This window comes from Neoarius graeffei, chromosome 12 (genome assembly GCF_027579695.1).
Source record: "Neoarius graeffei isolate fNeoGra1 chromosome 12, fNeoGra1.pri, whole genome shotgun sequence".
Lineage (NCBI taxonomy): Eukaryota > Metazoa > Chordata > Actinopteri > Siluriformes > Ariidae > Neoarius > Neoarius graeffei.
Genome location: NC_083580.1, coordinates 23,104,289 through 23,175,596, shown reverse-complemented (window position 1 = coordinate 23,175,596; position 71,308 = coordinate 23,104,289). Strand labels below are relative to the sequence as shown.

The following is a 71,308-nucleotide window of genomic DNA, read 5'->3' as shown; positions in this document are numbered from 1 at the left end:
AAAAAACTCAGGGAGCATTGGTTCGTTCAAGAATACAGAATGTATGTGAAATGGATCTCATCTCATTATCTCTAGCCGCTTTATCCTGTTCTACAGGGTCGCAGGCAAGCTGGAGCCTATCCCAGCTGACTACGGGCGAAAGGCGGGGTACACCCTGGACAAGTCGCCAGGTCATCACAGGGCTGACACATAGACACAGACAACCATTCACACTCACACCTACAGTCAATTTAGAGTCACCAGTTAACCTAACCTGCATGTCTTTGGACTGTGGGGGAAACCAGAGCACCCGGAGGAAACCCACGCGGACACGGGGAGAACATCCAAACTCTGCACAGAAAGGCCCTTGCCGGCCACGGGGCTCGAACCCGGACCTTCTTGCTGTGAGGCGACAGCGCTAACCACTACACCACCGTGCCGCCGCATGATCTTCTCATCTCATCTCATCATCTCTAGCCGCTTTATCCTTCTACAGGGTCGCAGGCAAGCTGGAGCCTATCCCAGCTGACTACGGGCGAAAGGCGGGGTACACCCTGGACAAGTCGCCAGGTCATCACAGGGCTGATACATAGACACAGACAACCATTCACACTCACATTCACACCTACGGTCAATTTAGAGTCACCAGTTAACCTAACCTGCATGTCTTTGGACTGTGGGGGAAACCGGAGCACCCGGAGGAAATCCACGCGGATACGGGGAGAACATGCAAACTCCACACAGAAAGGCCCTTGCCGGCCACGGGGCTCGAACCCGGACCTTCTTGCTGTGAGGCGACAGCGCTAACCACTACACCACCGTGCCGCCGCATGATCTTAATTTTTGTAAAAATTTTAAATTATTTTGGATCTATTGGAGATCCAGGAAGGAAACTTTTCCTTCACTCATGAAGTGGTGAGAGGTAGGAAAGGCCCAAATTAGAGTGTTTTGCCAGCAGTATTCTTCCAGTTCCACAGCTAAGATCCAGAGAACTGTCCAGAAACTGGAAGAGGAAATAAGAGACTTGGAAAAAAAAATTTACTTCACAAGCTGATCAACAAAAAAATGATGGGTTAATTTTTAAAAGGCAGGAACTCAACTCCCTTCTGCAGGACAGAGCTAAAGGAGCACTAGTCCGAGCACGTTTTACTAGACTCCAAGACATGGATGCACCAACTTCTTTCTTTAACTTGGAGAAATCTGCTGTTCAGAGGAAACAAATGGTCTGTCTTCATCGTTCTGATGGAAACATCACTACAGACTCAGCTGAGATGAGGAAGCTCGCAGTGGAGTTTTATACACATTTATTCAGCATGGGCAGCTGTGACATGGACTGTGCTGCAGAGCTTCTGCAGGGGCTTCCTCAACTGAGCTTAGAAGACCAGAACACTCTGAACGCAGAAATCGTTTTCAATGAGCTGACTGCTGCGGTGTCCCAGATGGCACCAGGCAAGGCTCCGGGACTAGAAGGTCTTCCTTCTGACTTTTTTAAACACTTCTGGACAATACTGGGATGGGACTTTTTGGACGTTTTTAAAGAGTGTTTTAAAAAAGGGAGCCTTCCGGCTTCCTGTAGGCGAGCAGTTCTTTCACTGCTGCCAAAGAAGGGAGACCTAGTCTTTTAAAGAACTGGAGACCTGTAGCTCTTTTATGTACGGACTATAAGATCCTCTCCAAGGTTTTATCAAATAGATTAAAACATTTTATTGATTTTTTTTATTTTATTTTTTTTATTTATTTAGCTTCGCCTGGTAAATACAATAATGGATAGGCAGGGACACCACAACAGTAAAAACTAATTACTGTGGGCCCAAAAAAAACAATAAAAGTATATTACAATAAGAATACAAAAATACAACATTAATAGCAGCAGGTGATTTGGCTTGCTAGACTTCTTGCAGTATTACAGTGGGGCAAAAAAGTATTTAGTCAGCCACCAATTGTGCAAGTTCTCTCACTTAAAAAGATGAGAGAGGCCTGTAATTTTCATCATAGGTACACTTCAACTATGAGAGACAGAATGGGGGGAAAGAATCCAGGAAATCACATTGTAGGATTTTTAATGAATTAATTGGTAAATTCCTCTGTAAAATGAGTATTTGGTCACCTACAAAGAAGCAAGATTTCTGGCTCTCACAGACCTGTAACAACTTCTTTAAGAGGCTCCTCTGTCCTCCACTCGTTACCTGTATTAATGGCACCTGTTTGAACTCATTATCAGTATAAAAGACACCTGTCCACAACCTCAAACAGTCACACTCCAAACTCCACTATGGCCAAGACCAAAGAGCTGTCAAAGGACACCAGAAACAAAATTGTAGCCCTGCACCAGGCTGGGAAGACTGAATCTGCAATAGGTAAGCAGCTTGGTGTGAAGAAATCAACTGTGGGAGCAATTATTAGAAAATGGAAGACATACAAGACCACTGATAATCTCCCTCGATCTGGGGCTCCACTCAAGATCTCACCCCGTGGGGTCAAAATGATCGCAAGAACGGTGAGCAAAAATCCCAGAACCACACGGGGGGACCTAGTGAATGACCTGCAGAGAGCTGGGACCAAAGTAACAAAGGCTACCATCAGTAAACCACTACGCCGCCAGGGACTCAAATCCTGCAGTGCCAGACGTGTCCCCCTGCTTAAGCCAGTACATGTCCAGGCCTGTCTGAAGTTTGCTAGAGAGCATTTGGATGATCCAGAAGAGGACTGGGAGAATGTCATATGGTCAGATGAAACCAAAATAGAACTTTTTGGTAAAAACTCAACTTGTTGTGTTTGGAGGAGGAAGAATGCTGAGTTGCATCCAAAGAACACCATACCTACTGTGAAGCATGGGGGTGGAAACATCATGCTTTGGGGCTGTTTTTCTGCAAAGGGACCAGGATGACTGATCCGTGTAAAGGAAAGAATGAATGGGGCCATGTATCGTGAGATTTTGAGCGAAAACCTCCTTCCATCAGCAAGGGCATTGAAGATGAAACATGGCTGGGTCTTTCAGCATAACAATGATCCCAAACACACCGCCCGGGCAACGAAGGAGTGGCTTCGTAAGAAGCATTTCAAGGTCCTGGAGTGGCCTAGCCAGTCTCCAGATCTCAACCCCATAGAAAATCATTGGAGGGAGTTGAAAGTCCGTGTTGCCCAGCGACAGCCCCAAAACATCACTGCTCTAGAGGAGATCTGCATGGAGGAATGGGCCAAAATACCAGCAACAGTGTGTGAAAACCTTGTGAAGACTTACAGAAAACGTTTGACCTCTGTCATTGCCAACAAAGGGTATATAACAAAGTATTGAGATGAACCTTTGTTATTGACCAAATACGGTACTTATTTTCCACCATAATTTGCGAATAAATTCTTTAAAAATCAGACAATATCATTTTCTGGATTTTTTTTCCTCATTTTGTCTCTCATAGTTGAGGTATACCTATGATGAAAATTACAGGCCTCTCTCATCTTTTTAAGTGGGAGAACTTGCACAATTGGTGACTGACTAAATACTTTTTTGCCCCACTGTACATTTCAAACACATTGACTTAAAGCTACGTGGATCCTCATAATTGTAATTGGAAAGAGCGTCATTATAGTATTTCTTAAGTAATGTTTTAAATTGCAGCAGGTTTAAGTTCTTGCATCTTAAGTTAGATGGTAGACAATTCCAGACTCGTGTAACTCGGACAAGATAGGACCGTTGAAAAGTTGCAGTCCTACATTTGCGTAACCGAAAGAGAATTGTGTTTGTGTTGGACATAGATCTTGTCATTCGTCTAGGAACATCAGGGGATGGTAGCACATCAGCAGACAACTGAACAAGGCTATTTGTAGCTTTAAAGAAGAAGACAAGATTTATTTATTGGTGCAGATCAGTCTTAGTGTATTCCAGACAGGTCAATGTATGATAATTTATTTTTAATAAGGGATATATTTGATGTTTGTAATTTGTATAATATTAATGTTGGTATTTTATCCATTGACCAAGAAAAGGCGTTTGATCGTGTGGATCATGGTTTTCTCTTCTCCACCTTGCAGGCTTTTGGAATTGGGGGGAGCTTTTTATCCTGGGTCAAACTATTGTATAATGAAGCCTGCTGTTTAGTAAAGGTGGGGGGAGGGTTGAGCTGCCCTGTGCCAGTTAAAAGAGGAATCAGACAGGGCTGCCCCATCTCTGGCCATCTCTACAGTATTGTCAGTGAACCTCTTCTGTGTAGGCTGAGGAGCAGGTTACAGTGCCTGGGCCTCCCTGAGCTGGCTCAGAACCGCTCTGTGGCCGTCTCCGCTTATGCAGATGATGTTAATGTTTTTATACAGGATCAGAGAGATATACAAGGACTTAAAGAAAGCTTGACTGTGTATGAAAAGGCCTCCTCCGCTAAAGTTAACTGGGACAAATGCGATGCGTGTCTAATAGGTCAGTGGAGCCTAGGAGACATCCCTGAACTACCCGGGAATCTTAAGTGGGGAAAAAAGAGGCATCAAAGTTCTTGGAGTGTAGTTGGGGCGAGGACTTCCAAAAACAGAACTGGGAGGAAGTGCTGGAGAAGGTGAGCGCCAAGTTGTCTAAATGGAAATGGTTGCTTCCCCAGCTGTCCTACAGGGGTAGAGTTCTGATAGCCAATAACCTGGTTACCTCTTTTCTTTGGCATAGACTGATAGTCTTAGTGCCACCACCAGGCCTCGTGAAGGATATACAGCGGCTCCTGGTGAACTTCTTCTGGTCAGGTCAGCATTGGCTGAGGGCACTAGTTCTGTATCTCCCTATAGCTGAGGGAGGACAAGGCCTCATGGACATTCCATCAAGAATTGCTGCCTTCAGACTGCAAACAGCACAGAGGCTACTTTATGGCTGTGGTTATTGCTGGCTGGCATCTGCTCAGCTGCTCCTGAGGAAGGCTGGCCGGCTAAGACTGGATAAACAGCTGTTTCTTCTAAAGACCTCTGAAGTTGACCTGACTGGAATAACACCTTTCTACAAATCTGTGCTTGATGCGTGGAGGAGTTTCAAGACCACACAGACCACGGACCTCAGATCTGGTTTGTGGATCTTCAAGGAGCTGCTGTTATACAATGACTTCTTTACATCTAGCATGCTTTCATCTACATCACTCTGCACCAAATTTGTCGAGGCTGGTATTATCAAACTGGGCCACCTCATAAGAACATCTCCGGAAAGGCTTGGTGGAGTCATCTGCGTCAGGTCTTCGAGGGTGCTGTAGAAGATAGTGGACGAGGTCTGGCAGTCCCTGTCTGTACCCCTCAGGGTTTACGCCCAGGACCGTACCCTGGTTGACCTATGGCACGAGGACCATGAGTACATCTTTCCTGCACTAAGTGTCAGACCTGTGACTGAAGAGTGGCGAGAGGAGAGAGGGCTGCTTCTGTCCCTGAAAACACCAGTGCTGGGCAACTTCAGCTCATGTGGAAAGAAGCAGTTCTACTACAGCTGCGTAAAGATACTGAACTTCCGCTCTTTGGTCAAAGTCAGGGAGTCGAGGTGGACCCAGGTTTTTGCTCCAGAATGCACCCCTAAAGGCTGCTGGAGGACACTGTACAAGCCGCCCATCGAGAAACAGATGGCTAACCTCCAGTGGAGGATCATACATGGAGCGATAGCCACAAACAGACACAGGGCTCACTTGGATCCCAGCACTGGGGAGGACTGTCCCTTCTGTCACCAAAAGGAAACCCTAGAACACTTGGTTTCTTTTTGTCCTCGGCTAGTGGGCCTATTTAAGACATTGCAAGAGTGGGTGGAACACCTGGGGAGAAATTTTCTGTCCCTTTGTTTGTCTTTGGGCCGAAATACACAGTCAGGAAAAGACAGACTCAGGTTTTAATTAATTTTTTAATTGGAACCGCAAAACTAGCAATCTGGAAGACCAGAAAGAATCAGATGCTGGGCCTGGGATGGACTGATGTGGTTCAGAGCCCGAAAGGTTTGGTTGCATCTCGTTTTAAGGTAGAGTATGCTTTTTACAGACTAACCAATAACCTGGACACTTACAGATCTGTGGGGTTTTAGACAGGTTTTATGTTCACTTGAAGAGGATGGTGCACTAACTCTCAACTTTTAATGTACAATTGTGTGTGTGAGTGTTTTAATAGAAAAGGTGTTCTTATGGACTGAATTTGATGATTTTATAGTCATGGCTTTTTATGTACCTTTTATTTTCTCCATTATTTATTGTTTTTATTTCTTGTGAAAGAAAACATACACATGGAACAATGGCGTAATTAAAGGTGTTTTTAAAAGTAAAAAAAAAAGTCTCTCTCTCTCTCTCTCTCTGGCTCTCTCGCTCACTCACACATTCACTCTCTCTTTCTTTCTCACACACACACACACACACACACACACACAGCTCCTGAGTCTAGTTTTCAAAGAGTCTATCCTCCTGGTTCACACTCTTCTCATTTTCACTGACTGTTTTATCCCAATCAAGGTCACAGTGACTCCAGAGCCTCTATCCACACTGGGCACAAAAAAGGGGGAATACACCATGGACACCAGTCTGTCATAGGGCACCATGTGTGCACACATTCACACGCTCACCCACACCTAGTGGAAAGTTCTCATCAGGTAGCCAGTCCACCCATGCTGAGAAAACCTCTGAGGCAGGACACTTCCAATTTGGATTATTGTACTCCTACTAATTAAAAAAAAATTGCTAAATGGGGCCATTTATGCCACAACAGATCAAACAAAGAGCAGAAAAGTCAACCGTCAAAAGGTGTGTTCAAAAATGACATCCAAACTTTGTGTTTTGTATCCAGCTACACTTAGAGTTAAAGACAGTTGTGTAATATGGTATTATTCTATACCTACCTCAATATCCATGCAGTATTTCCCATGTGTAGACCTTTCCTATATCTGCCACAGTACGCACCTTTTCCCCTCAGTATATGCTTTTCATACCACACACTGTTCCGACTACAGTATACACCTTAGCTACCTCAGTGTACACCTTTCCTACCACAGTATATTCCTTTTCTCTACGTCAAGTCAAGTTTATTTCTATAGCGCTTTTAACAATAAACATTGTCGCAAAGCAGCTTTACAGAATTTGAACGACTTAAAACATGAGCTAATTTTATTCCTAATCTATCCCCAATGAGCAAGCCTGTGGCGACGGTGGCAAGGAAAAACTCCCTCAGACGACATGAAGAAACCTCAAGAGGAAGCAGACTCAAAAGGGAACCCATCCTCATTTGGGCAACAACAGACAACATGACTATAACATTAAGAGTTTTAACATGAAGTCAGCTTCATTAATGTTATAAACTCTTCATTGATGGAAACTTGAGTGCAAAACTGTTCATGACAACTGCAGTCCTAAAGTTAGCAAGTCAACTGTAGTCCTCAGCCATAAAAGCATTTACCTACCTCAGTCTTTCCTTAGTGTACACCTTTCCTACCTCAGCATACACCTTTCCTACTACAGTATACACCTGTCCTATCTCAGTGTGCACTTTTTCTTTCACAGTATACATTGTTCCTTTCAGTATACACCTATTTTAGCTTTCCTACCTCAGTATGCACATTTTCTATCTCAGTATATATCTTTCTTACCTCAGTACACACCTTTTCTACCTCAGTCCTTCCTCAGTGTACACCTTTCCTATGTCAGTATACATCTTTCCTGCTTCAGTATAATACTTGTCCTACCTGAAAATACACCTTTCCTGTCAGTATACACCCTTTCTTACACAGTATATACATTTTCTACCTCAGTACGTACATACCTTTCCTACCAAACATGCACCATTTCTACCACAACATACACCTTTCCTACCTCAGTACACACCTTTTTATACCTCAGTCCTTCCTCAGTATACACCTTTCCTATGTCAGTATGGATCTTTCCTGCCTCAGTATACTACTTGTCCTACCTCAATATACACCTTTCCTATGTCAATATACACCCTTTCTACCACAGTATACACTTTGCTACCACAATATACACCTTTCCTACCTCAGTACACACCTTTTCTACCTCAGTCCTTCCTCAGTGTACATCTTTCCTGCCTCAGTATCCACCTTTCCTATGTCACTATACACCCTTTCTACCACAGTATATAGCTTTTTTACCTCACTACGTGCACACCTTTCCTACCACAGCGTACACCTTTTCTACCTCACTATACACCTTTCCTATCTCACTACACTGCAAAAAACTGAATTTCTCATCTCATTATCTCTAGCCGCTTTATCCTTTTCTACAGGGTCGCAGGCAAGCTGGAGCCTATCCCAGCTGACTATGGGTGAGAGGCGGGGTACACCCTGGACAAGTCGCCAAATCATTGCAGGGCTGACACATAGAGACAAACAACCACTCACATTCACACCTATGGTCAATTTAGAGCCACCAATTAACCTAACCTGCATGTCTTTGGACTGTGGGGGAAACCGGAGCACCCGGAGGAAACCCACGCGGACACGGGGAGAACATGCAAATTCCACACAGAAAGGCCCTCGTCGGCCACGGGGCTCGAACCCAGACCTTCTTGCTGTGAGGCGACAGCGCTAACCACTACACCACCGTGCCACCCGAAAACTGAATTTGAGGGGGAAATTCCTTAATACTAGTGAAATTATCTTGCTGCATGGACAGATAATTTTACTTGACAAGGCATCTTGGAATAAGTTGGCTACAATCTAGAACTAGTTTTAATAATCTCAGAGTTGGTGTCTTGTATTCTTCTAATAGGAAATGCTAGATCGTTTCAACTATCCATCCATCCATTATCTGTAGCCGCTTATCCTGTCCTACAGGGTCGCAGGCAAGCTGGAGCTTATCCCAGCTGACTATGGGCGAGAGGTGGGATACACCCTGGACAAACCGCCAGGTCATCGCAGGGTTGACACAGAGACAACCAACCATTCACACTCACATTCACGGTCAATTTAGAGCCACCAGTTAGCCTAACCTGCATGTCTTTGGACTGTGGGGAAACCTGGAGCACCCGGAGGAAACCCACGTGGACACGGGGAGAACATGCAAACTCCGCACAGAAAGGCCCTTGCTGGCCACTGGGCTCGAACCCAGGACCTTCTTGCTGTGGGGCAACAGTGCTAACCACTACACCACCGTGTCACCCCCATTTCAACTATATTCAAGATATTCTAACTTGTTAAGATATCATTTTTGCAGTGCATAAGAATACAAGACACCAACTCTAATATTATTACAACTAGTTCTAGATTGTAACCAACTTATTCCAAGATGTCTTGTCAAGTAAAATTATCTGTCCATGCAGCAAGATAATTTCACTAGTATTAAGGAATTTTCTCCTCAAATTCAGTTTTCAGTTTTTTGCAGTGTATTCAACCTTTCCTACCACTGTGTACACCTTTTCTACCTTACTATATACCTTTCCTCATTCTACAGGGGCACCACTGAGAGTGTCCTCACTGGCTGCATCACTGCCTGGTACGGAGGCTGCAATGCCTCCTGCCGGAAGACTCTGCAACGCATAGTGAACACGGTCAGCAAGATCATTGGTACCCCTCAGCCCTCCCTTACAGACATCAATCACTCCCGTCTCACCCACAGAGCCATCAGCATCGCTGGTGACACCTCCCACGCTTCAAGTCAAGTCAAGTCAACTTTATTGTCAAATATGCTATACATGCTCAACATACAGCACAGATGAAATTTCAGTCCTCTCTGCCCCACGGTGCAAACAGGCAATGCAATAAATAAAAATAGAATAATTGAAATAAACAATATAAACAGTATAAACACTCTAGATAAGAAATAGACATAGACTAAACACTAATATACGCATATACAGTATATACACACACACATACATACACACATAAATTGGAGCAAAAGGACATTTGAGATATAGCAGGTAAACATGAAATAAGCAGGATAAACAATAAACTAATAGCTGTTAAGGTGAGGTAGTGCGGAATAGTGCAAATGAGCGAGGTAAAGTGAAATGTGCAGTCCCTGAGTTCAGTGTACGAATGAATGTTGAGAGTATGTGTATGTGTGTGTGTGTGTTGGGGGGGGAACTGTGAGGGTGACATGATGTCAGATGCTGAAGGGGGGGCAGGGGGTGTACGGGCAGAATCTGTGGCAGAGGGGGGAGGAGGGGAAGAACAAGGAGGGAGTTGAGCCTCCTGACCGCCTGGTGAAAGAAACTGTCCTTGAGCCTGCTGGTTTTGGCCCGGAGACGCCGCAGTCTCCTCCCCGACGGCAACAGGCTGAAGAGGCTGTGAGATGGGTGGGTGGGGTCACCTGCAATCCTGATGGCTTTGCGGGTGAAACAGGAGTTATAGATATCCATAAGAGAAGGGAGAGAGACACCAACGATCCTCTCAGCTGCTCTCACGATGCGCTGCAGAGTCTTGCGGCAGGACATGGTGCAGGCGCCGTACCACACGGTGATGCAGCTGGTCAGGATGTTCTCGATGGTGCCTCTGTAGAATGTGTGCATGATGGGGGCCGGGGCTCTTGCTCTCCTCAGTTTGCGGAGGAAGTACAGATGCTGTTGGGCTTTTTTGGCCAGTGATGCAGTGTTGTTGCTCCAGGACAGGTCTTCAGAGATGTGCACACCCAGAAACTTGGTGCTGCTCACCCTCTCCACTGCAGCACCGTCGATAGTTAGTGGAGCATGCTGGGTGTGCGCTCTCCTGAAGTCCACAACAATCTCTTTCATCTTCTCCACGTTCAGGCGGAGATTGTTGTCCTTGCACCACATAGCCAAGCAGCTCACCTCACTCCTGTAGATTGTCTCATTGCCATTGTTGATGAGATCCACCACAGTCGTGTCGTCCGCAAACTTAATGAATAGGTTGGAGCTGGATGTTGGTGTGCAGTCGTGGGTCAGCAGAGTGAAGAGGAGGGGGCTCAGCACACATCCTTGGGGGGCCCCCGTGTTTAATGTGATGGTGCTGGAGGAGTTGCTGCCGACCCGTACAGCCTGCAGTCTCCCCGTCAGGAAGTCCAGCAGCCAGTTGCACAGGGAGGTGTTGAGTCCCAGCTGGTCCAGTTTATGAATGAGCTGCTGAGGAATGATTGTGTTGAATGCTGAGCTAAAGTCTATGAACAGCATTCTGACGTACGAGTCTTTTGTCTCCAGGTGGGTGAGGGCTGAGTGGAGGGCAGTGGAAATGGCGTCATCGGTCGAACGGTTGGACTGATATGCAAATTGGAAAGGGTCCAGGGTGGGGGGGAGGGCAGACTTGATATGCCGCATGACTAGCCGCTCAAAGCACTTCATAAGGATGGGAGTGAGTGCGACCGGGTGGTAGTCATTGAAGCAGGAGGGAGACGGCTTCTTCGGGACCAGGATGATGGTGGTGGCTTTGAGGCATGTGGGGACAACAGCCTGGCTCAACGAGATGTTGAAGATGTCTGTAAAGACATCTGCGAACTCCTCGGCACAGTCTCTCAGGACACGACCAGGAATGTTATCAGGACCAGGGGCTTTCCATGCATTTGTCGTCCTGAGAGCTCTCCTCACGCTGTCTGGGGACAGCGTCAACACCTGGTCGCCGGGAGGTGGAGGGGTCTTCTGTGCCGTGGTGCTGTTGTCTGCCTCAAAGCGAGCGAAGTCGTTGTTCAACTGATTCAGCAGAGAGGTGGAGTTATCACAGGTCTGCGGCGAGGGCTTGTAGTCTGTGATGGTCTGAATCCCACGCCACAGGTTCCTGGAGTCTCTGCTGTCGTTGAAGTAGACAGCAATGTTCCTGGAATACTGTCTCTTGGCCACCCTGATGCCTCGTGACAGGTTGGCCCTAGCTGTCCTCAGGCCCACCTCATCTCCAGCTCTGAAGGCGGCATTCTGAGCCCTCAGGAGCCTGTGGACTTCTCCTGTCAGCCATGGCTTCTGATCTGCCTGAATGGAGATGGTTCTGGTGACTGTAACATCGTCCATACACTTCCTCATGTAGGCAGTGACGGTCTCCGTGTACTCCTGGAGATCTGTAGTGTTGTAGGTGGCCGCCTGTCTGAACATGCTCCAGTCAGTGGTGGAAAAACAGTCCTGGAGTGCCTCTGAGGACCCCTCTGGCCACACACGTACCTGCTTTGTAGCTGGTTTGGTGACTTTAACCAGCAGCCTGTATGCTGGCATTAGCATAACAGTGGAGTGATCTGAGGCCCCAAGGTGGGGGAGGGGAGGGCTTTGTAGGCGCCTTTATGCACGGTGTAAACATTGTCCAGAGTATTGTTTCCACATGTGGGAAAGTTGATATGTCCATAGAGTTTTGGAAACACGCTCTTGGGGTTTGCATGGTTGAATTCCCTAGCCAGGATGAGGAAAGCATCTGGGTGGGCTGTCTGCTGCTCACTGATGTGCTGATAGAGTTCATTCAGTGCTTCACTCCTGTTGTTATTGGAGCCGGGAGGGATGTATATTGCTACCAGCAATATGGCTGTAAATTCCCTCGGCACGTAGAATGGCCGGTACTTAATAATTATAAACTCCACCAGTGGTGAGCAGTGTTTGCAGACCACGACAGCATCGCGGCACCAGGCATCACTGATGTAAACACAGAGTCCTCCGTCACGAGTCTTCCCCTCCTCGACTAGCGCTCTGTCTGACCGGTAGCATGTTAGCTGGGCTAGCTGAATGGCACAGTCCGGGATGCTGTCGTTAAGCCATGTTTCCACAAACACAAGGACACAACACTCACTCACAGACTTAGAAGATGAGCAGAGTAGGCAGACATAATCCAGCTTGTTGTCCAGCGAGCGTACGTTGGCCAGAGTGATGGTAGGGATAGTCGGCCAGTGAGGGCTAGCCACTAGCCTAGCCCGGATACCTCCATGCTTGCCCCTCTTCTGCTTCTGCATGTTCTGCCTGTGGCGCTTCCACTGTGGGCTGGATGCAGGAGTGGGGGTCGGTGGTTGAGCAGGCCTCCGGAGCAAACCGTGGTCGCATAGCACTTCCGCGTCCGCTGAATTTATATCCGTGAATATAGTTCTGCGGATGTCGAGCAGAAACTCACAGGAGTATGTGCGCCTTAAGACTGATGGACGCGACAAAGACGAACAGATACACGTTGTTTTAAAACACAAAAAACACGAAAACACCGTTCTGTCAGGACGGAGAGGAGCCGCTGCATGTGTACGTGCCGCCATCTTGTTTAACACACTCACTCTTCAGCGTCCTGCCCTCAGGGAAAAGGTACCGGAGCCTCCAGGCCCGCTCCACAAGACTGCTGAACAGCTTCATCCACCAGGCTGTCAGGATGCTGAACTCTGTCCACTACCTACCCCCTGCCCCTGGTCTGTAATACATTCATTTACACAAGAACTGTATCTCATCCATTTGCACATCACACCACAATCATTTGCATTACTGTTGTATCTGTTGCTATTGGACAACTTCATATCTTCATGCAACTGTGTTATATCTTCTATTTATTTATCATCCAGTAACTCCTATAAAATGCATTTATTATAAGGAAACATGGGGGATATCAATGTCAACTGAACTTGTAAAAATGGGGAAAAAAATCCCAAAATAATTTGTGGAGATCTTAAAATGAAAGTTTGGCTCCTTTCCCATTCACTAACATGGAAATTGATGGGGTGGACAATTGCACTGCAGCCAGTACCTAGAGGGCTTCTGAGACATTTTGGCTTCAGTTTTGAATTCCTGTAATGACATCCCTATACAGTCATTGGTCACAAAACTCATGCTGACTCAAATTTGTTCCATGATTATGTGAATTAATTTAGTGTACTTGGGCGGCATGGTGGTGTAGTGGTTAGCGCTGTCGCCTCACAGCAAGAAGGTCTGGGTTCGAGCCCCGTGGCCGGCAAGGGCCTTTCTGTGCAGAGTTTGCATGTTCTCCCCGTGTCCACATAGGTTTCCTCCGGGTACTCCGGTTTCCCCCACAGTCCAAAGACATGCAGGTTAGGTTAACTGGTGACTCTAAATTGACCGTAGGTGTGAATGTGAGTGTGAATGGTTGTCTGTGTCTATGTGTCAGCCCTGTGATGACCTGGCGACTTGTCCAGGGTGTACCCCGCCTTTCGCCCGTAGTCAGCTGGGATAGGCTCCAGCTTGCCTGCGACCCTGTAGAACAGGATAAAGCAGCTACAGATAATGAGATGAGATGAATTTAGTGTACTTCAGAACTTCAAGGGCCTCCCAGATCTGAGTCCAATAGAGCACCTCTGGGATGTGGTCATATGGGAGATTCACAGCATGAAAGTACAGCTGACAAATCTGGAACAATTATGTGACGCAGCGGCTGATGAGTGTATTTTATAATGCCAGAAAGTCTAATTACTTCAGGATGTGTGTATAGATGAATTATCAGTTAAAGAAAGTTTCAGCTTTTTTAAACCCAAAATCATTTATACTCACCAGCCACTTTAATAGGAACTTGTCCTTGATTCCTGTTCTTGGCTGGCAGGAGTGAAACCCAGTGTGGTCTTCGCTGTTGCATGCTGAGATGCTTTTCTGCTCACCACAGTTGTAAAAAGTTGCTGTATCCTTCCTGGCAACTCAAGTCAATCTGGCCATTTTCCTCTGACCTCTCATCAACAAGGCGTTTCCACCCACAGAACTGTCGCTCACTCAATGTTTTTTGTTTTTCGCACCATTCTGTGTAAACTCTAGAGACTGTTGTTTGTGAAAACCCCAGGAGATCAGCAGTTTCTGAAATATTCAAACCAGTCCATCTGGCACCAACAGCCATGCCACAATGAAAGTTACAGAGATCACAATTTCTCCCATTCTGATGTTTGAAGCGAACATTAACTGAAGCTCTTGATTTGTATCTGCATGATTTTATACGTTGTGCTGCTGTCAAGGGATAAAGTGGCTGGTGAGGGTATTTATTAATCTACAGTAACCGTTTTATTCTGGTAAGGGTCACAGTGGATCCAGAGCCCTTCCGAGGAACACTGTACACAAGGGAATTTAGTCTGGTCATTCTACTTACTGGCATGTTTTTTTTGAGAGGTGGAAAGAAACCAAGGAACCTGGAGGAAACGCATACAGACACTGGGAGACCATGCATGATAACCCAAGCTCAGGATCAAACTGGGTACCCTGGAGCTGTGAGGCCCAACCGCAATATTGACTGGCATATTAGTGCTTCTGAGGCGGCACAGTGGTGTAGTGGTTAGCGCTGTCGCCTCACAGCAAGAAGGTCTGGGTTCGAGCCCCGTGGCCGGCGAGGGCCTTTCTGTGCAGAGTTTGCATGTTCTCCCCGTGTCCGTGTGGGTTTCCTCCAGGTGCTCCGGTTTCCCCCACAGTCCAAAGACATGTTAACTGGTGACTCTAAATTGACTGTAGGTGTGAATGTGAGTGTGAATGGTTGTCTGTGTCTATGTGTCGGCCCTGTGATGACCTGGCGACTTGTCCAGGGTGTACCCCGCCTTTCGCCCATAGTCAGCTGGGATAGGCTCCAGCTTGCCTGCGACCCTGTAGAAGGATAAAGCGGCTAGAGATAATGAGATGAGATGAGATATTAGTGCTTCTGCTGGACTGATTGATGACTGACTCCCTCAGACAGCTAGACTGGACTTGCTTACAACCTGCAGCTTGATTTGTGGCTTACTGCCTTTAGCAAAAGTGTGTGTGTGTGTGTGTGTGAGTGTGTGTGTGTTATTTACAGCTGAAAAGCTGACCTGAGATCAGAGTAATCTGTTTTAATTGCCTATTAATCACAAGTGACAGCTCACATACAGCCTTGTTTTGAAACAGTCTTTTGTTTTTGCCCTGAAAAAGAAAGAAACCACTGATGTACTAACAATCAGACATCCAACAAATTGGCCAAGGAAAACAACAGCAATTGATGTCAGAAACATTGTGAGAGCTATGAAGAAAACCCCAAAAAAGAACAGTGCCCTCACCAACAACCTCCACAAGACAGGGTGAATGTATCACAATCCAACATTTGAAGAAAACTTCAAGAGCAGAGATATAGAGGTCACACCACAAGATATACGTAAACCACTCATTAGCAGTAAGAACTGGAGGGCCAGATTGGAATTCATAAAGAAATTAAGAGATAAGCCACAGAAGTTCTGGAATGAAGGTTAACCTTTACCAAAGTCGTGGAAAAGCCAAAGTGTGGAAAAAGAATGGATCTGCTCCAAAACATACATGCTCATTGGTCAAGCATGGTGGGGGTAGTGCCAAGGCTTGGGCTTGCATTACTGCTTCTGGAACAGGCTCGCTAATCTTTATTGTTGATGTAACTCACGATGGTAGCAGCAGAATGAATTCAGAAGTCTACAATCTGCCAATTTACAGAGAAATGCATTCAATCTAATTAGGAGGACCTTCATCATGCAGCAAGACAGTGACAGAAAACACACTGTCAACATAAAAAAGGACTTCATTGGGGGAAAAAGTGGAAGGTTTTAGACTGGCCAAGTCAATCACCAGACCTTAACCCAATTGAGCATGCATAAGAGGAGACTGATGAGAGTAACCCCCCAAAACAAACAACAACTGTATACAAGGCTGGAATGGCATCACAGAAGAAGAATGGAACAGTTTGGTGATGTCAGTGGGCCACTGGCTTGATACAATTATTGCAAGCAAGGGATATGCAACCAAATATTAAGTTTAATTTACTTTAATACTATATGTTCCGGCGGCACGGTGGTGTAGTGGTTAGTGCTGTCGCCTCACAGCAAGAAGGTCCTGGGTTCGAGCCCCGGGGCCGGCGAGGGCCTTTCTGTGTGGAGTTTGCATGTTCTCCCTGTGTCCGCGTGGGTTTCCTCCAGGTGCTCCGGTTTCCCCCACAGTCCAAAGACATGCAGGTTAGGTTAACTGGTGACTCTAAATTGACCGTAGGTGTGAATGTGAATGGTTGTCTGTGTCTATGTGTCAGCTCTGTGATGACCTGGCGACTTGTCCAGGGTGTACAGTACCCCGCCTCTCGCCCGTAGTCAGCTGGGATAGGCTCCAGCTTGCCTGCGACCCTGTAGAAGGATAAAGCGGCTAGAGATAATGAGATGAGACTATATGTTCCAATACTTTTGGTTTGTTACCTGGTATGCAGTAGTTAGTATCTACCAAAAGTGGTCCAAGGAAGGACAACTGGTGAACCGGTGACAGGGTCATGGGTGTCAAAGGCTCATTGATTCACATGGGGCACAAAGGCTAGCCCATATGGTCCAATCCCACAGAAGTGCTACTGTAGCACAAACTGCTGAAAAAGTTAATGCTGACACCTTTCTGTTTCAGCCAGCATTAACTTTTTCAGCAGTTTGTGCTACAGTAGCGCTTCTGTGGGATCGAACCATATGGGCTAGCCTTCGTACCCCATGCGAATCAATGAGCCTTCGACACCCTGTCGTTGGTTCACTGGTTAAACTTCCTTGGACCACTTTTGGTAGGTACTAACCACTGCATACCAGGAACACCCCACAAGATGTGCCATTTTGGAGATGCTCAGACCCAGTCATCTAGCCTTCACAATTTGGCTCTAGTCAAAGTCACTCAGATCCTTACACTTGCCCATTTTTCCTGCCTCCAACACATCAACTTCAAGAACTAACTAAGCATAATTTACTTTAAGACTATATGTTCCAATACTTTTGGTTTGTTACCTGGTATACAGTGGTTAGTACCTACCAAAAGTGGTCCAAGGAAGGACAACTGGTGAACCGGCGACAGGCCTTTGAGACCTCCTGCTGCCTAATATATCCTACCCTATTGACAGGTGCCATTGGAATGAGATAGTGTTATTCACGTTACCTGTCAGTGTTTTTAATTTTATGGCTGATTGGTGTATATCTAGACATAAATATCAGGAAATGAAAGCTGAAATTCTGATCTGTCATCTCATATTCATCTTTTGATCTTAAACTAAATATCTTCAGTGTCCAGCAAAAACAACAGTTGTTCATTTATCTGTCTAAATACTGGCAAAAAGGTTAAATACACTTTCTGAGATTTAAGCATACACACCAGGCAAATAGGCCCTTGGAAAATTTGTGTTGCCCTTTGCATCAGACAATGTTGTAATTGATTGGATCAACTTTATCATTTCACACTTTATTTGTGGATCCTATTGTTTTGCAATGATGAATTCATCCTGCAAGTCTTGTCAGATAAACAAGGCTTATTTAAGAGCCATAGTTAATGCAGAATGAGTGTGGGGTTCAAAAAATCAAGATGTTTTCCCCCTTTTTACATTTTCTTTGTCTTTCTATCATTCTGACCTTCTGGGTGAGCTCAGAACATGTCAGACCACCGTGGACATGCATCTGCTGAATTCAAGAAGCAGCATCCTCCAGATTACCAACATCTGGGTGCTATGACTTCTAGCCATTTAGAGAGAGAGAGAGAGAACAAAAAGAAAAGGCAAACAAGAAGCTGAGGAGCAGTGATGGCTCAAGAAGCAGCGATGATCAGTTTGTCTCGAATGACCAGTACATCTCAAGTTCCATCAAACATTGTGTCAGTGTTGCAGTGAATCCTACTAACGTATTTCAGTCTGCATATTTCGTATTTGCAGAGAATTCAGCATTAGCAACAACCAAAATCAGCAAGTCCTTTTACTTGTATACCAAAAGCAAGCTCAAATTGGAGCACTGGAAGAAACTACATGACCTGGAGAACCCCAGAGGGGGCACCATCAGAAATTCCAGGCCACACTAGATTCACTGATTGAGGAGTTTGAAAGTGGTGTCTTTTATACCAAGATCCAGAACACAAAATCACTGCAAGTGAGATTCAGAGTTCACTATGTAACCCACTCTCCAAGAAAAACTCTGGCTGTGACAGGGAACCATCATAACCTTGGGGCCTGGAAGAGCTTTGCTCCTCTAAAGAAAGCCGAGGATGATAGATTCTGGTTTTGCACCATTAATTATTTATTAGTTTGGTCCTGTGTTTCCTTTCCTTCGCAACATAACGTCTTTTCTTCTCGCTTTCCATTACTGTAGTCGGTCTTTCACATTTCATTCGCACACTCGTCTGCCATTTTTCTCTCCTATTTCAAATACATACATCCCATTTCATGGACCATACATCCCACACTGCCTTGTGCGAATGGGGAAAACCCACCAAGTGATGCATGATGTAGTATCTTGAATTGTGTCATGTTGAAGCAGGAAAAAATAGTGGAGAATTTAGGGAAACATGGCCCTCATCTCATCATCTCTAGCCACTTTATCCTGTTCTACAGGGTCGCAGGCAAGCTGGAGCCTATCCCAGCTGACTACGGGCGAAAGGCGGGGTACACCCTGGACAAGTCACCAGGTCATCACAGGGCTGACACATAGACACAGACAACCATTCACACTCACATTCACACCTACGGTCAATTTAGAGTCACCAGTTAACCTAACCTGCATGTCTTTGGACTGTGGGGGAAACCAGAGTACCCGGAGGAAACCTACGCGGACACGGGGAGAACATGCAAACTCTGCACAGAAAGGCCCTTGCCGGCCACGGGGCTCGAACCCAGACCTTCTTGCTGTGAGGCAACAGCGCTAACCACTACACCACCGTGCCGCCCGTCACATGGCCCTAAATTCATTAATTGTTCTATTTTAAAAAAACCTAATAAAATTGTAAGTCTGTGATTTGAATTCAGTAGCTTTCAGTTCATTAAACAACAATAATTCGGTGTCAGGGAAAATTATTTTTATGACCTACACTTGAAAAACCTGAAAGTCAGCATAGCTTTAACCCATCTGGAGCAATGAGCACACACACACCCATACCCAGAGCAGTGGGCAGGTATGCTGCAGTGCCCAGGGAACAGGTGGGGGTCAGGTGCCTTGTTCAAGGGCACTTCAGCCATGATACAGAGGAAGGGGAAAGTGATGTTCATTCACTCAACTCCCCTCACATTTTTCCTGCCTGTCCCAGGAATCGAACCCACGACCCTTTGGGCCGAACGCTGCTTTTCTAAGCTTGTGGAAGATGAAGAGATCCAGTTTGCACATGTGTAGTTTCTTGTCGAAAATGGTGATCATACATGTGAAACACTGGCTTATAATATTTACAAAAGATTTCTGTTACAAAATAAAATTTGACTTAATTTGTTTCAGTGCTCAAAATCTGTTTGTCCTAAGAAGAGCTTTTTAATCACATAGAGGTTTTTTTTTAGCACATAATCTTCCGATTCATTAAGCATACATCTATTCAAATATAAAGACAAGAAAGTCAAAATGATTAAAATTGGAGGCTACAACAAACAAAATGCGCGTACCAATGAAGTCGTGTTTTGATTGGTTAACGTCGATGTCATTCATCGACTCTGCTGTTTGATTGGTGGGTTTAATGCTGACGCCGGAAGTTGACATATAGCATCATCAGAGAAGGTCGTGGAAATATCAACGTTTGCGATTTGTTTCAGAAAGAGATTGTTTCGGTAAGATTGATGTGTTTTTGTTTATTTTTATCACGTCGGGAGCGGTATTTCACTTACTCCAACCGACGAACTGTATATTAGCTTTAATCCTTCGATGTTGCTTGTTAGCTTGTTAGCTAAGTAAGCTGAGGCTCGTCTCTGAGCTTCCAGCTTGACCAGCAGTAGCTTTAAACATAAAATAGTATGTTGTTTTGTTAATTATTTAAGAAAATAAACAAGTGATAGCCAGATAAATGGAGTCTCTTTTCTAGTCTTCCTAAAACTGTTTCATTTTCATTTATTTATTTATTTATTTAAATCTTGCTAGTTGAAGTTCTTAGCTCGGCGCTATCAGGCTGTATTCCAAATCACATCATGCGTCCTTTATAGGCTCACTACTTTAAGGGGTGAAGTAATAGGCTTCTACAGTGTATTCAGTGTACTATGTGTCCGAGCCGTTTGGGATACAGCCGCTGCTGTTTTGTTAGGTTGCTTTGAAGCTTTGCATCGACATGAAACAGCAATAAACACCAGATTTCTTTAAAACTTTATTCAGAAAAAGTGACACACACACTCTCTGCTAGTTAAAATAAACTTTAATACTGGTTAAGAAAATTGAGTTGTTATTATTAACACTACTTCTTAGTTGTTGATGTTTAAAGGAGAAGTTGAGTTACTCGACTACTATGGTGATTCACAAAATGACAAGCACGATGGTGTTGATGTTAACATGAAATTAGAAGTTTTGGAAGCTGGTCTGTTTCTACAGATGAGGTTATGAGAGAGCTGGACAGATTAAAGGCCTAAAGTGCTGCTCTGGTAGCGATGAATTCCCAGTGATGGCACCCACGATCATCAGGGAGTTGAAAGGCATTGTGGGAAACTGAAAATAGACCAACATGTCAATGAAAGAAGTTAATTCAAAATTGAATGAGGAAAAAAAAATCTTTTGCACTATTAACGATCAGGAATTGATGGTAAATGCTCATACACAATTGAGTCAGGGTGGGTTTGACCTTTAATCCTGCAAAGCTGGAAGTTAAGATGAATGTTGTAAGGAAAACCTGTATGTTTTTATATAATATATAATTACACGGGGCGGCACGGTGGTGTAGTGGTTAGCGCTGTCGCCTCACAACAAGAAGGTCCGGGTTCGAGCCCAGTGGCCGGCGAGGGTCTTTCTGTGTGGAGTTTGCATGTTCTCCCCGTGTCCGCGTGGGTTTCCTCCGGGTGCTCCGGTTTCCTAGCCTGGGCCCGCCCATCCTAAGCGTGATGCAACACGAGGGCCTCTTGCGAGCTTAGTCTGGCCAGGCAAGCTATCTCCAGCTCTTCCAAGCTCCCGAAAAATCGGGAACCAATCAACTTTGAGCATCTCCAACGGCCCTGGGTAGAGGTGTGTTCAAGGCAGTGACGTAGTAGAACTGCGACCGGAAGCCATAGATTGTTTACAGACTCTATGCCGGAAGCACTTCATTCACATCACGAACATGGTGCAGCGGCAAGCCTTTAACACAGCGGTAGATGCTGTATTGAAAGCATTCAACGGGAAGTTCTCATTGAAAACGGAGCAAAGAGCAGCCCTGGAGGTATTTATTGAAAGGAAGGACGCTTTCGCCTTGCTCCCGACCGGCTTCGGTAAGAGTTTAATCTACCAGTTAGCCCCGTCGCGTCACCTACGTCAGAGGAAAGAGTGATGTGATTGGTTTAAGCTTCGTCACAGCCTTTTCTGGCTTCGACGAGTAGCAAACTGAGGCATTTCAGGGAGGCGGGTCAACCACGGGCTCTGGGAAACGGTTGGGCTTAATATCTTGGCCAGACCAATAGAGATCTTGCAGTCACGTGACCGGAAAGTACACAACCGCCATCTTGTCGGTCAAAAACACTGCTGAATACTGCTGCACTCGTGTACAGAATGGATCAATTTCAACCGACGGACTACACGGCTAATTTTTTAATGAACAGATAACTAGATATATGTCTAAAATAAACGATCTACAGATTTGTGACCCTTATGGCTTTCCGGACGGCATTTTCACGACCGGAATTTGAACTGCCAGCGGAATACCCGGACGTGTATGATTACCTCATCAACTTTCCCTCGCTGTTCAGTGGTGAAGCACTGCGTGCTTATAAATCTCTGGACAGTTATCTTTACAGAAATTCAGGATTTGTCAGCGACTCAGATGTGGCATCTTGTAAACAAGAAAATGATCCTCACTGGATGGGTAAGTCACTTAAGTATTGAGTATAGCACTGACCAGCCGATTATAGAATAAGGTAATTCCAAATTGTTCGTGTTGTTTACATGGATCTGGCATTGGAGAGGTAGAGGCTTGGCAGTGGAGATTTGAGTGGCTGTTTTCTGAGCTTAGTCAACAGGCCGGCTCTGCCTGTAGCCTCGCTTTTGCTTCCGCTCCCGGCGCTGCCTCCTTCGCTTTGCTTCCGATAACAATCCACGGAGACCCCGCTGGTCTCGCAATCTGGTCTCGTCCGGAATGATGATTTTTTTTTTTCTCGTCCGGAATGTTGTGCATGCGATGGAAATCGCTACAAACCGTCACTTTCTGCTGGAAACCAATGTCCAGTAAGTCCATACGGTTGTAGTGGATATTGAAGTCCGGTACAGACGAACAACACGCAAAAATACACACAAAAAACATAAAAACCGTGCACAGGTAGGGAGAGCTTGTAGCCACAGCCGTTGTAATAGAATTGTATATAGTAGGGTTTTCCAGAAGAAAAGGTAGAAGTAAAAGCAGAAGTAGAACCAGAAGTAGAAGGCGGAATATGGCGTTTGGCCTACAAAATGGCGCCTGTCACAATCTGGATCGGCTGTGACGTCACATGCAAGATCTCTATAGCTCGTAGAGCTTTGAAGTCGCGTTAGCCAGACTACCGGTTTCCCCCACAGTCCAAAGACATGCAGGTTAGGTTAACTGGTGACTCTAAATTGACCGTAGGTGTGAGTGTGAATGGTTGTCTGTGTCAACTAGGGCTGCACGATATCAGAAAAATATGCGATATTCGATAACATGACTGAATATCTCGATATCGATATGTATCACGATAATTAAATATATACTGTTTTTCTTACCTCTACTCGCTGTTCTGCCCTGTATCTAGCATTTAAAAAAACAACACCCAATGCATCGCTTCCATTCCAACATTATTTTTTATTGGAAAAACATGGCTACACCTGCAATGGTGTCCATCAATCATCTTTAAATCTCTTAATTTTTGTGAGCGCAGCAGAAAATGTCTTAAGTTGAAGTAAACAAACAACTGAAAACTACATTACATTAACATAAAGCATTCAAAATGGCAATTTCAGCGGCTCCCGGGAGATGAAGGTGAGCGACAAAGATTCACTGTAAACTCAAACACAATCTGTTAATAACACATGCGGGTGAGAGAGCAGTGGTGTGTGTGTGAGAGAGAGAGTGAGAGAGCGCGGTTTTATGTTTTTATGCTGCTGTACATCAGTGTTTGTCCCAGTGAGCCGCCCCACCACTGTTTTACAGGTACATGTCTTGCAAAGTACCTGAGTTTGCAGTACGTCATCCCTCCTGAATCCAAAGTACTTCCAAATAGCAGACGTGCATTTTTTTTTTTTTTTGGAAACCAGTTCCTCCTCATACAAGTTTGTCTCACCACACTTGCTACCGCTCCCACCTTCCGCCATCACCACGAGGCTTTTACTTGTTTTGCAATAGGGGGCGGAGTTATCCCGTGGCGCTTGTTGACATTCAAATGTGATTGGACGGCACAGAAAAATGTGCCTTTTATCGAAATTTAAGTAATTTTTGTGGTATGTGTATCGCAAACTATGATATCGCGATATCGATACTTTTTCGATATATTGTGCAGCCCTAGTGTCAACCCTGTGATGACCTGGCGACTTGTCCAGGGTGTACCCCGCCTTTCGCCCGTAGTCAGCTGGGATAGGCTCCAGCTTGCCTGCAACCCTGTAGAACAGGATAAAGCGGCTAGAGATAATGAGATATAATTACACGCACACATTACACAGTGGCGTGAAGATATGAAGTTTATATTCGAGTGGTGAATGTATAGATCACGAGTGAGCAAAGTGAATGAGTGATGCATTTTTCAACACAAAAAGATAAACTTCATGCCACCATGTAAATTTCTTTATATTATATGGACACATCCACAAAAAATACAAGTTAATCAAAAGGATTTTAATTTTGAACCGGTTCACCATTTTGACAACGCACCTCCAGTCAGCGGGAAAGCACTGGGAGTGAAATATCGGAAATTATTATACCTTCAGGCCACTTTTTCCATGGAATAAAAACATGTATTATATTCCCTTCTAGTGGGTTTATTGATAGCATGCAATATTCTCATCATATCGCTTATCCTCCATGTATTACGCCACTCTCCCTGATGGAGAATGAACGTGCAATATTGTTACAATATTGCACATTGTCAAGACAACATGACATCACATGTCAGAGCTCATGCGAAGATCCAATGACAAAACTTTTCTGCTGCGCCTGCGCGCCATCATTTCTTTGTCAGCCGGGAGAGAGAGAAGACGAGACTAATCCAGTGCTTGGTTTAAGCACTAAATAAATAAACGAACGAACGAAAACTGAAACTAAAGACACGCTGAACACCTGAAAGGCTACCAAGACTTCATTATATATTCTTCACGCATATTTACAAAAGAAAAACATAGCAACGGACATTGAAAAACTGGAAAAGAGACACGTTGGAGACGTGAAACTTCTGCGCTAGCAAGTGACTGTGACAGTTTGTACACAAACATGGCCGGCAGGTCCGCTTCTTTAAAAGCGGAAGATTTAAAGAGAGAGACTCGCTGAACACCCAAAAGGCTACCAAAACTTCACTGGGTATTCTTCACGCATATTTACAAGAGAAAAACAGACCAATGGACATCGAAAAACTGGAAAAGAGCGCAGTAGTGGAAATATTGTCAAAGTTCTACTTGGAGGTGAGGAAAAATGACGGAGACTTTTACAAGAGGGCTTCACTCGTGGACTTCACTCAACAAAGTCCTTCTGTTTTGAACAACAATTAACTACGACCAAAAGTAACTTTGAACTTGAACTGTCAACCTGGATACAGCTTGTGTATAAGTTGGGTGGTTGTTCAGGATTTTTGGACTTGTACCGTTTTTATTGTTAGAACGTTGACTTTTTACATGTACGTTGGATTGACAATAAATTACATTCAATATTGGTAAATTACCCCCCTGTTCTTAACTTTTTGTAAAATCTGTAATTGTTCCCTCAAATGTGTATGAATAATAATAATAATAATAGCTGGCTTTTTTTGTGTGTGGTATCTTGGATATATTCCATTCAGCTACTCGTCTTCGACTTGTTCAATATCATGCTAGCTGAATGGAATATATCTGTTAGACCACGAAAAAAGCCAGCCAGTATTATTTAATTATTATATATACGGGCCACTTTTTCCATGGAATAAAAATGTTTTCTATTCCCTTCTAGTTGGTTTATTGATGGCATGCAATATTATCATATCACTTATTGTATTGTTACAATATTGCATGTTGTCAAGACAACGTGACATCACACATCGGAGCTCATGCGAAGATCCAATGACAACTTTTCTGCTGCACATGCGCAGAAACATTTCTTTGTCTGCTGGGAAAGAGAAGACAAAGCTAATCCAGTGCTACTGCTAGGATTAAGCACTAAATAAATAAACTGAAACTAAAGACGCGCTGAACACCCAAAGGCTACCAAAACTTCATTAGAGATTCTTCACACACATTTACACGAGAAAAACATACCAACGGACATCGAAAAACTGGAAGAGAGACACATCAGAGATGTAAAACTTCTGCCCTAGCGAGTGACTGACAGTTTGTAAACAAACATGGCCACCAGGTTTGCTTTGTTAAAACCAGAAGGTTTTGAGAGGGTTTTGGCTGCCGGGTCTCTCTGTTGTGTGTAGTTGTCGATGTTGATTTTAAAACTAAGTAAATTCAGTGTTTCCCACAGAAATTTTGGAGACTATGGGGGGGGCGTGGTGCGGCGCGCGTGTCTGGTTGAATTGCAGGGGTGCGCGGGGGTTGTTTAGCCTACTAATACTACTAAACTAAGACTAACAAAGAACAAATTCGTTGGTATTGGTTCTGCACCTTGTATTTTCTTTTAGCATGTTGCTACAGAGGGCAGTCCTACAAGAAGAACATATTACAGGTAGCAACCAAACCAAAAATCCTACAATACTTCACACCCTGAACTCCTACAAAACAAGGACTTCTAGTTCTGCTGTATGTCAAAAGTGACCCTGACTCGAACTCAGGTGGATAAGGCGCTATACCATAAATCCGGGGACCCGGGTTCGATTCCGGCCCGAGGTCATTTCCCGATCCCTCCCCGTCTCTCTTTCCCGCTCATTTCCTGTCTCTACACTGTCCTATCCAATAAAGGTGCAAAAAGCCCCCCCAAAAAAATCTTAGAGCGCCAAGCACGTTGCTTTTGCTAAAGGCCGCGAGCATCAGCCTCAAATATCCGACTTCAGCGCTGCCACCGCTAATGGTCGTGGAGAAGAGGATAGATCTGCGAGATGTAAGAGGATATTGTGTGTGTGTGTGTGTGAGAGAGAGAGAGAATATATTCTATAGAGATCTTGCAGTCACGTGACTGGAAAGTACACAGCCACCATCTTGTCGGTAAAAAACACAGCTGAATACTGCTGCACTCGTGTACAAAATGGATCAATTTCAACCGACGGACTACACGGCTCATTTTTCTAATGAACAGATAACTAGATATATGTCTAAAATAAACGATCTACAGATTATGCCGCTTTTCCACTACCAATGCGGCTGAGTCGGGCTGAGCCGTGCCGTGCTGAGTCGGGCTGAGCGGGGCTGTTGGAGTTGCATTTCGACTACAAACGCGCTGAACCGTGCTGGCTGGAAGTGGGTGGACACATTGGGTGGAGTTAGCGAAAGTGGGTGGACATCAGGTGATGTCGTTAAGCAGCGCAAACAGTGACATCAGTGAGCTTTTAAGCGGTAGTCTCACGACCTGAATAGTAAACAATAAACATGGAGGACATGGAGTCGTTCGTGTTGCTGGTCTTGGTGCTGTGGCTTGTTGTCACCGACAACGCGGACAGATACTGGCAAGAGCGTATAGATGAGGTGAGGCGCATAAGGCTTCAGAAATTCTCGTAATTCGTAATTCTTCCGGGTTTGCGGTGTTTACAGATCCCAGCGTGCTCGCGGGGCGTGTGTGGGCATGTGAGGACACTCCTCCTCACCAATCAGTGCACAGGGGAGTGTCTGCTCATGCCCCCAACCTCACTTGGCTCGCTTCAGCCCCACTCCAAAACGGTGCGAGTTTTAGGGGCTAAGCAGGGCTGAAGCGAGCTGAGTCGTGCTGGTTTTTGGTAGTCGAAACGCGAGCTGTGTCGGGCTGAAGCGAGCTGAAGTGAGCTGAAAAAGGGTAGTGGAAAAGGGCCATTAGTGACCCTTATGGCTTACCGGACGTAGTTTTCACGACCGTGTCAGTGGATATTGAACTGCCAGAGGTGGAATACCCAGTATAATTACCTCATTAACTTTCCCTCGCTGTTCAGTGGTGAAGCACTGCGTGCTTATAAATCTCTGGACAGTTATCTTTACAGAAATTCAGGATTTGTCAGCCGCCCTCAGATGTGGCATCTTGTAAACAAGAAAATAATCCTCACTGGACGGGTAAGTCACTTAAGTATTGATACTAGATATATCAGTAGTATCTAGTATAGCACTGACCAGCCGATTATAGAATAGAATAAGGTAATTCCAGCTGTAATTCCAAATTGTCCGTCTTGTTTACCATGGATCTGGTGTTGGAGAGGTAGATGCTTAGCAGTGGAGGTTTGAGTGGCTGTTTTCTGAGCTTAGTCAACAGGCCGGCTCTGCAGCCTCGCTTTTGCTTCCTCTCCCGACGCCTTCGCCTGCCAGACCCGATAACAATCCACGGAGACCCCGCTGGTCTCGCTATCTCGTCCGGAATGTTGTGCATGCGATGGAAATCGCTACAAACCGTCATTTTCTGTTGGAAACCAATGTCCAGTAAGTCCATACGGTTGTAGTGGATATTGAAGTCCGGTACAGACGAACAACACGCAAAAATACACACAAAAAACGTGCACAGGTCGGGAGAGCTTGTAGCCACAGCTGTTGTAGTAGAATTGTATATAGTAGGGTTTTGCAGAAGTAGAACCAGAATGAGGTAGAAGGCGGAAATATGGCGGTTGACCGACAAGATGGTGTCTGTTGCAATCTGGATCGGCTGTGACGTCACATGCAAGATCTCTATTGCGTGCATGTGAGAGAATAGTATTGTGTGTGGGTATCGTTCCAAGTGTTTTAAGAAGTGCAAGTGAGCATACCTTTCAAGTGAGTGAGCCGAAGTTTCAGGTGTATGTGCATTCACATTGTTTAACTGTTGTTTTCTGCATTGTTGTTTGACCAAAGATGGAATTGAACAATTCTGCTTACAATGTGCCTCCCCAAGCAGAGAAGAAAATAATTTAAAAAACTGTTGCATTGGATTCTGTGTGTGACTTCATTCACATTTTCACGTTGTTACATTGGATTCAAATGTTGTGACTGCATTCTGATTGTCACATAGTTATAAGTTTATCCGATCCTTATATTGTGTTCTGAGTGTGTGAATGCCTGTCAAGGAAAAGAAATGAAGTACTTCTATTAGAATAGTGTTATCTGGTGAATGTTTACAAGAACAATAAGTTACATTAAATTATATAGTTTTTTTTTTTCAAAAGAGTACGTTTTTGCATGACTTTAGATTTGGTCTTAATTTTTTTTTGGAACACGGTATGAAAAAGTCTTAAGTCTTAAATTTAACTTGGACAAACCTGTAGACACCCTGAGAATGGTTAAGGGCTTCTGAAAATACTTATGGTGCGTTCATGTGCTATGGGAATTATGGTAAATACCAAACGCCGACATGGAAAGCACACATGAACGCCTCTTGTGGTATTTTCCACTGGGCAACTCGTAGAAAATTTTGATACACGAGTTGCCGAGATGAGATGAACTTTAACCTTTTCAACATGGCGGCGAGCGGTACAAGACTAGCTTATGAACCAAGAAAGAAGTGGTTTTCACCTACGGAAAGCTGACTCTCACCTTTTAAACAGTCATGTTATGTGTATTATATTATTATAATATGTATATTATATCCTAATACAAAATATTCTGTGGCTGTCCAAAGAACGCCAACAATGATCTAGATACTGGCTACTCTCATTGTGGCTACAGCCAAATTTCCAAAAACTGCGTGGCATTCAATGTGTTAAGAAAATCTCTACTTGTCATGATCAGGAAATATTCAGCATTATTTACCTTTTGACTTCTGATAACTCATATTCCTGCTGCAGCTGATGAACAAGGCAATCTATAATTGTTTTAGCCAAATAACAGGCCTGATTCTGAATCTGGTCCACCATCTTTAATTTGTCAACAACAACAAAAGCATGTGAACACAACACACTGGTAAATACCACTTCCCAACTGGAAAATATCATCTTCCCATAGCACATGAACGCAGCATTATTCCAGAATGTGTAATCCTCTGCCTGATTGAGAAAACCAGAGTGTGTGTGTTTTTCCACAGTAACATCCGTATCGGTGTTATGGGTTAAATGTTTTGAGAAAGACCTCTTTGTTGTGAGAAAGCAAAGCGTGAGTGAAAGTGTTGTGTATTTTTGGGCAGGCAGTGTGCGCCTCGGACAGCACCGGCGTACATACATGAAGCTTCTTTAATAAAATCAACCTCCCGCTCTCATTAAGTCCTAGTGCCTGCTTGTAATTTTTTATTGAAAGGGAAACAGAAAATTTACTTTGCAATCGAACAATGCACAGACTTCAGACATCTTGACCTGCTCTTTTCTTTTCATATTCAAATTCACACTCATCTACACACGCATGCTTATTATTCATTGGTGGTTTTACGTCACCTTTACCAGGTAGACCGCCTCAAAAATTTTTATATATAATAAAAAAATGAATTGTACAGATTCTGATGTTTTTGAATTTATAATACAGAACTGTTGGTGTCACCATCTCACTCTCACAATCTGATACTAAGCATTCCACTGGGATTGATACTTATGCTGCTTTGGTATCAAATTGGATTTGATCGGAGACAGGATGTGAAACTCCAAGCGTCATGCCTGTGACAGCTCGTAGAAAGTAGGAACGCATCAAAAGTATAGGCCGCCTTTACGCAGAGCTTTGATAGCAGTGTTGTAGAAAAATGAGAGCAGTACGTTCTTAACCAAAAAAGGAATTCATATTTTTATAATAAGTAAATAGACTAGTAAGGTGATTTGCTTGCAAATTCTTCTCTATGTTGTCATCATTTGTAAATGAACAGCAGACCTAATCCAGGTTCTGAGCAAAGTTGGTTACATGTTGATCGGAGGCTACTAAAACAAATCGTCTTCTACTGTAGCAGATTCTTCAAGTGTTTTTCTTCAAATATCCATCGCCTCAAGAATGGAAATTGTATGTTATGGAAGGTTGACATGGTGTAGTGGTTAGCACTGTCGCTTCACAGCAAGAAGGTTCTGCATTCGAGTCCAGCGGCCGACGAGGGCCTTTCTGTGTGGAGTTAGCGTGTTCTCCCCGCGTCTGTGTGGGTTTCTTCTGGGTGCTCCGGTTTCCCTCAGGTCAAGTTTACATTAGACCGTATCTGTCTCGTTTTCTTCGCGGATGCACTGTCCGTTTACATTAAACCGCCTGGAAACGCTGGGAAACGGGAATCCGCCAGGGTCCACGTATTCAATCCAGATCGTGTCTGGTCCGGTGCTGTGTAAACATTGAGATACGCGGATACGCTGTGCTGAGCTCTAGCTGGCATCGTCATTGGACAACGTCACTGTGACATCCACCTTCCTGATTCGCTGGCGTTGGTCATGTGACGCGACTGCTGAAAAATGGCGCGGACTTCCGCCTTGTATCACCTTTCATTAAAGAGTATAAAAGTATGAAAATACTGATGCAAATACTGCCCATTGTGTAGTTATGATTGTCTTTAGGCTTGCCATCCTTCCACTTGCAAGTGGTAAGGCCCAATCCCAATTCTAATTTCTACCCCTCCCCCTTCCCCTTGGCCCTTCCCCTTGAAACTGAGCTACAAGGGATAGGGCTTGAAATTCAACCCTTACGTATTGGGATAGCCCTTCAACGATCGCATACGTCATCGCGTACCTCCGTCAGCGTTTACGTTAGCAAAACGCGACCAAATGCGTCATTGGCTGCGACCAGCCGCTACAGTCAGAGCCAGAACCAGAAATCTCTGCTGGCAGGGTGTGATTTGTTAACTAACACCACTGAATGGGATATCTTTGGCGCTTCGTGCACCACATCCGACAGAATGAGGTGTCAGAACACTCATGTAAACAATAAAAGTGAGAATAACAGAACAAAACGTACGCAGTCAAGCAACCGAAAACAATACTCACTCCCAAAGCTTTTTAGCAGCAGCTTGGATTTCAGAAATCGCTGCTCATTCTCAGCTCGAAAGCGAATCAAGCGGCGTGTTTCCTCTGGATAACAACTTAAAACACGTAAATAATGGAGAAAATACATTTATGACAATCTTTCGCCGCGGGAACCGCCATCTTTCTGAAATCCGCATGAAATCTCGCTGAAATCCGCATGGCATTGTGGGAAATCACTCAAACCTCTTCGTTCGGAGTCAGCTCCAGGAAAATCTCCGTTTGGAGGGGTACAGAAGCCCTACCCCTTCACGTGAACGCGCAAAATGGAGGGGAAGGGCCAAGGGGTTGGGCCAAGGGGTGAAATGGGATTCGGCCATAAGTCATGTGCGCTGGGATCTCACACACACACACACAGCGGCTCAGTCCCGAATCGTGGCTTGTTCACTTCACTCGCGCGCTCTGTGAGCTGCGCAGGGCCGGAGTGCGCACCCTCCAGAGGGCACTCGCTGTTCAGGGCGGAGTGATTTGGAGCGCAGGATGCCTGCGGAGCCGAGCGTATCCGTGTATTGGTGTTGCTGTGTGCACGCAAATCGTGTATTGGTGTTGCTGTGTGCACGCTAATCGTTTTAAAAACGTTGATCTGATGATCCGCTGATACGGTCTAATGTAAACATGGGCTCACAATCCAAAGACATGCAGGTTAGGCTAATTGGTGGCTCTTAATTGACCGTAGGTGTGAATGTGAGTCTGTGTGTCAGCCCTGCGATGACTTGGCGACTTGTCCAGGGTGTACCCCGCCTCTCGCCCATAGTCAGCTGGGATAGGCTCCAGCTTGCCTGCGACCCTGTAGGATAGGATAAAGCGGCTACAGATAATGGATGGAAGGTTGAGGTTTACACACCGACTTAAAACATTCACCTCCCCCTTCTTTGAGTCTTTCATAAAGTCACAAGTAAAATTATTCCTCTACTTGCAGTGATTATTAAAGTCTGGTCTCTAAGGGTCTGTGATGACATCCATCTCTCATCCTATCTCTCTATCTCTCTCACACACACACACACACACACACACACACACAAAATAAAAATAAAAATATATATATATATATATATATATATATATATATATATATATATATATATATATATATATATATATATATATAAAAACTCATCCTACAGTCAAGCCGGAAAGTCTGCACACCCTTTTCACCTTCTTCACATTTTGTTACGTTACAGACTTATTCCATAGCTGCCAACTACTACGAATAAATCGTATTTATTACGATTTGTCGTTTTGATTACGAAAATACGAATTTACTACAATAAAATACGATTTTGCCAATTTTCATGGGTCATTTTCAAAGTCTATCACCGGTGGGATTCGTATTTGAACCCGCTCTGACCAATCAGCGCAACAGTGACTGTGACGTAGTCAGAGCGACAGAAAGCAGTGGGGGAGGGTAAACCATAGACATATAAACATAGACGTCGCATTCTGCGTAGAATCATACGTCATCCTCGCCGCCATATTGACTGGGTTTAACTTTTTTTTTTTTTTACTTTGTATTCGTTTTTTTTTTTTTTTAATTGGAAGTTTCAAAGGTTTACAGAGCATTAAGGCAAATGTATGTCTTTTTTACAGAACCTTGTAGGAACATAGCGCACACAGTACACACATCAAGAAATTATAATTGACTGGGTTTAACTGTACCAACAGGTTTACCGTCCAAACGAGATCACATGGGATTACCTTTCACAGGTGAGACTGGAAAAATACTTTTCATTACTGTTCCTTCAGTTTCCCAGCTCGTCTCCACCGGGTAGGCGTATAGTTATAAGCAGTGAGAATTAGATAATACAGTGCCACACTATGATGAGCGTTTTTGAACGTATGATGAATGTTTTTAACCTTTCTGAATGTGAAGGAATCAGTGATGTATTTTGTTTGGGTATGACGTGAGAACCTGGCCGAACTCAGTTTGGCGCTCATTCAGCTCACTTTGTGGCCTCAGGTTTTGGTAGCTTGCTACGGTATGCTGACTGATTAGCTTACCTGAGCTATCTATCGCGTAACTGTCGCTAGTTTGCAGTGTACAGGGTATTTCGCACACTATTTATAACCATCACATTAAAATTTACATATGTTGTTTTGATGCCTGTTTGTTTCCCAAATATATACGTGTGTGTCTTAATGGGTGAATAAAAGGCATCGAGTTAAATATTATTGTAGAAAGGGGCTTTATGAAGTTCAGTCCATTTACTTGCATTGGTTTACGGGGAAGATTTGCGACATCCAATATGGCGGACACTCTGACATATCCCAGCAACAGGGCCACCAGCTCAATGCGGCGTCTGTTTATATGTCTATGGGGTAAACAAACAGCATGTGGAGAGGGACACCACTGGAGCGTCGAGTGTTTTGGTGAAGATTCAGCGATCATGGAATGAGCGGAGAGCCTCTTCCTGCTCATGTTTCAACGAAAACTCCAAGTCTAATTCTTCTAAAACTGATTCCAAAGCGGAGCCAAACAAGCGCTGTTCACTAGCGCTTTCTCCAGCGTCGCGCAGCTTTGTCGTCACTCCTGCAAAAGCCCGCCCAAAGAATCCAAACAAAAACCTTGCGTTGTGATTGGCGGGCACGATTTGATGCCCGGGGTGTGTTGTTGATTCTGTTCTGTTTGATTTGTAGTCATGTGAAGAAGCAAGTTGAAATTGACACTTTTTTGAGCTGTTTCACTTTGTGCCAAGCATGTTTTGAGGCATTTTTATGTTTGGTGTTGATTACAAGAGGTTCCTTTTATGTTTGATCTGTGCCAAATTGCTTTGATGATATGTATTCTAGTTCCAGGTAAATTTGTTTCCATTGTTGAAAAGAACTTTGCAAATTAATGTAAGATGATAGTTTAGTTTGTAGAATAAATTTTGTCAAACTATTTTGTTTTAGTGTGATTTTTCAGGGTAGTTTTGCTAGAAAGCTTTGGCGGCGGGGGGGCTTCGCCCCCCGACCCCCCCACCGAGACTCAGTACCCAACCTTGTATTACTATTTACAACTTCAGAATGTTGGCAGCTATGTTATTCTACAATAGATTGAGTTCATTTTTTTGTCACAAAATTCGACACAAGTAGGCCTAGCCCATAATGACAAAGAGAAAGCAGGTTTTTAGACATTTGTGCTAATTTATTAAAAATCAAAATGTAAAATATCATATGTACACAAGTGTGTACACCCTTTGATATGACACCCAAAAGTGAGCTGAGGTGCCTTTTGTTTCCACTGATACTGCTTGAGATGTTTTTTACAACTTAATTGGAGTCCACCTGTGGTAAATTCAATTGATTGGACATGACTGGGGATTGCCGACGCCTGCCTATATAAGGTCCCACAGTTGACAGTGCATGTCAGAGCAAACGCCAAGCCATGGGGTCAAAGGAATTATCTGCAGACCTCAGAAACAGGATTGTGTCAAGGCCTAGATCTGGAGAAGGGTACAGAAAAATTGCTGCAGCTTTACAGGTCCCGAAGAGCACAGTGGCCACCATCATTTGTAAACAGAAGAAATTTGTAACCACCAAGAATCTTTCTAGACCTGGCCACCCGGCCAAACCGAGCGATTGGGGAAGACGGGCCTTGGCCAGGGAGGTGAGCAGGAACCCGAGGTCAATTTGACAGAGCTCCAGCGTATCCTTGTGAAGATGGGAGAACCTTTCAGAAGATCAACCATCCAGGTAGCACTCCACAAATCAGGGCTTTATGGTAGAGTGGCCAGATGGAAGCCACTCCTTCGTAAAAGGCACATGACCGCCCACTTGGAGTTTGCCAAAAGGCACCTAGAAGACTCTCAAACCATGAGAAACAAGATTCTCTGGTCTGATGAAACCAAAATTGAACTTTTTGGCCTGAATACCAAGCGTCACGTCTGGAGGAAACCATGCACTGTTCATCACCTGGCTAATGCCATCCCTACAGTGAATCATGGCGGTGGCAGCATCATGATGTGGGGATGTTTTTCAGCAGCGGGAATGGAGTGACTAGTCCTGATAGAGGGAAAGATGAATGCAGCCAAGTACACTCAGATTCTTGAAGAAAGCACTCTGGAGCAGGTTCTGGACCTCAGACTGGGGCAAAGGTTTACCTTCCAACACGACAATGACCCGAAGCACACAGCCAAGAGAACAAAGGAGTGGCTTCAGAGAAAGTCTGTGAATGTCCTTGAGTGGCCCAGCCAGAGCCCAGACCTGAATCCAATTGAACATCTGTGGAAGGAGCTGAAAATGGCTGTGTACTGATACTGTCCATCCAACCTGACAGAGCTTGCAAGGATATGCCAAGAGAAATTGGCAAAAATGTCCAGAAGCAAGTGTGCCAAGCTTGTAGCTTCTTTCCCAAGACACCTTGAAGCTGTAATTGCTGCCAAAGGTGCATCAACCAAGTATTAGGCTAAGGGTGTGTACAGATATGCAACCCTTAAATAACCTATTTTTGTCAGTAAAATTGCACGTTTTCTAAAAACCTGCTTTTGCTTTGTCATTTATGGGCTATTTTGTGACAAAAAATGAACTCTGTCTATTATAGAATAGCCTGGACCAAATGTGTTCCGTCAGTGAAGACTGTACTCATTCGAATGTTTATTAAAAATCCGTGGTGAGGGGGTTTGTGATCTTTATTTCACTGTTAAGAGTCTCTGGCTGCAGATGGTTTGAGAATTCTTGGTTTATGGAATCAATAAACTGTCAGAAGTGCCTGTACATATTAAGTGCATTCGCTTTTATAATCCTACGCATCACGTTTTTGAGGCAGTGACAGTGTTGTAGTCGAGTCACTAAACCTTGAGTCCCCAGTGTTCAAGTCTAAGCCATTTAAAAAAAATTTCTGCGTCGAGTCCAAGAACAAGACTCCAACCACACCATTTGACGGTGGCTGTTTTAGCACCATTAATGTTTTAGTTTGTTCCTGAACGTGACGTATGAACAGGTGAATGTGGATTCTCCTTTATCAGGGAGTGTGAAGTATTCTGTCGGAGATGGTTGGGAGACGCATGCAAGTGCAGACGGTGTAAGTGAAGACAGGTGAACAATCCAGAACGGCAGGCAAAATCGTAAAACGGTGAAACAGGCAATAGGTCGAGCAAGGCACAAACAGGCTATCGTAGACTCGGCGGAATCAAAGACAAGAAACAGGAACTCGGGGATCAGGAAACCAGACAAGGAAATAAGGCTCGGTAATGTATCGGCAACGCAACTCGATACTTCACAAAGTGTGTTTTTCAGTTTTTATATAGGCACGCTGATTGTGCCTTAATCCTGTGCAGGTGTGAGTCGTTTATGGCGCGCGCGAGAGTCCGCTTGGCGTGCGTGCGTGCGTGCTGTCTGATGCTGTCTGATGCACGCGCCAAGGTGTGCAGGTGTGACACACTCAGCCCTCTCAATATATTTCTGAGAAAGGGGCAAGTAAGAAAGAGTAGTAGGCAGAGGTTAAAGGAACAGTCCACCGTACTTCCATAATGAAATATGCTCTTATCTGAATTGAGACGAGCTGCTCCGTACCTCTCCGAGCTTTGCGCGACCTCCCAGTCAGTCAGACGCAGTCAGGCGCGCTGTCACTCCTGTTAGCAATGTAGCTAGGCTCAGTATGGCCAATGGTATTTTTTGGGGCTGTAGTTAGATGCGACCAAACTCTTCCGCGTTTTTCCTGTTTACATAGGTTTATATGACCAGTGATATGAAACAAGTTCAGTTACACAAATTGAAACGTGGCGATTTTCTATGCTATGGAAAGTCCGCACTATAATGACCAGGCGTACTAACACCTTCTGTGCGCTTCGGCAGCGCATTGATATCTGAGCTCCGTATCAATGCGCTGCCGAAGCGCGCAGAAGGTGTTAGTACGCCTGTCATTATAGTGCGGACTTTCCATAGCATAGAAAATCGCTACGTTTCAATTTGTATAACTGAACTTTTCATATCACTGGTCATATAAACCTATGTAAACAGGAAAAACGCGGAAGAGTTTGGTCGCATCTAACTACAGCCCCAAAAAATACCGTTGGCCATACTGAGCCTAGCTACATTGCTAACAGGAGTAACAGCGCGTCTGACTGACTGGGAGGTCGCGCAAAGCTCGGAGAGGTACGGAGCAGCTCGTCTCAATTCAGATAAGAGCATATTTCATTATGGAAGTACGGTGGACTGTTCCTTTAAGCCAGGGATCCCAGCAGTAATTGAAAAAAATAGAGGACTGTAAGAAACTATCAGCATGGGTCAAGGGGGCTGCAGGGTACAGGGGGCAAAGCCCCCTGAAGCTGTTGAGATTTTAACATTTAAAGATGCTATAGAACACATTTTTTACATAGATTTAACATAGAAAATAGGGCTGCTCGATATTGGAAAAAATCAATATCACGATTTTTTCAGTAAATATCGATATCGCGATTTTTAAAACGATATTTATACACCTTTTTTTAAAGCCCTGATCATCAACACCTGAGGCACCGGGCCACATTTTTATAGTACAGGCCTCATAGGCTACCTGTCAACCCTTCCCGTTGTACCCTGAAACGCCTTTTACTTAAACTATTTACTGTGCAAGCGCGTACTTTGCATAGGTCCTATAGCCTGCACAAGGCTCACGTTCTCCTCACTCAACATTTCCGATCACAGAGGATGGAGCCAGCGCTGGGATTACCAGTGATTACTGCGTAACGTCCACACTGGCTCGTAGCCAGCCAAGGATAAAATCTCTCTCTCACACACACACACTACAACGTAAGCTTGTGTGTTGTTAAGACACCAACATTAAACACGCACACACACGGACTGGCCATTGGGAGTAGCGGGAGTTTGTGGGCCGGCGGAGAAAAAAAAAAAAAAAAAGTTGCGCGCTGGCCTTTAATATGATAAGCAATGTTAACAGTTTCTTAAAGAAACTGTTAACATTGCTTATCATATTAAAGGCCAGCGCGCAACTGTTTTGTTTTTTTTCTCCGCCGGCCCACACTGAACCACCGGCAAAACTCCCGCTACTCCCGATGGCCAGTCCGTGTGTGAACACGCACAATATAGAGACAAGTCCTTAAGAATTAACATACATGAAAATAGCTCAGCGGCATGTAAACATTCCCTGAAAGTGTAGGTGGCACTGCGGCTAGATGCTACGTGAAATGGCACAAGGCAAACACCATGCGTCGCTCAGTCAACAGACAAAATCCACGAACCCAGTAGTCCTCCTACTACTGTGGGTTAGTGTTCTGTGGCCAAAAACACCCTATGCACAGTCATTCCAAAACATCCCCACTAGTTGCAGGTTATGTCTCAAATACAGATATGCGTTGTGGGTTAAGCGATCTATTTTCAAGCATCAGGCTTCTCTTCCTTCATCTTCCAAATGTGGACTCCGCTATCTTTTTGGCATGTCAGCATTGAAATACCATTTGCAGAGATATTTCACTCGAAAAGTAAAAGCAACACATGATTAGGGCTACATGATTAGCAGGGGGACACCGTTTTAAGCGCACGGAATTTTAAAAACAATGTAATTACATCTGAGTCCGTCTACATCGCGCAATAAACCCGTCCTTAGCAGAACCTACTTCAAAGCATGATGCGAGCTGCAGATGCACAAGTCAAAATCAAATGAACCCAAGTAAACATGCCGCGGCGGGCAACATTAATAACCAAATTGCCTTACCTTAAAACGCTGCCTTGACCACAGGACGACTCGCAATTATTCCACTTAAATCCACACGGTTTAACACATCTAACACAGCTAGCAAGCTGGATATGTGCTAATATTGTTGTGCTTGTTTTCTTCCGTAGATGCCATTTTTACATTACCCAGTCCCACATCCAAAAATATGACGTAAATATGTTAATTGTATTATTATAACTATTAGCAAGCAAATCAAACAACATATTAACAAATCAATATATCAAATCACCCGACACGTATGAAAACAGAAGAATTGATTTTTTACTGTTGCGGAGATATCGCGGGAGTAGAATGGATGACGTATGCAAGGCTACGGTGTGCCTTAGGGGACAGAAGGGTTCGTTTTACCTTACTGTCACGTCAATGTTATTGTTGTTTTATTGCCATTGTAGAAATATTGTGCACGTCCCTTTCGACAAATGACAAAAAATCGTTTCATATCGATATTATGAATTTTGATATCGTTTGACACCAATATCGATATCGCGATAAAAATACGATATATTGCACAGCTCTAATAGAAAAGCAACAGAATTTAACAATAATGTGTATCTATGGTATTTGATGCCATATTTTGTAATCTATGACATAAGTGGCAAAAAAAGATTTATAAAAATTAGATGAAAATGTAGCTTTGAAGAATATACTTGCCTAAATATTCCACTGATTTTATTATAATGTAACAATAGTATCCATAGTTCATCTCATTTGTTTATTTTTTTGTTTCGAGTTAATGTCAATACTAGTCTAATATAAGCCACATTCATTTTTTCAAAAATCATGAATATGAGCAGAAATCAGTGATTCAGTAATATTAGATATATACATCTGTACAGCAAATACTGGAGATATTTGATTTAAACCTTTCTCTTTTTGAAAGGTTTCACTGCAGAGGAATTTCATGCTCTTTTCTGGGGTGCATTCTGTGATCTTTCCTCCAGTTTTCTCTGCTTTTGTTTCTCTGATCTTTCCTTCTGCTTTTTCTGATGTTCCTGCAGTGCTCTTTTGGATCGTTTCTTGGCTACTCTGTTCGCATGAGCTTTTGTTTCAAGTTTTGTATTCGCCACATTCATTAATCTCTTCTTGGATTCAACTTCCTCTCTGGCTAAGCGCAACTACGCTTTCCACGACATATTGAATTAAGTTCAACGCATTAGAAACAAAAGTACGAACGGAGTTAAAACACGTTTTCTAGTAAATGGGCGCAGCCATATTGTTTTCTTGTTCTGTCGCGTGGTATTTACATCAATTTAACTTCCGAGTGTTCCTGAATGTCAACGAGAACAAACGAAGCCGACGAAAACATCGCTAAACAAGCAAACCAAATCAGAATGTATTCTGCTGGTCATTTTACTTAAACATATATTTTTAACGGATATACAAGAGATTTAAAAAAAAAAAAAAAACACTTTTGGTAGAAGAATAGTGGAATTCCGCTAAATAGCGACCGTCTGGGATCCATGTTAAGCGTAAGCTGAGCGGAGGCTGCGTTAGCCGCTGCTGCGATGTATAAAAAAGAGGGGGATCCGGGGGTCCTCCCCCGGAAAATTTTGAAAATGTAGATGTTAATTGGTGAATTCTGAGTGATCCTGAATGCAAAATTTTTTTTTTTATGAAGTAAAAACTTATGAATTCAAATTCTTTGAAAAACCACTGTGAGTAGCCGGCAATGGAGCGTTTGTAGGCGGCAAAATCACCGGTTGCCGGCAGTTATTGAGAGGACTGCACTCTTGTACGAAATTAGTACAAATATTAACGTAGATATAAATATCTTCTACCAAATTATTATGGCATGTTACAAAAAATAAAGAAAAAAAAAATTCAGAGTCCTCGTCTCCAATTTATGAGTCCTAATGCAGTTAATGCACGAGTCCAAGTCCGAGTAATCAGTGCTAGAGTCCAAGCCAAGTCACGAGTACTACAGGCCTGGGCAGTGATGGGTATTGTCCCAGCAGTCAGTCAGGACAGTGCAAAAATGAAGCAAGAGAAGAAGAATCATCATGACTGTATTTGTTGTCATGATGGTTCTAAATCACAAACTCTTACTTATTGATAGAAATCTATGTTTGGCATGCTTGAAACTGGAACAGGCTGTTCTGATGGCTGCTTGTTTTGGCTAGTTAAATCCTTGAGATTTATCTTCGCTCGTACAGTCTGCTCTCTGCGTAATGAAGGTTATGTTGACCAGTAACGTCTGCCGCCTTTTCATAAAGTTATGATCCTGACTGGTGATGTAATGGTACATAATATCTCTCTTCTGTCATAGTGTCGTCTAAATCAGTGACATAATGCTTCATCAATCATATTCTCGTTATCCAATCACACAGCTACGACACACTCTTGAATGTGAATACATATTCATGTTTTTTCTACAATAAACTGGGAAACCTCTCTCTGAACAGCTGTCAGTGACTGTTTGTTTGCTCCTGGATCGGTCTGTGAGGTAGAATCTCTTAGGCGGCAGAGATCTATATTCCTAGATCATACTTTGTCAGTTCAACCTCCTTTGCTACAGACAGATCAAAACCTGACGATTATCTTCATTTATTTTCAGATTATAAACTAGTCTTGTCTCAGTGTGGTAAAATTTCTGACACTTGCACCTTTTGTTTGTGTCTCTTCTTCTCCCCCCCCCAAGCTTTTGGTCATGACGACTCTGGACGATAAGCTCCTGGGGGAGAAGCTGCAGTACTACTACAGCAGCAGTGAGGATGAGGAGAGCGATCATGAGGAAGATGAAGGCCAGTCGAAAACCATCAGGGAACAGGAAGTGCTGCAGACTGAGATCGACTACAGTCCTGATGGCACTGTCGTTAACACCGGTGCGTACTCTACTTTCTCATCTGTTCAGTCTGTCTCACTTGAGCCTAATCATTTTTACATTTTTTTTTTTTAATCCTGCTCTTCTAAATGTTTGCTGCTACTTATAATGTTTAGAAAAATCTCTTACTCGGCATAAAAATCCATACTGGCCATGAAAATCACTTCACACAGAAATCTGCTGAATTGAGGTATTTCACCTGACGTCACAGGGTCACGTGACGCCCCGGTGTCCGCCATTTTGAAGGTCAAGCTAGCTAATGTCAACAACATAGTAGCTAGTATGTTACTGTAGCAATGTTTACGTTCAGTCATTTGGATGACTGTTAAAACCTTTCAGTCTCAAGTTTTTCCTTTACTGCATTTACTAGTTTACTGTAATTATGATCCTGAACATTGCTACAGTAACATACTAGCTACTATGTTGTTGACATTAGCTAGTGCTAACAGCTAGCTGCTAGTACACTGCTACAACACAGACACCGACCCTAATAATACAGTTCTTGGTCATTGTCTGGTAACAGCGAATTTATAACAGGCCATGTCTCAACAGACTAAGAAGTTATTTCAATGACATTTAATAACATTTTGTTTATCCTGAGGACCGAAAGTAAATGAAAATGTGAACACAAACCTTAGCTGTAATAAGATGGCGACCACCGGCTCCAGGGACGACCCGCTGATGTAGGCATGTTACCCAGCCTGATACAAAATATTTGTAGGCATCCAAACTCTTATACGCTTTCAGATCAATACCTGTGTATGGCGATGGGTTTTTAACGACATAGGTATACAGATCATGTGGGCCGAAGTCAGGTAAAGACGAGGGCTTCGTGTACTTCCGTACGTCAGTGAACAATCCTGGTGGAAGCAGGTAAACGTCGTTCTCTAAGCCTGCTAACCTCAATTTTTGCAAATACCTCTCCCTCTGCTCGCCCTGTAAATGCCCTACGTCGCTGGATAGTGAAGGTGTTTTCTGCATCTCGCTCCTTTTTCTTATGTTTTTCGTTTGTCGCCTTCCTCGCATTCAAACTGATTCAAGCCATGACGTCCAAAATGGCAGCCTAACGATGCATCACATGACTTGGTCACGTGGGTGAAAAACCTCAATATTCTTCGTTTGCAACCACGTGACTAAAACTGCTTGCGTCATTGATCGCCACCATGTTGGAGGATATATATAATACACACACACACACACACACACACGGGTAAAGAGGAGTTACGTTTAGAAGCTTGTAGTCATTTCTCAAATCTATTTTAAAAACAATCATTTTGGCTATGTTCACACTGCAGGCTGAAGTGACTCAAATCCGATCTTTTCGCCCATATGTGACCCGTATCCGATCTTTTATTGACAATATGAACGACACAGATCCGATTTTTTCAAATCCGACCCAGGCCGTTTGGATATGTGGTCCTAATTCCGATTCCTATCCGATCTTTTCATATGCGACTTCAGTCTGAACCGCCAGGTCGCATTCATCCGACTTACACGTCATCAACAAGCCACAAACGTCACTATTCTGCGCTGAAGTAGGCGGCGGGTCTCTCAAAAAAAGTTACAACAACATGGTGCATAATCACGGGCGCAGATAGAGGGGGGGACTCGTCCCACCCAGATTTAAATTCACCTCGTTCGGTCCCCCCCACTTATAGGGAGGAAAAAACGTCTATGCTGACTTTCTTTGCATAAGGCAAACCTCACGGAAAAATCAAAAGACTAATTACCATTCGGTTTATTGAGGTGCACAGCAGTGTATACATAGTTGCAACAACTCACATAAAACAAAAGAAAGACTGATATTCGGTTGGTTGAGCTGCGCAGACTGCACAGGTTGCGAGCTCGAGCTTGGTTGCTATGGTTACTAACAACAAGTTTGACAGGCATATCGGGGTTGGGGTTGGTTTGCTGGCAGCTTTGTCCCCCCCAGTTCAAAAAACGTATCTGCACCCCTGCGCATGACATCAATGCGAGGGATGCTTCGGGCTGTGAAGGTTCTGAATCTTCTCAATGGAAGGACGCAGAGGTTAGGGAGCTGATTTCCATTTGGGGGGATGCAGCTATTCAAGCTAGATTGGATGAGTCATACCGCAACCGGGCGGTTTTACTTCCGTAAACACTGGCCATGCTCACTGCGTGTGACGTCGTCGTATCCTGCAATGCGCATGCGGAACACTTATAGGTCGCTTTTCGTTCATACTGAGGATCACATACAAGTCGCATATATTTGTTAATGTGAACGACCTCACAAAAAAATCGGATTTCACAAAAAAATCGGAATTGAGCATTAAGCCTTGCAGTGTGAACGTAGCGTTTGACTGCTTCAAAAGATAAGTATCGAGCACACTAGTATAGAATATATTTAGTTATAAAGAGCGCTCACTGGGTGATGAGGCTGCATTATTTAAGGTCGTGGATTGACATGAATCTTGTTCAGTTGACTCTGTGATCGTTTGGGAAGATTCTTCAATAATTTTGCATTTCTTTCTGCGCTCTTAGGCTTTCGAGCTACCACTTTAGTACCATCTTTTTGATTTTGTTGTGGCTCATATTTTGTGTTGGACCCCAGTCTGGATCTGTAAAATTGTAGAGATCAGCTGATTGAAAGAAAAAGCAAAATAAAATCAGCGTCATCCAGAAATTCTATACAGCTCGTTTTAAAATGAAATAATCTGAGAAGCCTTTGATTGTCGACTCTCACACTCGATGATCACAGCGAGTTTCTGCCCAACTAGGCTTTTAAACGATCATATATGATCATTCACTTTCAAAAATGCACGTCATCAAACTCCAGGAAATACTAAGCCATGGGATGCACATTAATGGGTGCAGATATATTCGGAATGCCCTTTTCTCAACCTGGCAGCAGTTTGGTGACGAGCTGTCAACATCTAACATCAGAAAACTGACTTAATTCCATCAACCTCTCTTCGTCACCACACATTTTATATAGAGATTCACTTGCAAATAATGCAGGTTCGTGACCATTTTGGTCACCGAACTTCAGGAAATACTAAGGCGTGGGGCGAGCATTAATGGGCGGAAATATATTGGGGATGCCCTTTTCTCGACCTGGCTACAGTTTGGATACAATCCATCGACATTTCATACGAGAAAAGTGACTTTTATTTAATGAGCCGGGCATCTCTCCAGCTGCCATGGCAGTGGCTGAATGGGTTGGATTTCTCTGAGAATGGATTCCATTCGTGTTCCCGTTTAACATGTTGTGGATTATTTCTGCTGAAATGCCAAAAATGCCTTGAAAAAACTTGCAATATGAAACACTTGATATTTCTCTTGCGTTGTGTGTGTGCTCTGCATCGTAATGTTATGCTCTGGATCTTATTGACACGGTGTAATTATAAGGCTAATGCCATATTTTGTTCAATAAATCGACAGTATAGACTGGCCTCCTCTGTTGCTTCCATGCTTTCTACAGTGAAAATGATAAAGTACGACAGGTCAGCAGACTGATCTGCTGTGTGGGGTTTTTTTTTTCTTTGACTGCCATAATAAGCTTTTTGACAGAAAATGTGATTAATATTCCAGAAAAAAAATCATAGAAAAATCCAGGGAAGTGACCATTCATGACGGCTGCATGACCACCGACAAAAACGCTGTCGGGAGGGACCTCGTGTACCTTGAACGTGTTTCTAGTTATATATTGCAATCTTTCATTAATAACTAGTTTGTAGCACTTACCATTGATTAAAATGTTCACTGCAGACTCGTGTGGTTTTTGCTTTCTCATCGTTTAGATCAGACCGGTTTATGTAGGACAGCCACTGACCTCTACAGTGGTGCTTGAAAGTTTGTGAACCCTTTAGAATTTTCTGTATTTCTGCATAAATATGACAAACATCAGATTTTTCACACAAGTCCTAAAAGTAGATAAAGAGAACCCAGTTAAACAGAGACAAAAATATTATACTTGGTCATTTCTTTATTGAGGAAAATGATCCAATATTACATATCTGTGAGTGGCAAAAGTATGTGAACCTCTAGGATTAGCAGTTAATTTGAAGGTGAAATTAGAGTCAGGTGTGTTTTCAATCAATGGGACGACAATCAGGTGTGAATGGGCACCCTGTTTTATTTAAAGAACAGGGATCTATCAAAGTCTGATCTTCACAACACATGTTTGTGGAAGTGTATCATGGCACGAACAAAGGAGATTTCTGAGGACCTCAGAAAAAGCATTGTTGATGCTCATCAGGCTGGAAAAGGTTACAAAACCATCTCTAAAGAATTTGGACTCCACCAATCCACAGTCAGACAGATTGTGGACAAATGGAGGAAATTCAAGACCATTGTTACCCTCCCCAGGAGTGGTCGACTAACAAAGGTCACTCCAAGAGCAAGGCGTGTAATAGTCGGCGAGGTCACAAAGGACCCCAGGGTAACTTCTAAGCAACTGAAGGCCTCTCTCACATTTGGCTAATGTTCATGAGTCCACCATCAGGAGAACACTGAACAACAATGGTGTGGATGGCAGGGTTGCAAGGAGAAAGCCACTGCTCTCCAAAAAGAACATTAGCAAACTGCAGACAAGCAGCAAAGATCACGTGGACAAGCCAGAAGGCTATTGGAAAAATGTTTTGTGGGCAGCTGAGACCAAAATAGAACTTTTTGGTTTAAATGAGAAACATTATGTTTGGAGAAAGGAAAACACTGCATTCCAGCATAAGAACTTTATCCCATCTGTGAAACATGGTGGTGGTAGTATCGTGGCTTGGGCCTGTTTTGCTGCATCTGGGCCAGGACGGCTTGCCATCATTGATGAAACAATGAATTGTGAATTATACCAGCGAATTCTAAAGGAAAATGTCAGGACAGCTGTCTATGAACTGAATCTCAAGAGAAGGTGGGTCATGCAACAAGACAACGACCCTAAGCACACAAGTCGTTCTATCAAAGAATGGCTAAAGAAGAATAAAGTTAATGTTTTGGAATGGCCAAGTCAAAGTCTTGACCTTAATCCAATCGAAATGTTGTGGAAGGACCTGAAGCGAGCAGTTCATGTGAGGAAACCCACCAACATCCCAGAGTTGAAGCTGTTCTGTACGGAGGAATGGGCTAAAATTCCCCCAAGCCGGTGTGCAGGACTGATCAACAGTTACCGGAAACATTTAGTTGCAGTTATTGCTGCACAAGGGGGTCACACCAGATACTGAAAGCAAACGTTCACATACTTTTGCCACTCACAGATGTATAATATTGGATCATATTTTCCTCAATAAATAAATGACCAGGGTGGCATGGTGGTGTAGTGGTTACCGCTGTCGCCTCACAGCAAGTAGGCCCGGGTTCGGGCCTCGTGGCTGGTGGGGGCCTTTCTGTGCGAAGTTTGCATGTTCTCCCCGTGTCCGCGTGGGTTTCCTCCAGTTGCTCCGGTTTCCCCCACAGTCCAAAGACATGCAGGTTAGGTTAACTGGTGACTCTAAATTGACCGTAGGCGTGAATGTGAGTGTGAATGGTTGTCTGTGTCTATGTGTCAGCCCTGTGATGACCTGGCGACTTGTCCAGGGTGTACCCCGCCTTTCGCCCGTAGTCAGCTGGGATAGGCTCCAGCTTGCCTGCGACCCTGTAGAACAGGATAAAGCGGCTCGAGATAATGAGATGAAATAAATGACCAAGTATAATGTTTGTCTCATTTGTTTAACTGGCTTCTCTTTGTCTACTTTTAGGACTTGTGTGAAAATCTGATGATGATTTAGGTCATATTTATGCAGAAATATAGGAAATTCTAAAGGGTTCACAAACTTTCAAGCACCACTATACCCTCCATGGACACATCTCTTCTCTTATTTATTCCCCCCCCTTGATTATTTATAATTGCTGGAGTTCTAAAGAACCTACAAGTCCTTTTGTCTCGAATAGAGTTGTGCCCGCATCCAATTACAGCACAAAGAGTCGACATAGCGAAGAAACCAAAAGGAATTCTTGAGCACAACAACTTGTCAAGCATATCTTCGATAGTAAATGTGCGCCACATGAGTTTGTGTATATCCTCCAACATGGCCCACTTCCGGTTCAAAGCTTCATGCGTAATTAGCTATGACGTCACAGGCAAACGAAGAATTGCTGACTTTTTATCAGCTAATCTGTCGCAGCATGAGAATAATAACAGTAAGTGCTTACAGCATCCGGATGAGACATCCAGACTAATGCAAAGTGACTGTATTATTTGCATTTTATTTTTTATTGGCTTCACACACTTTTTAGCAATTAGATAAGAGACTGAAAAATCAGTGTTCGCTTAGTGATTTTAAAATATCGGATCAAGTTCATATCCCAGTACAGACAAGCTGTCAGTGCTGGGCCCTTGAGCAAGGCCTTTTTAACCCTCAACTGCTCAGCTGTATAAAATGAGAGAAATGTAAGTTCCTGTGGATAATGGGGTTTGTCAAATGCTGTAAATATTATTTTATTGCATAGCTTGAGGCTGGAAGTAGAGCCCTGCACTCCTGCGGGGGACTCACGGGACCCGCCGCAAAGCAGTGCAGCGCGGGACAAATTTTGAAAGCTCATTGCGGGCGCGGGCGGGACCGGAAGTGCACATATGCGGCGCGGGTGGGAGCGGTGATAAGCTGCAGTCCCGCTAACTAAAAACGTGCTTGAAATAAAATTTATAAATTATTAATTTATGTCTATCCTATATAATTTGTGCTGGATATTTTATTTGGCATTAACATTTTAAGATGCCTAAATTTGCAGAGAAAGTCAGATTGCCAGATTGAGTGAGAAATGGCATCTTAAACTTGCCATTGATTACTCTAATGACTCGCAGTTCACACCCAGCTAGCAAGAGAACCATGAGTGAATTGATTTGCTTGTTGCGTTAGTCTACAACTTTAATCAGAGAGACAGGTTACACAGTGACGGTAGGCTTGACTCAATGCTATCCCAGAAATCCTTCCTGTAATATGCAAATTTGGCTGTCCAATCAGAGGCGGTCAAATTTGCATATTACAGGAAGGATTTCTGGGATAGCATTGAGTCAAGCCTACCGTCACTGTGTAACATGTCTCTCTGATTAAAGTTGTAGACTAACTCAAGCAGGAAATCAATTCACTTCTTTTACTAACTCTGCTTTGCAATAAAAAAAAAAAATTCGTACAAAGCAAGCCCATTCACTTTTTTATTCTGATCAGAGAATTGCAATGGTTTCTCATGTGATAAAAATGTGCCATTTGCGATTAAATATTTTAATCGTTTGACGGCACTTATTATTATTATTATTATTATTATAGATACTACATGCTGAATTCAGAAACAAGGTAAACAATAACAAACGTGAGCTGTAGATATTTATGCTCAAATCCACTCAAAGTAGGGGGCGGGGCACCATCACGCTGTGTCAAGACAAGAACTTTCCTGAGAAATAACGCGAACGTCTGCATCATGCGGGATTTGCGGGCAGGAGCGGGACAAAATATGGCAGGCGGGAGCGGGACTGAAAATCATAATTCTTTGCGGGCGGGAGTGGGACTGCACAATGCGGGCGCGGGTGGGACTGAAAAATCCGACCCGCGCAGACCTCTAGCTGGAAGTTAAGTACAGAACTAGAGGAAAATACTGTATTGTTTTGCTCACACTAATTTTGAGGGTTTCGCACAATTCAAAGTTAACGCTGCTTTATTTAATTTTTTTTAAAGGTCCCATGGCATGAAATTTTCACTTTCTGAGGTTTTTTAACGTTAAAATGAGTTCCTCTGACCTTCTTAAGTCACCCCAGTGGCTAGAAATTTCATAATGTGTAAACCAAACTATGCCCAACATTTGAGAATGGCGCGTCAAAACGGCGCGTTGATAAACTCTTCCATTTACTACGTCAGCAAGGGAGATGATCCCCACGGCCCCCCTCTGGATTCCCACCCACTGTATGGATTGCCCGCCCAGTTGTAGTGAGGAGACCATAGAGGACACAACAACATGGCGAGCGAAACATGGAACTAGCCAGGTACTCTGCGCTACAAAACCAAAAAGCATGCAGCATGCTCTGTTATAATAGCCAATCAAAACAGTTTTTACAAAGACACCCACATTCTTTTTAAGTCATTCGTTCATTTTATTTGTTTGTTTGTTCAGTAAAAACCCAAACATTTGTTGAATTTATTTTATTTCCTCGCGTCGCACCTTAATGACGTCAGCGCACGGTATTTTTTCCCTTCGCGGTTTGTTCCTTCTCTCTCGCCATAGTAAGACACCCACATCCACTTGTTCTGACCCACTGGAGGTAGCGTCACAGTGCTGTTAGCCAATCAGAGGTAACACGTTTACATGTCATGAATATTAATTATAAGACCCGCCCCCACCCTCTACCCTTCCCCGCCTCCATGCTTCTCATTAGTAAAACGACGCACTGGGAAAAGGGCTGAAACGGGGCTTTCTCCCAGGAGGCTATATCTACGTGCCGAGGGTTCATTTCGAGAGAGGCTGCGGATATAACATCTGGAAACCTCCACGAGCCCGTTTAAAGCATCAACAAACCACCATGCCATGGGACCTTTAATGCAGTGGGGGAATAAAATACAAACAAAAATAATGTTTACTGTGTCCTGCCTTCTCCTTCCTGACCTGGCCACATACATTTGCATAAAGCAAGCAGATTTGTCCACTCCTACTCCCCAAAAACTTGAAAAGTATCCCTTTTTAAGGTACAGTTAGAACAGGTAAAAAAAAAAAAAGTGCAATTAATTTGAGGTCAATCGTGAGTTAACAATGGACAATAATATGATTTAATCGTGGTTAAATATTTTAATCGATTGACAGCCCTAGTAAAAACGTGTGTGTGTGTGTGTGTGTGTATGTGTAGGTCCAAAAGGTGTGATCAACGACTGGAGGAAGTATAAACAGCTGGAGACGGAACAGCGAGCTGAGCAACAGAAGGAGATGGAGCGACTGATCAAGAAGCTCAGCATGACCTGCAGATCACAGCTGGATGAAGAGCTGGACAAGCAGAAGCAGAAGGAGCTGCAGGACAAGATCAATGGCAAGGTTCGATGCAATCTATGAAAAGTACAGATAAAACAAGCCGTTTCTCAATATAAATAATAAGGTAGAATGGCCTTCTGGTGCTGTGTGGGAAGCTTAATTGTACCATCAGTCTGTTAGAACCAACTCCGACTGATGGTACAGGGCTCGACATTAAAGGGGAACCGAAGTCATTTTTAAACTTGCTTTATTTCTTAATTAACGTGTTATTCAATTGCGTTTTTGGTTTTATTAACCTTGTATCGTGACTCGTATTGGCATATTATATTACACTTTTCGGTTTTTAGCCGTGCTGAATGTAGTTCGTATGGTCCACGGCAGGCGTCGCTTATCCGCGCGATCTTCACGAGACTTGTGCAAGACTTCAAGCATGAAGTGTCAGCGCCGCCATTTTGAAAACCGTTTACACAGCAGCCAGATCGCCATATCATTCCAATATAGATTAATTTCGAGATTTGCCAGCTTCATCAGTGATGGAGATAATTCCATACGACTTCAAACCAGCGTGGAGTAGAGAAGAGTTGGAAAGAGGACAGGATAAGGACTAGTCCGCTGCGCTGGTATTTACATCATTACTGTTGCACAATTAAAACGTGCCGGATCAGGTGGCTGGTGGGTTTCCAGAATAATAAATGCATGCATGTATTTTGGTAATAAATACATCTTATACTGAGCGCGTTTCCCTCACTAAGGTTTCGGACAGCACTACAAAATGGCGTCCACGCTATATAGTGCCCTATTGAGGTATTTCACCCGACGTCACAGGGTCACGTGACGCCCCGGTGTCCGCCATTTTGGACGGCAAGCTAGCTAATGTCAACATCATAGTAGCTAGTATGTTGCTGTAGCAACGTTTACGTTCAGTCATTTGGATGACTGTTAAAACCTTTCAGTCAAGTTTTTCCTTTACTGGATTTACTAGTTTACTGCGCCAGCCAGCCCCGGAGCGCTAGCTAGCGCCGGCCAGCCCCGGAGCGCGCTCAGTAAACTAGTAAATACAGTAAAGGAAAAACTTATAACGGTCCATGTCTCAACAGACTAAGAAGTTATTTCAATGACATTTAATAACATTTTATCCTGAGGACCGAAAGTAAATGAAAATGTGAACAAATCTTAGCTGTCAGTGAACAATCCTGGTGGAAGCAGGTAAACGTCGTTCTCTAAGCCTGCTAACCTCAATTTTTGCAAATACCTCTCCCTCTGCTCGCCCTGTAAATGCCCCACGTCGCTGGATAGTGAAGGTGTTTTCTGCATCTCGCTCCTTTTTCTTTTATGTTTTTCGTTTGTCGCCTTCCTCGCATTCAAACTGATTCGAGCCGTGCCGTCCAAAATGGCAGTGTCACATGACTTGGTCACGTGAGTGAAATACCTCAATATAGTGATTAGGGAGCGATTTCGGACACGGAAAACTTCCGGCTTGATTACATAAGCATTTGAAGGAGGGTGCGCACGTCTTTTGACAACGCTGGCAGATGTTGGTCACATTGATTTCTGCTGTACGTTTTACTTCCGTCCTACGATGTCTCGCACAGGTCTCGGCGAATCTCGTTTACGGCCGTTGCTTTGACATGCGGACTGATGTATATTACATAGCATAATTTCAAACACTCATAACTTGCTATAGCAATGACAAAATAGCTGTCAGAAATGCATTCCTACATTTTATAAAATGAGAGAAATTGAATTTTGATGATTTAAAAAAAAAAAAAAATTGCCTTCAGTTCCCCTTTAACGGTAGCCTGACTGTCCGAATACCAAACGTTTGGTCTGGACAAGTCCACATGTGTGTGCGCACGCATAAAAATAACTTAAGTCACGATTTTAACTAATATCTAATTATAGATTATTAGACTATGAATTCATCCAAATCAGATAAATGGTGATCAAATACCTCAATAAAATAAATGTGGTGAACCTTCATTTCATTTGGACAATCACTATTATTATTATTATTTTGTATGGGATGCATTAATCATCACAAATGTCGTAAAATATTTCAGGGGAATTTTACAACAGTGCTGAACTTATGGTTTGTTTTCATTCACAACATGATTCTGTCCCCCTCACCATGTCCAACTTTTGTTTTCTTTCGGTTTCATTTCTTTAAATCAATTTACACTTCAAGTTTTGCTGGATTAATCAAGATTTAACGTTATTTCCTCCAGAAGCTTTGAATTTGGGTGAGTCTGACTCTTAAAACTGCAGATCAGGTAATGGGTTAACACACGCACCATTAGTGGGGCACGAGAGAGTTTGTTTATTGTTAGTTAGTTTTATTGAAAAATTCATAATCATTAAAGCATAATGACCATAACTAATACCTGCTTTTTGATGAGCTTTGTTCAACACTTTCCTTTCATTGAAATAGTAAATGCATAGTAATAACAAAGGTTATGGTCAGGGCAAGTGAAAAATCTTGCTGCTTGTCCGACTGGGCAAGTGGATTAAAAAGTTAATGTCGAGCCTTGTGGTACACTGCAAATGATAAAGAACAATGTAGTGGTTTGAGGTCTTGCACTCTGGGGGCTTTGAGTATCCAAACAGAACTCTTAAAGGAGATACGCAGAACCATGGCCTCACTTTTTGTTTCTAAATACCTTGAGCCCTCAAGAATGGCACAGGAATCGTTTTAAACATTAACAATAAATCTAATATAGTAATTTTTACGATTAAAATGATCCATATAGGTAGCGGTCTGAGTGAATGACGTCTGTGACGTCACAGCAGGAAGTCGATCGGTCTCATCGCCATTTCCGCTATACTAAAACACAGAGCTGACTGCAACTCCGATCCTCCATTTTGAGCTAATTTATCGCCATGTGTTTTTGGCTGGTGCATTACATTGCATTCATGGCCCAAGAATGTTCAAACTGCAAAGATTTGGACACGTTTTGTAAGAAGTTCACGGGCACATTGGGCGCCTATGAAGTGGTCTCTCCTCTGCTCTGCACATTTTACTGAAGACTCATGCGAGACCTCTGATCTGTTGAGGAGCGTTGGCTATAAGCCCATATTGAAAGAGGGTGCAGTACCAACAATTAAATAAAACTACAAGAAAAGGAAAGTAAGTTCAGTTACACCAGTTCTCCCGGAGTGTGAGCGGAGAGGTTGTTGCTAAAACCCGGGATGGAACGGGACGCGACATCATATCGCTTGGGCAGTGACCTCCCCGCGGTTGTTGCTAAAACCGGTGACGTCCAGTCCTGGGTTTTAGTAATTGCCTGAGCCGAGCAGTAATGGCGGAGTACTCAGTACGGAGAAAATGGAGAATGAGTGGACCAGCTGTCTGATTTCTCCGTTGGATATGCTTGCCTCAGCTGCAATATCTCGCCCTTACGTGGAAGAAGTGAATGAACGAAGAACTGAACGAACAACTGAAAGTCAGATTGTTTCAAAACAATTGGCCACAAGGTCGGCCTTCAAGAAGTGAGAACACAGATGGGTAAGACATAAGGGGTGTTCACACGGCAACTTTTACTCCGGTGTAGCACCGGGGCTGCCCCGGTAGAGCGTTCACACGGTACAAAGTTATACCAGTGTAGCCCCTGAAAGCTGCTTAAACCGGTGCAAATCTAACCCTGCTCGGGAGGTGGTTTAAGAAATTTACTCCGGAGTAAATGCTAGTTTGCGGGGCAGCACCGATTATAAAATGGGACGTCTGAACGCTACAGGGGTAGACTTGCTACGCGTGAGGAGAGTTGATTACATAAGGGTATTGCATAATTTGCATCCTGGTATTTTGCGCTTCCAAAATGGCGAATATCAACAACAGAACTGCGTGTCTTCCAGTGTTGCCAGATTTGGCAGTTTTAAGTGCATTTTGGCGGATTTGAACATATTTTGGGATGGAAAACGTTGGCAATATCTGGCAACACTGGTGTCTTCATCCACGTTGTTTTCCCGGCGCTTGGTGATGCCATGACAACCGGGAAAAAGAAGTACATTTTCACGCATGCGCATATTTCATTTCCGCATTATTACTATCGGAAATGATAGTAATAATGATAGGAAATGATAGTAATAAAAGGAAATATCAAAACTTTATTACCATCAAAGGAAATGATAGTAATAAAGTTTTTGCTACTATAGCACGGTCGCAGAAACTGCCGTGTGACCGCAAGTGGGGCTGCACCGGTGCTAACGCGCTTCTCTCTAGTAAGCAGGGTTGTGATGTGTGAACGCTGCGCAAAATTTACACCGGTGTAAGATATATCGCAACAAAATACATCGGTGCAGCATCGATGCAAATATGTGCCGTGTGAACACCCTATTAGATACAAAACAACAAAACCGACATGTTGTTTACCTGCATTTAGATTAATACATGTAACTTGTATTGTGTGTTTAAGTTACCAGTATAAGATTATTACATTTTTTTCAGAATGTGATTGTCTCAGTTCATCTGATTATTTAATTAGCCTGATTAAAAACATTTTATCAGTGAAAAATGCATGCACGTACATGTACGTTGCATAAGTTATAACGCCTATCCTGTTTTAATGAGAGTCAACCCACAATCAATGAAGTCAAATCAGTCATAGTTGAGCAAGTCGGTAACGGTATTTCTTACCTTCACCATAAATTTTTATTTATAAGACTTTGGTCTATAGCTGTAAAAGGCCTCGGCCTTAAAACCGGTTACCGCAGTGACGTCACGCACTCGGGGCTGGCTGGCTCAGCGGGGCGGCTCGAATGCCAACTTTGCAGTCGATTTTAACTCATATATATATATATATATATATATATATATATATATATATATATATATATATATATATTCCCATTTATGCAGCATAAAAGAGTCAAGGCTGGAGATACTATCCACTCAGCAATGTATTTAAAAATAAAGGTTCTGTGTATCTCCTTTAAGTACCACTTCAGTTCCAAGACCACGCCCTGTCTATGATTGGTCCAAATATCACATGGTTGCTCTTGTCGCTGTAAGAAGTGTTTGTGTTTGCTTGCAATAGTGAGACCAGCATGCAGAAAACTTTTGCCACAACTGCTGTTTCATGTATGTGTGTTCTGTCTGTTCTCCAAAAACAAGCCTATTGCTCACGTTATGCAACTGCCAAAGCCTTTGCCCTGCTTTTAAAGTCCAGCCATCCATTATCCATAACCGCTTATCCTGTGCAAGCTGGAGCCTATCCCAGCTGACTACGGGCGAAAGGCGAGGTACACCCTGGACAAGTTGGCAGGTCATCGCAGGGCTGACGCATAGACACAGACAACCATTCACATTCACACCTACGGTCAATTTAGAGTCACCAGTTAGCCTAACCTGCATGTCTTGGGACTGTGGGGGAAACCGGAGCACCCGGAGGAAACCCACGCGGACACGGGGAGAACATGCAAACTCCACACAGAAAGGCCCCTGTCAGCCACTGGGCTCGAACCTGGAACCTTCTTGCTGTGAGGCAACAGTGCTAACCGCTACACCACCATGCCGCCTGCTTTTAAAGTCAGTGCTTTTAAATACAGAGCTAATGTTGAGAGAAATCAGAGGTGCATGTGTGCAGACGGGCCATTTTTCCGGGGGGCAGGTTAAAAGCAGTTTCTGGCATTAAACCAGACAACAGTGAACTGTTAAATCACATGAAGTTAATCTAATTAATGACTTACAAACTTCTGTGTTTTGTCCTTCATTTCCTTGAAGCATACCGCCGGGTTCAAAGACACAAAAACTGCGAAGATTTGTCATGTTGAGGAAAAATAAAGTGAGCGGAGTCTTAACAAAAACTATAAATAGCCTAAAGGTGCTGACTGCGCAATTGAATTCTAGGCAAAATGTTCCATTTCTGTTGCTGTTGGAGTTTCGAGATGTTTCGCTCCTGCGCACACCGCGTATCCCATGTGTAAATGTTTTGCCGAGATAAAACGTGTCCCGCATTTTTACGAATCCAGAGATTGCCGAAACAAGTGAGCAACAATGTCATGTAACCGCTCTCCCACCAGCTAAAAGCCAGCGGAAAAGAAAAGGAAAGCCTGTCTAATGAGCGCAACTGCGAGATAGAGCAAGGTTAGATGAGACAATTTTTCTGGACAGATAACTAAATCATTCTAGCTAGCACTTAGCTATCTTACCCTTAGGATGCATGGGCTCGACTCCATGGTAGACATTAGGCCACCCATTTTTTTATCTTTAGGTTCACGGATTTTTTGCAACATATTTTTGATGTCGGTCAAAATAAAAATATGTCCTTGTCCAATTTTTTTTTTTTTTTTTTTGCATGGCAAAATTTCAATGTTGGATTAAGATGATAAAATAATTTAAATTCAAGATATATATATATATATATACACACACACACACACACACACACACACGTACAGTGGGGCAAAAAAGTATTTAGTCAGTCACCAATTGTGCAAGTTCTCCCACTTAAAAAGATGAGAGAGGCCTGTAATTTTCATCATAGGTACACTTCAACTATGAGAGACAGAATGAGGAAAAAAATCCAGAAAATCACATTCTGATTTTTAAAGAATTTATTTGCAAATTATGGTGGAAAATAAGTATTTGGTCAATAACAAAAGTTCATCTCAATACTTTGTGTGTCAGAAAACAGAATCCAGGGACACATGTCCGCCCGGGGGCATTTTGAGTTATTGTCAGATTCAGAAAGTACAGTTTCTAAGCTTTCCAATGATGCCTTCCATGTGGAGATCTGACAATATTTGAAGAATGTGTGGCCTTTTGAAAGTGTATACTACTTAAAACAGGAAAGGGAGAAAACCGCCCTCAAAGTTTTCCATCTCAGCTACTCTGGGTGTAGGGCGGGCACATAATGCTGCTCATCTGCATGACATTAAGGAAAGCCCTACCCCCTACGAGCTAGCACGATGCTACTTTCATGTAAACAAAGATCACCACGTCAATTTTCCTTCCATGCAAAGTATGCCCAAAACAATTATGAAGTACAAAAATAAGTCCTAAAGTATACTTTAACGTTTTGTGGTTGAAAAATTACTCACACTGTAAGAAAGAAAGATAGCACAATGATGACACAACTAACACACTGCTAGTTTCATGTAAAGCCTCGGTCACAACCAGCCGTACGTGCTCCTACGGCTGGTCTACGTGCAAAAAACGCAAGAAACGCACGAGAGCGCGCGTGTGACGTGCTGATTTTCGAGCCGCAGACCGGCTGCAGAGGTTCTGTGTCATGTCAAATGAACTCTACGGGCGCTTACGTTTTTTTCAGGTTGCAAGACAAACTTACGGCCAACGCGCGTCTTTCTCCGTGAACAAAAAAAAAAACGCAGCGATTTGGGAAACGCCAAAAAATCGTACGTCCGGTTGTGACCTAGGCTTAACCAAACCACAACACTCTCCGTTACATGCAAAAATAACCACACAGCCTTAGATTAATAAACTTACCCCATCAGAAAGAGAAACGTCACCTTGCACACATCAATGCCTCCGATGGAATGTAATCCTAGAACGGTCCGTGTATCATCCGATCATTCAAGTATTCCATTCAATCTGGAAAACGAGGTTGCGGTTTTTTTTGCTAGAAATGGTTATCTCTGATGTAAATACCGTGTCTGCGAAGCAAACAGTGTTTCAGCTCCTCTGCACTCTGTTTAACTTGCTCATTCCATAGTGAAATTACATGCCTGTATGCAGCTAAGTAGCCATGCGCTCAGCTCGCATCATACAGCTGATTCGCGAAAAAAAAAAAGACAAATCATCATGTGAATGGCCCATATGGTAATTTACCCACACCCCCCAGCAGGCTACAGTCCTGACAAAAATGAGAATTTCCAACAAAAAAAGGTATGCTTTTCCAACAAAACAATCTATTATCTGAAATACTGATTGCATTCTTCAAGATCTCAACTTGCACATGATGGAAAAAAACAAAAATCACAAATTTCGAAAAAAAATGCTTCTTTTGCGATTATCTCGGATTCGTTTCGGCCGACATGTGTCCCTGGATTCGGTGAGGGGTCACATATACCCTTTGTTGGCAATGACAGAGGTCAAACGTTTTCTGTAAGTCTTCACAAGGTTTTCACACACTGTTGCTGGTATTTTGGCCCATTCCTCCATGCAGATCTCCTCTAGAGCAGTGATATTTTGGGGTTGTCGCTGGGCAACACGGACTTTCAACTCCCTCCAAAGATTTTCTATGGGGTTGAGATCTGGAGACTGGCTAGGCCACTCCAGGACCTTGAAATGCTTCTTACGAAGCCACTCCTTCATTGCCCGGGTGGTGTGTTTGGGATCATGGTCATGCTGAAAGACCCAGCCACGTTTCATCTTCAATGCCCTTGCTGATGGAAGGTTTTCACTCAAAATCTCACGATACATGGCCCCATTCATTCTTTCCTTTACACGGATCAGTCATCCTGGTCCCTTTGCAGAAAAACAGCCCCAAAGCATGATGTTTCCACCCCCATGCTTCACAGTAGGTATGGTGTTCTTTGGATGCAACTCAGCATTCTTTCTCCTCCAAACACAACAAGTTGAGTTTTTACCAAAAAGTTCTATTTTGGTTTCATCTGACCATATGACATTCTCCCAATCCTCTTCTGGATCATCCAAATGCTCTCTAGCAAACTTCAGATGCGCCTGGACATGTACCGGCTTAAGCAGGGGGACACGTCTGGCACTGCAGGATTTGAGTCCCTGGCGGCGTAGTGTGTTACTGATGGTAGCCTTTGTTACTTTGGTCCCAGCTCTCTGCAGGTCATTCACTAGGTCCCCCCGTGTGGTTCTGGGATTTTTGCTCACCGTTCTTGCGATCATTTTGACCCCACGGGGTGAGATCTTGAGTGGAGCCCCAGATCGAGGGAGATTATCAGTGGTCTTGTATGTCTTCCATTTTCTAATAATTGCTCCCACAGTTGATTTCTTCACACCAAGCTGCTTACCTATTGCAGATTCAGTCTTCCCAGCCTGGTGCAGGTCTACAATTTTGTTTCTGGTGTCCTTTGGCAGCTCTTTGGTCTTGGCCATAGTGGAGTTTGGAGTGTGACTGTTTGAGGTTGTGGACAGGTGTCTTTTATACTGATAACGAGTTCAAACAGGTGCCATTAATACAGGTAACGAGTGGAGGACAGAGGAGCCTCTTAAAGAAGTTGTTACAGGTCTGTGAGAGCCAGAAATCTTGCTTGTTTGTAGGTGACCAAATACTCATTTTACCGAGGAATTTACCAATTAATTCATTAAAAATCCTACAATGTGATTTCCTGGATTCTTTCCCCCCATTCTGTCTCTCATAGTTGAAGTGTACCTATGATGAAAATTACAGGCCTCTCTCATCTTTTCAAGTGGGAGAACTTGCACAATTGGTGGCTGACTAAATACTTTTTTGCCCCACTGTATTAGTGTGTGTGTTTTCTTGTGTAGGGCAATTCCATGTAAATGTCAACCTCACCATGCAAAAATAAAGCAACATGTAATACATCAAAACCACTCCCAGAGATATCACCTAGGCCTGTATTTTACAGATGTGAATAAGTTGAACCAATTTGTAACCAACCTAATGTGTCACTGTCAGTCTTTCTTTCTTATAATGTAAACCCCAAGCTAAAATCAACTATGATCATGTACAATTCTATATTATTGCCACAAGCCACAGAAATGTATGCTAAAATCCACAAAACAGCAAAACAATAGCCATCCTAAATATTATTTAAGAACTTTGATAGTTTTAGCTGATATTTAGAGAGTTTTTCAAAGGGTTATGGTGGTTAAATTGCTGATTTTCTAAACATATGCCATGTCTATTTCAGACGCGTCACATCCATAACGGAATTTCGTCACATCCATAACGCTGACTTTTCCTTCCGAAACTCTGCATGAAATACAAAATATTTTAAACAAAGATTTTTTTTTAATATTCACCTTGGACCCCTCTATCAAATGGATATCTCCATTTCGACATTAGGTTTACAATTTCACAGAGTTTGATAAAAATGTACAGTCACCCAAGAAAAGTGATACTTTTTCTGTCACATCCATAACGCATCTTTTATTGGCGTTTTCTGGCATGCCCTAGATGTACTATGGGAATTGTTCTTGTTCTATCACTTCTCCAGTATGGTACAGCCTTAAAATATGCAACACCTGTTTAAATACTGGGAGACAATAAAACATGCACTGGGTCATTTGTTGCCATTTTGAGTTCAAGTGTCACGTCCATAACGCTGGAATTGCTCTGTATAAGTTTATGACACGGACTAGCATTCCAGTACTTACTTCTCTGAAGGTATACGGTATGTGGTCATATGACCGTTGAGCTCTCATGAGCACATCGAAGGCTGATACGTTCGTGCTACTTGATTCAATAGGACTCTCTGCGGCACCATCCTCTTCTAATTCCACAGTCAGATACTTGCAGCCAAAATCGCGAACTAACGTTATGGCAGGCATATTCGGCATTGCGCTCGTTACATCACCACCACCACCTTTCTGAGAACCAAAGATCGTTTTGATCTTTTCATTGTTTACTTTCAACGCTTAAGAGACGAAATCGCCCACGTTTTGGTTAGTGAGACAGTGAAAAGACTTTTCTTTACCACACTTTATGCTTACGTACAGTTGAGGCGATAGCTCGGAATCCATGCTGTCAGTGTCAGCCATGGTCAGCACGAGGTTGACACTGTTGTAAAGCGGTCGTAAATATCATACAAACATTCAAGTGAATACTCAATGTCGTAAATAGTTTCGTTTTCGGACTCAGCTGAAGTGGATATATACAACACACATTGTCGTTTGTATATGTGATTCTAATACTTTTTACTTAAAGAAATATGACCTAGTACCAGGGATACAGTGCTGTTACAAGAAAAATATGTGACTTTTTTTTTTTAAACATTTCTTTTTGTACGTTTCGGCGGTAAAAATAAAAATACGCACAGACTTTATTTTTCTAGCCGTAGTATTTAATTGCCGTCGGCGGATCCGTGATCTGAAAAATCTAAAATGAGTCGCCTTAGTATACACCTAATGTTTTTTGATCTTGCAGAGAAAGGAACGAGAACACAAAAGCAGTAACAGAGAAAAGTTATATTTGTCTTTTTGTTTTACAGATCTGTTCACTAATGTCAACCACAAATTGCACACCTGCGACTCAAAACTCTCCGAGGTCGATGCAGGGTCATGATGTTTTCCGTGCGTCGTTGTCGTCGTCGTCGTCATGGTGTAACGCAGTTCCCTAGTTACGCTAATTAGTTAAAGCTCCTCGTGTTCGGCTGTTTCCATAGAGCCATACTGTTTACCCCAAGAGGTAGGATATTCAGTCCCAAAATGGAGAAAAGCAACTCTCAGCACATGAAAAAGATCACCTCTCATCCACGTGATCTTGTTCTTGCGAGACATGGGGAAATGACATGCACAGTAAAAAAAAAAAAAAATTGAAAATTTCAGGTGACTTTGCAGTCAGTAGCTTGAACTGTGTTCTACCCAGTGTTGGAGTCGAGTCACTAAACCTCGAGTCCAGTCTCGAGTCCCCAGTGTTCAAGTCCAAGTCATTTTAAAGACAATTTCGAGTCGAGTCCGAGAACAAGACTCCAACTGCACCATTTGACGGTGGCTGTTGCTGCCTTTATGTGAAAGCGTCTCTGCTGCTGTGTTGGACTAATGTTACTGCTCCGTTTTAGTTAATAGGCTACAGATTAAAAGCTTGTTCATCGCTCAGCAAGCCCCGCCCACTATCAACAGGGCGAATAACGAGAGAGAGTTAACACTAGCTAGTTCATTGCTCAGCAAGCCCCGCTATCAACAGAGCAATGAATGTAGTGCGTCACTCACTTCTCTGGGTGGAGTCTTATCAAATAACGGTTGAATTTCGAGGTCGTCCCTGTCGTCTCCTCGATAGTTCTTCTACATATGGAACACACAGCAGTGCATTTTTTCCCCACTGCACGAGAAGTCTGTATAAGCAAAGCGGACAATCCTAGGGGCTTCTCTCCAGGCATTTTAGCGCCATTAACGTTAGTTTGTTCCTGAACATGACGTACGAACAGGTGAAGGTGCATTCTCTTGCACAAAATTAGTATAAAAATTAATGCAGATATAAATATCTTATGCCAAATTATTATGACGTTACAAAAAGTCCGAATGCAGTTAATGCACGAGTCCAAGTCGTCAGGGCACGAGTCGGATCCGAGTCCTGGACTCGAGTACTACAAGTCTGATTATACCTACATGCTGTCCACCTTGTCCTCCTCTCACTGATTTTTTTTGAATATTTTATTCGAATGAATCTCTCTTTCATTCCTTGTTTGCTCTCAGGTGACGTTGCGAGTTGATGAGGAGGAGGAGGAGGACGACGACGATGACGAAGCCTTCCTCCAGCAGTACCGGCTGCAGCGTATGGAGGAAATGAGGCGGCAGCTGAGTGGTGGGCGTCGTTTTGAACGCGTCATCTCCCTTTCCTCAGGCGAAGAGTTCCTGCGTGCGATTGATGAGGAGGGAAGAGGCACTCTAGTACTGGTGCACATCTTCGAGCCCGACGTGCCTGCCTGCCAGGCCATGGAGGGAAGCCTGATTTGTCTCGCTCTGCAATACCCAGAGGTGAAGTGTTTGCAGAAATACCACTTTGGCTAATGTCAGCATGTGCCCAGTGGGGATTAGGAGGAGGACAAACATGCTAAATGGAAGCAGGAAAGATTTATTTACGTTATCAGCACGTGTTGACCTAATTACTTGTACACTTGCAGTGTTTATAGACTTCTACTAAAATTCTGAGATTTTTTTTTTTCTCTCATGCATATTCTTTGTAGAACTGGAGAGCGAAAAACCCCATTTTGCTTAAGCAGGGATCTAGGAGCTGACTGGTGGCTCTGTTATGCCGAGGGGGGCATTTGCACGTTCTGACAATGTACTGTAGTATCTCATGACTGAAATAGTATACACAAAATATCACACACAGTAATCGTTTGTTAATGCTGAATTAGTCTGCTCTTGAGCAAGTCTGAGGTTACAGTCTTGTCTTGGGGACAAGTCTGACAAAAGAGTTAAAGGACAGACAAATTCAGGATCATGAGAAACAATCTAGTAATCAGTAGGGCTGTCAGTGGATTAAAATATTTAATTGCGTTATTGTCCAACTCACAATCTCACATTTTTAAAAAAATCTGTTCGAAATATACCTGAAAAGGATATTTTTCATGTTTTTGGGGAGTGGATGTGGATAAATCTACCTGCTTTATGCAAAAGTATGTGGCCGGGTCAGAAAAGATAAGGCTGGACACAGCAAACATTATTTTTGTGGGTATTTTATTCCCCCACTAAAATAAAGCAGCATTAATTTTATAATTTTGAGGGTTTAGCACAATTTGGTATGATCAAAACAATATAGTATTTTCCTATAGTTCTGTACTTAAAGGAGATACAACCTTTTATTTTTAAATACATTTCTGAGTGGATAGTATCTCCATCCTTGACTCTTGTATGCTGCATAAATGGGGGGGGGGGGGGATTATTTATTTATTTTTGAGAGTTAAACTCGAATGCCAACTTTGTGGTCGAGCCGCCCCGCTGAACCAGCCAGCCCTGAGCGCGTGACGTCACAGCGGTAACCGGTTTTAAGGCCGAGGCCTTTTACAGCTATAGACCAAAGTCTTATAAATAATAATTTATGGTGAAAGTAAGAAATACCGTTACCGACTTGCTTAACTAAGACTGATTTGACTTCGTTGATTGTGGGTTGACTCTCATTAAAACAGGATGGGTGTTATAACTTATGCAACATACATGTACGTGCATGCATTTTCACTGATAAAACGTAAAAGGCTAATTAAATAATCAGATGAACTGAGACAATCACATTCTGAAGCAAATTAAATCATCTTATACCGGTAACTTAAACACACAATACAAGTTACATCTACAGTGCTCAGCGTAAATGAGTACACCCCCTTTGAAAAGTAACATTTTAAACAATATCTCAATGAACACAAACAATTTCCAAAATGTTGACAAGACAAAGTTTAATATAACACCCCACAAGTACACCCCACAACAAAAACTACTACATCTGATACTTTGTATGGCCTCCATGATTTTTAATGACAGCACCAAGTCTTCTAGGCATGGAATGAACAATTTGGTGACATTTTGCAACATCAATCTTTTTCAATTCTTCAACAATGACCTCTTTTAGTGACTGGATGCTGGATGAAGAGTGATGCTCAACTTGTCTCTTCAGAATTCCCCAAAGAAAATAATTTCTTTACACCATAAAGGTGAAGGCTACAAGATCAGCAAAGCTTTACTTATCAGTCAGAATACTGTAGCAAAAGTGGTACAAAAATTTAAGAAAGATGGAACTGCAGCCATCTCACAGAGACGTCCAGGTCGTCCACGGAAGTTAACACCTCAACAGGAGCGTCTTCTGATGAGAAGGGTTGAAGAAAATCAGCATGCAAGTTCACTGTAGTTATCTAAAGAAGTAGAAAGCCAAACTGAGGCGACTATTTCCCGTGACACAATACGGCGTACACTGCAGAGGAATGGCATGCATGGATGCCATCCATGAAAGAAGCCTCTCCTAAAGCCTGGGCACAAAAAAGCCCGCCTAGACTTTGCCAGGGCCCATGCTGACAAAGATGAAGACTACTGGGACTCTATACTCTGGAGTGATGAGACCAAGATAAATGTTTTTGGAACTGATGGCTTCAAAACTGTATGGCGTTGCAAAGGTGAGGAATACAAAGAAAAATGCATGGTGCCTACAGTGAAACATGGTGGTGGCAGTGTCTTTATGTGGGGCTGCATGAGTGCTGCTGGTGTCGGGGAGCGGCATTTCATTGATGGCATCATGAATTCACAGATGTATTGCTCTATACTGAAAGAGAAGATGCTACCATCACTCCGTGCCCTTGGTCGTCGTGCACTTTTGCAACATGACTAAACACACATCTAAGGCCACTGTTGGATTTCTGAAGAAGAACAGGGTAAAAGTGATTCAGTGGCCAAGTATGTCTCTTGATCTGAACCCAACTGAACACCTATGGGGAATTCTGAAGAGACAAGTTGAGCATCGCTCTCCATCCAGCATCCAGTCACTAAAAGAGGTCATTGTTGAAGAATGGAAAAAGATTGATGTTGCAAAATGTCGCCAACTTGTTCATTCCATGCCTAGAAGACTTGGTGCCGTCATTAAAAATCATGGAGGCCATACAAAGTACTAGATGTAGTAGTTTTTGTTGTGGGGTGTACTCATTTTTGCACCACCCTAATTTGAGTAAAACTGAAAAATGTGTAATCCAAGTTATATTATTAACCTTACTTTCACGTTATAAGTTAAACAGATGTTATATTAAACTTTGTCTTGTCAACATTTTGGAAATTGTTTGTGTTCATTGAGAGATTGTTTAAAATGTTACTTTTCAAAGGGGGTGGACTCATTTACGCTCAGCACTGTATTAATCTAAATGCAGGTAAATGATGAGTGGTGTTTTTGTTTTGTATCCAAATGAGTCACGTCTTACCCGTCTGTGTTCTCGCTTCTTGAAGGCCGATCTTGTGGCTGATTGTTTTGAAACAATCTGACTTTCAGTTGTTTGTTCAGTTCTCCGTTCATTCACTTCTTCCACGTAAAGGTGAGATATTGCTGCTGAGGCAAGCATATCCAGCGGAGAAATCAAACGGCTGGTCCACTCATTCTCCATTTTCTCCATACTGAGTACTCCGCCATTACTGCTCGGCTCAGGCAATTACTAAAACCCAGGACTGGACGAGATGTCACCGGTTGTAGCAACAACCGCGGGGAGGTCACTGCCTGAGTGATATGTCTCATCCTGTTCCGTCCCGGGTTTTGGCGACAACCCTCGGCTCGCGCTCCGGGAGAATTGGTGCAACCGAACTTGCTTTCCTTTTCCTGTAGTTTTCTTTTCCTTTAATTGTTGGTACTGCACCCTCTTTCAGTACGGGCTTATAGCCAACGCTCCTCAACAGATCAGAGGTCTCGTGCAAGTCTTCAGTAAAATGTGCAGAATAGAGGAGAGACCACTTCGTAGCTGCCCGATGTGCCTGTGAACAACTCGCAAAACACATCCAAATCTTTGCAGTTTGAACATTCTTCGGCCATGAATGCAACGTAAATCCACCTTCCATCGTGTTGCTGCACCCGCCAGCAACACTTCTACGTGACGTGGTGATAAATTAGCTCAAAATGGAGGATCGGAGTTGCAGTCAGCTCTGTTTTAGTATAGCAGAAATGGCGATGGGACCGATAGACTCACAGATGTCAAGGTCATTCACTCAGACCGCTACCTGTATGAATCATTTTAATCATAATTACTATATTAGATTTATTGTTAACACTTAAAACCATTCCTATGCCATTCTTGAGGCATTTATAAACAAAAAGTGAGGCCATGGTTCTGCACATCTCCTTTAACTTCCAGCCTGAAACGATGCAAAATATACTTTTTCACGGTAGATAATGCAAATAGCCCTTTGTATTTAATCCTTCATTTGTCTAATTTTTATTTCAGTTTTATTTGTTATCTGTTTGACATTTTCTTGCAACTGTAACACGTGAATTTCCCCGATGTGGGATGAATAAAGTGAATCTAATCTAAAAAACTAAACTAACTGGGTGATTTGGACTCTGGAGAACAGTGGTGGGCTTTCTTTAAATAAAGAACATAAGACAAAACCCAAATACATACATTTGTTAAGCCACACAGCTCATAAAGATGTTTTCCAGTCAAATGAACTCAAATTTTTCAGTATAAAGTAAACTCTCACTCATGTATGTGCGTACGTACGTACCTACCTTAACACGTCTTTTCTCTCCCGTGGACCATCAAAAGCATATTAAAAAAAAATGCTTGGTTTTTTTTTTTTAATTAAAGGAACAAATGTTCACACAAAAGAATGAGCAAATAATTAAGTAAATGTTTTCCCTGTGCCTGTTCATTTAATTGATAACCAGTCATGATTATTTCAACTGTTCTCCACAATGCCAAGCTGGCAATGTTCTCCCTTCACACACACACACGGACCTTAACACGTCTTTTCTCTCCCGTGGCCCATCAAAAGCATATAAAAAATGCACACATTTTATGTAAACAGTCAGAATGCAACAATACAAGTTGATTCTGTACATCAGTGCACTTTATCATGACTTGCATCAACCAGCTACTCACGACATCGCTCGCTTGCGCTATGTCACTTCCTGCTTTCCCAAACTTTGGGGGAGGGGGCACAAATTGTGCATTTTGTTAATTGTGCGTCAAAAAAATTGTGGCATTAAAATGAATTTGTGTCGACGCATTTACTTCGACAGCCCTAGTAATCAGTAATCCACAGATAAGAACAGGAAGCCCATTTTGCTTGCATATGGCTTTTTTTTTTTTTTTTATGGCTTCGGAAAGGCCCGAAGGGGGATTATGTCGTGGCAATGTCCGTCTGTGAAATCAACTCCTCTTACAATATTTGGAGGAATTTCACGAAACTTGACAGGATTCTTTGTTATATGTTGGTAATACACATATTGCAATTTCGTTCAATTCAGTTACATTTTACCAGAGTTATGGTCCTTGATTACCAAACTTTGACAATTTCATGAGGGTGTATTAAGCACTTATGGCATAGATATAGTTGCCAGCGGGGGATATTGTGTTCTCGGAGCACTCTTGTTATGCAAGCTATAGTAACAAAAAGAAGTCATCTGTGATGCATGCCATCTTTATTGCCACTCTATGGTTGTCCCTATTGTTACTTGTGTGTGTGTTTGTTGCAGGTGAAGTTCTGTGCAGCGCAGGGCTCAGTGCTGGGCACCAGTGCTCTGTTTCGCAGCTCGGCGCTGCCCGCACTGCTGCTGTACCGTGGTGGCGATCTGGTGGGCAACCTGGTACGTGTGTCTGACCAGCTGGGTGATGACTTCTACGCCACTGATGTGGAGGCACTGCTGCAGGAGTACGGCCTGCTCCCTGAGAAAAACACACACACAACCACACATTCATCCATCCGCACCGGCAACACCAACGACTCCGACAGTGACCTGGATATAGACTAAAGAAGGAAAAAAAGAATACGTACGCAGTTCTGTATAATAGCTCGTTACTGACCTGAAATGAATAAAGCCAGTCACATCTGTACACACACTCAACCCTCTAGCAATTTTCACAGTGGCCTGGATGTGGACTATACACACTTAGTGTGTATACAAACACCGGCAACTGCATAATAGGTCATGAGCGTTTGATGTGACCAAAACAAATCGTAGATGGATGGAGACACACTCCTTTGTTCTGATCCTTGCTGAATAATGTGACTTTAATTAGCGGACCTGGTTTACTTGTACAGAATTTTGTACAAAACTTAATTCACTGGACCAAAAAAAAACAACAGGATGTTCAGGTGTGTGTGTGTAGTGTGGTGTAGACAGAGATGGGAATATATGAGGGTTTTGTCAGTGTGTACATTTTGCATGTCCTCTCAAACCCAACATTTTCTTTTGGGTACCAAGGTAAAAGTTAGCCATGGCATTGTTTATCTCCAGAAATACACCAGTCAATGAAAAACCCTAAGAGATGATATGAGGCTGTTTCAGCATGTAGTCATTATCAGAAACTTAAGTTTATTTTAATATGAACGCTTTCGTTTGTGCATTTATGCAATCCTGGGGGCAGAAGAAGTCAGACGTCATCTGTGTGTAACTATTTATTCTAGTTTTAGCTGAATGTGCATTTGTTTGTTTCAGCCTGCATTGTTTTAGCTTTAAATGGGAATTCTGTCTCTGACATCTGTTATTTTTCTACATTTTATAACCGTCTCTTCTGTCAACAAAATAAAATGAAAAAAAAACTTATGTTCTGCTCATCCTGGTCTTTTTATTTGTTTTTAGTATTGGAGAAGGAGTATGTCTGTAATATATTTCTGTCTCACTGAAAGGTTTGTATGGCAGCCATGTGTGTGCTCAAAGTAAAGGATAGATCGATAAGATATTGATTGATAGAAATAGCAGTAGAGCGAAATCATATATTTTCAGTTATTCCATGAAATCGAGTCGTACATGAGTTGATAGCTGATGAGGTGCGTAGCACCGAGTCGGCTATAAGTCATGTATGATGAGATTGAGTGGAATAACTTTTTTTTTTTTTCTGTGCAGTCACTGAATTTTGAGAAACGGAGCATTTTTATTTTTTTGCAAGTTCGATAAATAACTTTATACAAAATGTCCGACAAAATAATTTCCGCTTAGAATGCAAACAAACCGGCGAAATGACGACAGTAGCAATTTGTGATAATTCTTGAAAAATAAAAAGATGTTCTTACCATGAAATATTTTCATTCCATATTTTGTTGCTCTCTTTTTGTATTTTTTGGGGTTTTGTTTTCGAGTGGAGTTTTTATTTCGTCCTAGGTTGGTTCAGCAACACACTGCCATTTTCTTCTTCTTTAGGGTTTCTTTGGCAGTTGGCAAAACAACTTAAAGGTGCATCACCACCACTACCGACTGCTCTGGAGTGTAGAAGGCAAGGCAAGTTTATTTATATAGCACATTTCATACACAGTGGCAGTTCAATGTGCTTTACAGAAGTAAAAGCAAAACAGTAAACAATAGAAAATAAAATTACATAAAATAAATGGGGAAGAAAATTAATAAGAATTAAACAATAGAAATAAATGAGATTCAATTTAAAAAAAAAAACAGCAGAATAAAATAGAATAAAAGTTAAGTAAAATTTAAAACATGGAGAGACTGTAAAAGTAAAGAGTTTAAAACATGTCGAGATGGCAATATTAATAATTTAGCAGAAAGCATCTGAAAACAGCTTGGTCTTTAATCTAGATTTGAAGCTGCCAACAGCAGGAGCATTTCTGATGTCCTCTGGCAGTTGGTTCCATAGCTGTACTGCATAGTAGCTAAAAGCTGCTTCACCACACTTTGTTTTAACAACAGGTTTTAACAGTAAATTTTGCTGCTGTGATCTGGTAGATCTGATTGGGTTAGGCCGCTGCAACATATCAGAGAGGTAATTGGGCCCTGTACCATTTAGAGATTTGTACACCAGCAGCAATGCTTTAAAGTCAATTCTGTAGCTTACT

The 71,308-nt window shown here is 43.1% G+C and overlaps 1 protein-coding gene across 1 annotated transcript; it reads left to right on the top strand.

The window, feature by feature from the left end:
• Positions 1-20,205: 20,205 nt before the first annotated feature.
• pdcl (phosducin-like) lies at positions 20,206-70,067 on the top strand. The gene is made up of 5 exons (XM_060935695.1): positions 20,206-20,293; positions 42,103-42,286; positions 51,107-51,288; positions 63,533-63,814; positions 68,997-70,067. The coding sequence occupies exons 2-5, from the start codon at positions 42,112-42,114 to the stop codon at positions 69,270-69,272; spliced, it is 915 nt and encodes a 304-aa protein (XP_060791678.1). The 5' UTR covers positions 20,206-20,293; positions 42,103-42,111; the 3' UTR covers positions 69,273-70,067.
• Positions 70,068-71,308: the final 1,241 nt, after the last annotated feature.

What these genes read in the sequence shown, in the direction of transcription:
- pdcl (XM_060935695.1), top strand. Translation starts at nt 42,112, where the DNA reads ATGACGACTCTGGACGATAAGCTCCTGGGGGAGAAGCTGCAGTACTAC. An exon ending in TGGCACTGTCGTTAACACCG is followed by an intron (nt 42,287 to 51,106) that starts GTGCGTACTCTA and finishes GTGTATGTGTAG; the next exon opens with GTCCAAAAGGTGTGATCAAC. An exon ending in TCGCTCTGCAATACCCAGAG is followed by an intron (nt 63,815 to 68,996) that starts GTGAAGTGTTTG and finishes TGTTTGTTGCAG; the next exon opens with GTGAAGTTCTGTGCAGCGCA.